We start from the raw sequence: 72,089 nt of genomic DNA on the forward strand, positions 1-72,089 counted from the left end.
AGTAAGAATTAAGTGTTTACCAACCTGATCTGATGGAGAGCTGCCGATTTCTGATTGTTGCATGCCCATTCATCTCCTTGCTCAGGGCTTTGTAGTCCTTTTCCTATTTTCTTTTTTTTTTTTTTTTTTCTTTCAGGCATGAAAGCCTTCTTGAGGATTCCTTTTAGTGGAGGTCTTGTGGTGATGAACTCCCTTAGCTTTTGTTTATGTGGGAAAGTTTTTGTTTCTTCCTCATAACTGAAGGAGATTTTCACTGGATAGAGAATTCTTGGCCAGAAGTTTTTATCTTTCAGGATTTTGAATATATCATTCCACTCTCTCCTAGCCTGTAAGGTTTCTTCTGAGAAATTTGCTGAAAGCCTCATAGGAGCTCTGTTGTAAGTTATTTTCTTCTGCCTTGCTGCCCTTAATATTTTTTCTTTGTCATTCACTTTTGCCGGCTTTACTACTATATGCCTTGCAGTAGATCTTTTTACATTAACACAGTTCTGGGAGCTTCTTTTCCGTGGATTTCCATCTCCTTTCCCAAGTTTGGGAAATTCTCCACTATTATTTCTTTGAACAAGCTTTCTGCTCCATTCTCTTTTTCTTCCTCTTCTGAGTACCCATAATCATTAAGTTGCATTTCCTAATGGAGTCAGATATTTCTCTGAAAGCCTCTTCATTTCTTTAGTCTTAGTTCTCTCTTCTCCTCCCTCTGAATCATTTCTATAATATTGTCTTCTAAATTGATAATTCGGTCTTCCATATTGTCAGTTTTGCTGTTTAGGGAGTCCAGATTTTTTTAATGTCATCCATTGTGTTTTTCATCTCCAATGTTTCTGATTGGTTCTTCTTTAAAGGTTCAATCTCTTTTGTGAATAAGTTCCTGAACTTGTTAATTTGTCTTTCTGTGTTTTCTTGTAACTTGTTGAGTTTTTTTATGATAGCTATTTTGAATTCTTTGTCATTTAGGTTATGGATTTCTGTGTCTTTGGCATTGGCTTCTGGCTACTTGTCTTCTTCCTTCTGGGCTGGAGATTTAATGTAGTTTCTCACATTGATTAATAGTGTGGATTTTTGCCTCTGCAAGAATTTATTATCTGGTCACTGCTGCCACATACCTCCACTGGGTGAAGATCAGGTGCCATGTATTCTGGGTCCAGGATGATCTGGGGATCCCCAGCTCCAGCCACTGACTGCTATTCTCACTGTGCTATGCTCTAGCCTATGGCAGATCTGGAACACTGGGCAGGGGTGGGGTGCTCTCTTTCTCGTGTGCTTCCCTCAGCTTCTGCCTCTCTCTCCATGTGGAGCTCTGGGTAATAGCAGGACTGGAGTGCAAGGCAGGGTAAGGAGCACTTTCTTACACCTTCATGCCTCCCCAACCGATGCCTCTCTCTCTGCGTGGTACTCTGGGTGCTCAGGGGGCTCCACTTATCACTGCTTCTCTCTCTGTGCAGTGCTCCCTGCAATTGTGTGTCTGAAGAGCAAGGCTGGAGCACTGGGCAGGAAGAGAGCGATGCTCCCCAGCTGAACCATGTCTAACCAGCCCCTCTCTCACTGCGCCATGCCCCCAGTGAACATGGGCCTGGAGCACCAGTCAGGAACAAAGCACCTCTCCCCAACTGTGCCCTCCTCTACCTGTGGGTCTACTCTCTCCACAGAGCTCCTGCTAAGCAGTTTCACCTTCTTCCAGAGGATCCAGCCTCACCATCACCTTCAGGAGTATGGCTGAGTGGGTCTCCCAGATGTCTCCTGTGTTGTGTGTGTGACCTCTGTTGGTGTTTGAATGTCCCTCTAGTTGTATTTTAGAAGGGAGTGTCTGGGGGAAGAGATCACTCCACCATGATACTGACGTCACTCCTCTCCACAGGAAAACTTTTAAGTGTGTTTGGAACAATCAGGGTATTTAAATTTACTTTTTTTCTTGTTGTTTTTTAAAGATTGGCACCTGAGCTAACAACTGTTGCCAATCTTTGTTTTCTGCTTGTTCTCCTGAAATCCCCCAGTACATATCTGTATATTTTACTTGTGGGTCCTTCTAGCTGTGGCATATGAGACACTGCCTCAGTGTGGCCTTACAAACAGTGCCATTTCTGCACCCAGGATCTGAACCAGTGAAAGCCTGGGCCACCGAAGCAGAGCATGCAAACTTAACCACTTGCCCATGGGGCCCACCCCATAAATTTACTTTTCAACTCTAAGTTTTATGAAATCTAAATACAGATCAAGTATTGCCAATGAAAATTTAGTGTCTCAAGATAAACTCTAAGTAGGAAATATATGTTAGATTTTAAAGACTTAATTCAATAGACAGAATGTAAAATATCTCATTGAAATAATATATTGGATATATTGGGTTAAATATATTGTTAAAATTAACTCTACCAGTTTCTTTGTACTTTTTTATGTGGCTACTAGAAAATTTTAAATAACATGAGACTTGCACTATATTTTGATCAGATAGCACAGCTAAAGAAAATAAAAGCAGTAATATGTACAGAAAATGGAAAAACACTGTTCAAAGTAGCCAAAAAACAAAAAAAAAAACTGGAAACAAAGTGTATACTTATGCATAGAGGACTGGCTTATAAATATACATACACATCATGGGCTGTTATTAAGCATTTGAAAAGAAGAAAGTTTTGCCAGTGCACTGGACTATCCACAAAGTATTGTTATGGAAGAAAAGTAAACTGCATAGAAATGTGGGTAATCCAGTACAGATGGTCCCCAACTTAACCACGGTTCAACTTATGATTTTTTTTTTTACTTTATGATGGTGTGAAACTGATATGCATTCAGTAGAAACCGTACTTTGAATTTTAATCTTTTCCAGGGCTAGCGATACTCTATGTGGTACAACACTCTCTCATGATGCTGGGCAGTGGCAGCTCCCAGTCAGCCCCACGATCACAAGGGTAAACCACCGATACACTTACAACCATTCTGTACCCATAAACCACTCTGTTTCTCACTTTCAGTACAGTATTCAACAAATTACATGAGATATTCAACACTTTATTATAAAATAGGCTTTCTGTTAGGTGATTTTTCCTGACTTTAGGCTAATGTAAGTGTTCTGAGTATGTTTAAGGTAGGCTGGGCTGTGATAATGTTCAGTAGGTTAGGAGCATTAAATGCAATTTTGACATATTTTCAACTAACAATGGGTTTATCTGGACATAACTGCATTGTAAGTCAAGGAAGATGTGTATTGTGAAACAATCATCCCTATCCTCAATAGGTGGATATGTTTGTAAAATATTATCTAAACATGAAAAAAAGGGCAGGAAAAAGTACAGTGATGTTAAAAAAACATCAAGTTATTTAACCTGGGTTACCTGTGTGTGGTGGGCCAGGGCAGGAGAGAGGAGGAGGGAAGCAAGTGGAAAGAAAATTAAAGGTCTAACTCCCTCCCATCCCAAGCATGTACATTATCTGATTTATGTAGAATTATACACACACACTAGGGGAAAAGGAGGGATAGAGCTAGAACAATATATAATGACATGTAGGAATTTCCAAAGTGTATTGCCAAGTGTAAAGAAGTTGAAGGTGGTATGTTAAGCTCATTCTAGTTTTGTAGAAACAGCAACTTCCCCATTTTCTTATATAATTTTGGAGAAAGGTGCATATGCTAATTAACAATAATAATCTCAGGGGTGTGTGGTACTAGAAAGAGAGCTGGGGTGAACAGGGTAGGAAGAAGGATGTGTGTCTGTGTATAACATCATCACTTTTTATTAAGATTGGATACTTTTTGATGAAAAAGAAAATAGTAAAAAAAAAAAGGCACTGTGTTTTTCTTGGAAAAAAAGAAAAAAGGAGCGCAGAGAAGAGCTACAAATAGCCAAGAAACAGTAATGACAACAGACAGAATTTGAAAATTAGTTGGCCAGAAAGACACTCTAGAAAGAGCAAAGAGATTCTCTCAGAAAGAGATTCTTAGGAATAAAACAGAATAGAAAAATGCAAAGAGTTAAAAGGAGAAAAAAAAGAGTTAGAAAAATAATAGCGATAACATAAAAAGGAGATCCAACACGTGAATAACTGGCATCCCTGACACACTGTGCCACAGGCTTTTATGAAGGCTGACACCAGAGCACTGAGAATGGAGGGAAAGACAGGTAAGTATATGATGCTCAGTGAAGGTCTAAATACTGAAAGGACACATTGAGTTTCAAGAAAAATTTTTCCAAGAAAAATTCAAATGGTGAATAATTAGAAATATCCTAGCATACTGTACTTCAGAGATTAAGAGTCCTGTAGGCATTTAGCTCCCTCCTTCACCACCACCACCAACTACCATCACACACACAAAAAGCAACTATTCACACATGCAATTAAAAAAATTACTCTTATGCATGAACAAAAGGGAAAACATATAAATAACCTAAGGTATTCCAAAACATTTTTCACATGCTTTCTTTTGCATGAAACACCTTTTAATCCAGTCATTACTGTTTGCGTTTTCTCACAAAATGTGATCCTTATGCTTTTAAGGGCATTGATGATGAGCATTTCCTTAAAGAGCAGCCCACCATCATTTCTGAATTTTCTTCTGAGACACATTATGTCTCAGAACCCGTTAAGGTTCTTCTTTGATACCCATTAAACAAGTTTGATGCTGATGCTCTTCTGGAAGTATCAGTGAAAGGTTTTCTTCTTCAAATAGTCCTTATGTGGATTTTGACTAAAGAGTAGCACCATTTTCCAGTCTTGTCACCAGGAACATAATCAAATTCGCACATGAATAGGCTTACAGTTATGCCCTAGAACAGGTTGACTTCTCAAAGGTAGACATGGATATTATGTACCCATGTGGTACATCATATTATTTCTTCAAAATATTCGCTATAGCTCCCAATGACAGGATAAATCATCTATGGCCATTGACTCATGCTTGCCACATGACTAGCTTTGGATAATAGAATGTAGTGGAAGTGAAGGGTGTCACTTCCTAGCAGAAGTTTTAAGAGTCATCATGTGGTCCCCACCTTTATTTTCCCTCTCCCATAAGACGAACATGCCCCACATAGGGGCTGCTCCTTTAGCCTGGGTCCTGGAAATGAAGACAACATGGAATATAGCCAAAATTGGCCCCCATTAAACACATAATATGATTGAAAAATAAACGTGTAAGCCACCAAGGTTTTTGAAGTATTTGTTACTGCAGCATAGTTCAGCTTAAGCTGACTGGTATAACTCAAAGCACACGGCATTGAAAACCTAACTTTGGAATGGTCTAGGCGCTCTCCTGAAGGACTCCTGATTTCTGTGGGACTTCCTCAGGGCAGGTAATGAGTGGGTGATATGTGACTGGTCCTCTTCCATCTGAGATTCCCTGTTAGGCTATTTCAGCTCAGCCAGGATGAAAGCAGAGACCTCGCATGAGATGATTTTAAAGTGGGTCACTCTGGATTACTCAGAGACTCACACTAATGAGTATGGCCGAGTCACAGCCCAGTTGTTGTGTGCCATCATTTATACCTGCGTTCTGGTTAAATGTCCTAAAATTCTAAGATTGGAAGACATTTGGGGGACTGGAGACAACACCTCACTTTGGGACACTATAGTAGTTCTCAGTGGGGACAGGGCTGAGGAGGGGAGGGAGATGCTCTAGATCTGAAGGGTTCACTCCTGTGTTTCTTCTTTCCAGTTAAAGCTGACTCCATGATGGAAGTACAAATCTGTGGAGAATAGTGTTTTCTTTTCTCCCCGAAGTAGAAAGTTCAGTATCTCTACTTAGAGTTCTGTTGGAGAAGTAGCTGAGCTCAGAGTTGATCAGGGATCCAAGTGCAGTTCAGTGTTGATGGCTTCAACAATTCACAGCAGGTCTTCAAAGAAGACAGGCTGTGGTACCCTCCTGGGATGACCTCCCCGGGACCCACGGCAACAGTGCTGGTAGGAAGTAGAATGAAACAGTTAGCTGAGACTTAGAAGACAGAAAGTGTAGATGAGCAGAAGATGACACATTAAAAATAGCATAGGACAGCAAGCTGACTTCCCCCCCTCACATTCAGGTTAGGGTGGGTTAGGGACACAGGCCCCAGTGAAAGAGTTTTGACTCTCAAATCCTGTTTGGCTTCAGGACTCACCCTAGTTCCTCCAGAATAAACAAAGAAAGATAGAACTAATCCTTATAAAACCCTTGCATGTTAAGAAGGGCAGATGGGGTTGGGGTATTGATTTTGCAAATAGAAACTGTACAGGGAGGGGGTGGCCAGCATGGGGCACTGGCAGCGCCTCATGCACCATGGCCCATCACCATCACCATGTTGTCAGGACAGCTTGCGTTGCTTGACCCCCTTGAAAGGAAGGCAGCACCTAGTAACTAGTACTAGAGTACTACAGTACTAGTTAAGTGCATGGGCTCTGTGAGCAGAAAGACCTAGATTTTCTGGGGTCTTTCTATCTTGACTGTGCTTGCACTCATTTTGCTTGGGTCAGCGACATAGCCTCCCCATGCCCTGATTTTATATAATGCTTAAAAAAGCAACAGTGCCTAACTTACACTGTGTCTGCAAGATATGAGAGAGTTAATTCACACCAAGTGCCTAACACAGCAGGGGCGTGTGAAATGCTTGAGTGACACTAGATGGCTACGGGTCCTAGTCTTAGCCGAGAAACGTCAAAATGAAAGGCTGTTAGAATTGTCACAGAGGTTCTCATATTTAAATAAAGTAAGTTATGAAGTTATAAAGATAAGTGGAAGAGGTCTTTAGGTCTAATTTTTAAATTAATAATGGATATAAAGAGGTTATGATCCAGAATACAATACCTGCTCAGTAGGCTCTGGCAACAGGACACCACATCGGTTGTGTTTTGAGGTAAGCCAGAGGCAAAGGTGTTCTCGAAAATGTGATGGCAGTTGATGTCTACAGGAGTGCTGGAAAGGATGCCTAGAAGTGGAACAGAATGCCATGGATTTTATTAATTCACGAGGTCACTGAAGTCTCCTTCCATTCTTAGCTTCTCCACCACACTCCACACATTTCACTTCATGACATGCTTAACACAGCTCTGCCTCTGAGCTCTCTGCACAGCATATGCTGCACATAAGTTGCAAGAACCGCCCCCTGAGAGCTGTGGGCACAGCAGGACAGGACACAACAAATGGAAGCAGTACCTGCAATGCAGCCCATGATGAAGGAGGAGATGGTCCCTGCAATCAGAGCTCTCCCTGCCACTGCAGCGATGTCATCCCTTCTGAAATCTGCTATATTTGCTGGGAAACATGGAAGCAGATATGAGGTTAATGTTGAAGCTTATTGATTAGAATTCCAAATTCCCAACCTCTGAGAATTGTTCTGGGGCTGGAGTCTCAGATCAGCTGACTTTTCTTTTTTTAGCTTAGCTGGGAAATTCAAGATTCACGAACTTAGTGATGAGTTCCACGTCCAGAGAAGTCCTCTGATGTGGGAGGAAAAGAAGATTGTCCACACCGAAAGGCCCAGAGGCTTCCATTCTCTACAGAAGAAACAAGTCCTAATTTTCATCCAAAGGGCACACACAGCATGTTGAGGGCACAGCAAGGAAAACGCATCACAATGGAGGATCCCAAACATCTGCAACTCATCTGTCACCATCCTCGTCTGTGCCCATAGCAGACATCACTCACTAATCACAGCGTTTTTCCACTTGACTTCCATTGGACCTCGGAATCCTTCTCCAGGTGGCCATTATAAGTCTATTGGAATTGGCACGTGAATTGAAAGCCATGTGTCACCCCTGGCTGGAGAAGCACCTGTGCATTTGGGCAGACTCTTCCCGATGTTAGCTTGGGTCTACACAGGGAAACTACACTGCAGAGCAGGGATAACAAATAGACCCCTAATGATTCACTGCTCTTGTAGGGCCTTCTTTTCCTGACATGAATAATATTACAGAGCAATGTGGAGATCTAAAGCAGGTTCACATCACATCTGTTGTTGAAGAATATTCTTTTTACTTACTGAGAGTATTGATCGCTAATCCTAGGGAACTGATACTGCCAAAGCCGCAAAGAGCGTAAGTGGCAATTGTCTCAGAACGAATCTGTAAAGAAGCATAAAGACACAGATGCATACACGGTGTGACCAGCTTAGTAAATCTGACACCCTAACTGGGCTTCCTATTTTGACAACAGAATCAATACTGACAAATAAGTGCATGGTGTCAAACACCTGTTGGTTCCTAGACTCTTTCTTTCCATTTCCCCTTGAATTTGGATGGAGAGAATGGGGCTGTGTGGATTCAGAGACTCCACAAAGGGCTTGGAATGGGTGGTCTTGGCCTCTACAAATGCTACTTTCTGCTCAATGACAACTTTTAATATTCAGTGTGACCTGGCCACCTGCTACAATGTGCCAGGCACAGGACCAGCTGCTGAAGACACAAAATTGGTCCCAGAAAATATTCACATTTATTTGACAAATGTCTTATTCAGAATGTATAAAGAACTGTTGTAACTCAATAATAAGAAGACAAGCGTCTAATAAACGAATACAGAGTGTCGACGAAAATAATCCATAACCAATCTATAAATGAAAATTTGGGTGAGTTTATTCTGAGCTAAAATGTGAGGACCATGGCCCAGGGCCTTTCTTCCCAAAGGAAGAAAGAGCACCAAAGAAGTGGGGTCTACAGAGTGGTTATACACCCCCAAAGAGGATGTTTCCCATATGATTGAAATGTCCCTTTTACAATAGTTGTGAAACTGCTCTGTGGGCACAGCCATTGATGGACAAAGCAGGTAGGTCTGCTGTCTAGGTGGACACAGAAGGGTGGCAGGTCTGTTGTCTGGAGCTGGATGGTCACAGGTGAGCACAGCAGTCAGTTCCCAGCCTCCCGAAAGATGCTTATCCCTAAGGAAATGCAAATGTGGGGGGAAGTTGCACCTTTATCTTAAGGCCATTTGTTTTTGTCATAGGAAATGTTTAAAGCAGATATACAATGCGAGCTCAACCGCCGCAGTCAGACCCTTTTGGAAAAAACAAAGTCAGGCCGAATTAAGTTTACACCAAATGGCTTCCTCATATGCTCCAATATGTCCTATTGCTTGCCATTTCTATTTGTCAAGAGATTTCACAAAGGACATGCAAACGTCCACTAAGCATGTGAGAAGATGTTCAATAGTGTTTATCACCAGGGAAATGCAGGTTAAAACAATGAGATCCCACCACACATCCACTAAAGTGGCTGAAAACATGGACAATAGTAAGTGTTGGGGAGGATGTGGAGCATTTGGAACTCTTGTACATTGTTGGTGAGAATGTAAACTGTCCCAGCCTGTTTGTAAGATACAAACATACGGGGCTGGCCCGGTGGCGCAGTGCTTAAGTATACACGTTCTGCTTCGGCGGCCAGGGGTTCGCCGGTTCAGATCCCGGGTGAAGACAAAGTACCACTTGGCACACCGTGCTGTGGTAGGCGTCCTACATATAAAGTAGAGAAAGATGGGCACAAATGTGAGCCCAGGGCCAGTCTTCCTCAGCAAAAAGAGGAGGATTGGCAGCAGGTGTTAGCTCAGGGCTAATCTTCCTCAAAAAAAAGAAAAGATACAAACATACTTGACAGCTTCTTCTCAAGTTAACATCCACTGCCTGCACGACCCAGCAGTCCCTCTCCCAGGGATTTTCCCAGGAGAAATAAAGACCTACGCCCACAAAGGCTGTACATGAATATTTACAGCAGCTTTACTCCTAATAGTCCTACGTTAGAAACGACCCAAATGTTCTTCAACATGCAAATGGATAAAAAAATTGTGGATACCCATAAAGGAGAATACTACTCTGCAATAAAAAGGAAAAGAACTAATACATGCAACAACATGAACGCTAAGTGAGTCCACTCATGTGACATCCTAGAAGAAGCAAAAGTAATCTATTGTGAAAGAAAGATCAGTGGACACCCGGGACTGGGTGGGGGTCGGGGTGGGGGCTGTTGACGACATCCGGCCGTGAGGAAGATTTTCTAGGTGAGAAGGAAATGTTCTACATCTTGATTGTGGTTGTGGTTACACAGGTGACACATTTGTCAAAACTCACATGTCCACCAAAAATTGGGCTTTTTTCTATGTAAATTATACTTTAGTAAAAATGATATACTGTAAATGGAATGCTATTAGTAGAAAGGATTCTACAGATTTCACAGGAGTCCTTTCCATCTGGCCGTGGGGTGTGCTTGCCTTTCTTTGCTCCTCAGCTCTGACCAGCCCATAGGAACATGAGGTGCCCCTTGGAGGTGGGAGAATGGACTGTCCTCTCACAGGGCCGTGAGAGGATGGAAGGTGAATTCGTCCAAGTGTGAACACGGCCCTCCATCTCTATTCTGAAGGCAAGAGGTGCTGCTCAGGCCAGATGGTTCTTTCTCAGGGTGAGGGACTGACTGCAGAGGCTTGGAAGAGCCAGGGCACTTCACTGTTCACCGGAGGCACAGCCAATCTGGCAAAGGCACCCTCACAATTGAGGCAATAATTATTTCCCCCAAGTTCTGAAAAATCTATGATTTGGTTCAAAGAACAAACCAGGCCAATGCTTCATTCAAAATTGGTGGTGCCTTTTTTTTTTAATCTTTCAGTAACTGGATTTTTAAAAAGCCCACATTCAAGAGTCAAGTGGTCAAGGTAAGTTTTTGTTGATAAGGCCCTTCTTCTTTTCATGGTTTCTGAGAACTCCTTTGTTGATGTTTTCAATCAGTGTGCATATAGCAGGCAGGAAAATAAAATATATCAAGTATTTGAGCAGTCCACTGTTTCTGGAAAAGCTCGTCCTTGTCCCACTCTCTGTGTAGGGCTTTTTCTTCTATTGGCTTCAAAAAGAGGCCAGCTTATTAGGAGACCATGGGGAGGGAGAGGGCGTGAAGTGCTCGAGAGTCCTCTCTCTCCTTTCTGGGGATCTGCGGAGGGGGGCACACAGATGGGGCCACGTAGGGTTTTATAAGAAGAGGAAAAGCAGGCTGGGGTGATTCCACTTTGTCTCTGCCCATAAATGTGCAAGACTATGTGATGGAAAGAACTGCACTAGGAGATTAATAGTACATCCTACAGCTCTCCTTGCACATGAGCAAAGATGCCATATGTACAGGGACCGTCATTGTAGTACCACTTCAATAGAAAAAATTGATAAGAGTGATAAGAGTGTTGATCAGCAAGGGACCCGTTAAAAATAAATTATGGTGTGCTTGTACCTAGAATACTGTGTCACACGCATCGGTATAGAAAGGCATTTGAGATACATTATTAAGTGCAAGAAGCAAGGCTAAGGACAGTGAGCACAATATGGCACAGGGAGAGGAGCTAGTGCCAGAGAAATAGGGAGGATGACTCACTTTTCCCTTTACACCTTTTTGTACCTTTTGACTCCTGTGCCATGAAATGTGTTACGTGTTTTTGTTTACAAAATCAAACAAATTGCAAAACATGCAAAGTATTATCTTTAAGAAAGAGAAAATGGAGTAATAAAGTGCAACGTACACATTCTAACCTCTTACTTTAGATGGAGGTCAGCATTGGGCACAATTCAATGATAACATGGGATTTTTGTCTCATGGACCCAGATCTTACACTTCGGTCACATGGTGCCTTTTCCAGGAGACTAGGGGGACACCCCCACCAATTGTTGGCTGGTAAACACAAACTGCAGGGACTCATCCCCATTTTGTTGATCTTGCCCCTGGTCGGGCCCACCCCCAACCTGAATCAGCTCTACTGGCCTGTCTCTATTCTCCTACTAACCTGCTCACAAACCTGCTCAGCACTGCCAGGCCTGTGAGCTTGCTTTGCTCATTAACAAAACTACTTTCTCCTGGCAACTGGCAGTTGGGGACTGAAAAGCATTTCACTTAATTGAGCCTACTGTATACTTTTGGCAGGGAAGCAAGCTGCTTTGTGGTGGCATCCAGACAATAGGGACATTTAGCCAAGTGCCGAGGCGTGGTGAGCTGTAGAATGAACAATTGAGAAACAGGATACCTACAGAGCCACCGTGCACATCAGATGTGCGGGGCAAATGCCCTGATTAGAACACACAAGTCAACACTCTCCTGGGGTGTGCTGTTATTTAGTGTAACACATGGGAGTAAATGTGCATGTTTGGTCTTTGGGAGGCTGGAGAGTGGGGGCTGTTCAGAGGTGGGCCATCTCAGAAGCTTGGGCAGCATGCTTTCCCTCCCCTTTCCTTTTAAAGCCCAATATGTGCCTAGGACATTAAGTCCACATGGATTGTTTCCAGGAATAATGGTGGTGGTCAGAAACGTTCACCATTTCCCTGGGAGTTTCCATGTGTGACAATTCTGTTTGTTAGGAAAATAGAAGTTGGAGACTCAGCTGCAAATATGGCCCAAGAAAGAGCCTCGCCTGAGTTCCCTTATCCCATCCAAGGCCAAGGGGACATGGGCATCTCCTTGCAGGCTATTGACCTGAAGTCCTGACATAGTTTTAGGGTGCTTGTCTCAAAGTTTCAGACCAGAGACCCTGTGCTGCTTCTCTTCCCTTATCCACGTGGAGAGCAGCGATTGTGTCTCACGACTTCCTTAGGATGTCCAGGCTCTAGGTTCCATTTAGGCAGTTTCTCAGAGTCCATAGAATTCCTTAAGCTGAAAGGAAGAGAGCTTCCTGATCATTAGACTCTGAGCCCCACGAGGGCAGAGGCCTCATCACTTTCAACGCTGTGGCCTCAGTTCCTAGGTGCATTGCACACAGAAGGCATTCGATAATTGTTGATGGATTGATTCCAGTCTCAGCTCATATGACTCTGGGTTTGATCCATGGTGCTCAACAGTAAGTGATCTCAATGGTAGTGACTAGTTGTGTTTCTACACACACACAGACACACAATGATTAATTCAACATAACTGAAAATTATCAGCTGCCATTTTCATTATGAGCTCCATGTGCTCTGGAATTTGTTCTCTTTTTCAATATACCCCAGGTCCCTGGCCTGACACACAGAGGCACCAGTAACTATTTGTTGAGTGTATATATGTGATAAAGACGTGCACTGAAAAATGAAAATATTTACTCACTGACATATATTGCTGCACACCATCCACAAATTTGGGTCCAGCCTCTTTCCTTAAATCCACCAATTTTGAGAGGCGCTCATAGGCCACAAATTCAGTGAAGAATGTCTTATAACCTATGAGTTTGGCAACCATAAAGCTGTCTTGCCAGTCCACTCCCATCATGAAGGAAAACGGCATGAAGATGTAGGAGCATATTATCTACAAAAACAAAAAATAGATACTTTATTAGAGTTGTGATTTTCTCCCATTCTTCTGCCTCACCCTCGTGACGAGATTGTTCCCTCCTCGTCTGTGTGTCCTGCAGGCATAGAAATCCTTTCACATGCCCTAGTCCATCTTCGTCCAATAGGAGTCAAGGTTGGGATTCGTCACATGAAGTGACCTGGATCCTTGGGATGGAGAGAACGACTGTATGTTGGGGGAAGGAGTCTGACAGGAGTCAGAGAAGCAGTGGTGGGAAGATAGGGGATACATGAAAGGTTTGTGCTGGTATAAGAAAGAGTGCACTAGAGGCAGTTAGGGAAGGTGATTCACAAACCTATGTTATTTTATGTCTTTTTAAATTTATTTTTGGTGAGGAAGATTGGCCCTGAACTCACATCTGTTGCTAATCTTCCTTTCTTTGCTTGAGGAAGATTGTCACTGCACTAACATCTGTGTCAGTTGTCCTCTATTTTATATGTGGGATGCTGCCACAGAAAGGCCCCTTGAGCAGTGAGTAGTCCATGAGTGGGATCCAAACCACGAAACCCCGAGCCACAGAAGTGGATTGTGCAAACTTAACCACTAAGCCACTGGGCCCACCCCAACCTATTTTATTTTTAAACCAAGATAGGCAGAAACAAAATGGAGGAGAAACATGATAGAATATACCTCGAAACTCAGCTGTGGGTAGTCAAGCATGTTTCCAAACCAGGACAGGGCTGAGTTCACAAAAGACAACAGGGCCAGGAAGGCTATCAGATTCACAGCGATGTGTGCCACCAGGGAGATGGATGCAGATGCTCCCTGTGATATGGCTTCTAGGAGATTCCTCGAATCACTTTATCAAAAGATAGCAATGGCAGAATTACCAAGGAGTTGTCAGCAGATGGACATCACAGGTGTAGATACGGGGAAATCAGAGCTCATTCGGATGAAAAGACAAACTCTCAGGACCACGCCTTGGCCAAAATCCTCACCTGGATTCCATGAAATCATGAAATCATGACAGGATTTATAATTACTGAGTGTAGGTGATGGGCATATGGGTGTCTAACTGTTATACTACTCTTTTAATTTGGGGACATTTATAACTAAAAAGTTGGGAAAAGATAAAAGATTATAGGCTTTAAAAATTATATCTATTTAAAAGTAGCTACCAGAGAATATTTATAAAATATTCATGGAATAAGCACTAATAATTCAAGGAAGGTCTGAACATCCATCACCTAAGAAATGGAAGGTCACCCTCACCCTTGAGTCCCCTCCCCACCAGTTCCCTTCCTTAATCTCATCCTCTTCAATCTCATAGGTACCTGGCTCCCTAGAAGTTTCTTATCATTCCCTTTCTTGTCAATTTCCCTATATGTCTGCATCCCTAAATAATACATTGTGTAGGTTCACACATTTGCTAACTTTATAAGTGGAATCATACATATTCCATATATATATTCTTTGACAACTTGCTTTTTCATTCATGATTATGACTTTACCCACATACAAACAAGAGGTGAATCTCAGAAACATGTTGGTTGATGGCTTCTGTTATTAAGTGAAATGCTTTTGAACATCCTAAATCCCTTGTTTTTTCCACCCCTTTTTCTTTCTTTTGCACATGGCAAAAGAAAACGAACCAAAGAGGGGTTAAGGATACCTATATCACAGCTTCTTTCCCTATCATATAAGAAACTTCCTGAAATGGTCTCTCTGTGGCTTTGCAAGAGTCCTAAATCAAGTCTAAATGAACACTACATTATATTTAAAATAAAATATCTACACTGAAGTCAAGGAAATGCAATGACATTCAGTTACTTAGGTTTTCAGCCAAAGCAATCTTGAGAAAGAAGAAGAAAGCTGGAGGTATCACACTCCCTGATTTCAAACTATAATACAAATCTATAGTAATCAAAACAGTATGGTACTGGCACAAAAACAGACATAGAGAGCAATAGAATAGAAGAGAGAGCCCAGAAATGAACTCATGCTTACATGGTCAATTAATCTATGACAAAGGAGGCAAGAATATACGATGGGGAAAAGACAATCTCTTCAACAAACGGTGTTGAGAAAACTACATAGCTCCATGCAAAAGAGTGAAACGAGGCAACTTTCTTGCACCACATACAAAAGTAAATTCAAAATGGATTAAAGACTTCAATGTAACACCTGAAACTATAAAACTCCTCAAGTAAAACACAGTCAGTCAGCTCTTAAACATTGGTCTTGGCAATATTTTTATGGATCTGTCTCCTCAGGCAAAGGCAACAAAAACGAAAGTAAACAAATGGCCTTACAGCACACTAAAAAGCTTTCGCATAACCAAGGAAGCCATCAACAAAACCAAAAGGCAACCTACTGAATGGGAGAAGATATTTGCAAAGGACATATCTGATTTGGGATCAATCTCTGAAATATATAAAGAACTCATACAACTCAATAGGATACAAACAAAAAATCCAATTAAAAATTGGGCAGAGGACCTCAAGAGACATTTTTCCAAAGAAGACAGACAGATGGCCAACAGGCAGGTGAAAATACGCTCAATGTCAAAAATCAACAGGGAAATGCAAATCAAAACTACAATGAGTTATCACCTCACACCTGTCAGAATGGCGATTATCAAAAAGATAAGAAATAAGTGTAGGTGAAGATGAAACTCTCCTACACTGTTGTTAGAATGCAAATTGGCGCAGCCACTATGGAAAACAGTATGGAGATTTCTGAAAAAATTAAAAATAGAACTACCATACAATCTAGCAATTCTACTTCTGGGCATATATTTAAAGAAAATGAAAACACTAATTCAAAAGGGTATATGCACCCCAATGTTCACTGTAGAATCATTTACAATAGCCAAGATATGGAAGCAACCTAAGTGCCCATAGATAGATGAGTAGATAAAGATGTGGTATATAGACACAATAGAATATTATTCTGCTATAAAAAAATGAAATCTTGCCAATTGTGACAACATGGATGGACCTAGAGGGTATTATGATAAGTGAAATGAGTCAGACAGAGAAAGACAAACACTATATTTTCATTTATATGTGGAATCTAAAAAACAAATGAATAAACATAAAATTTGTGGAGAACAAAATGATATTCACCAGAAGGCAGAAGGGCTGAGTGAAACAGGTGAAGGGGATTAAGAGGTATAACCTTCTAATTATAAAATAAATAAGCCATGGGGATGTAATATACAGCATAAGGAATATAGTCAATAATACGGTCCTGACTTTGTATGGTGACAGATGGTTACCAGACTTGCCATGGTTATCATTTCTTTATATATATAAATATGGAATCACTATGTTGTACACCTGAAACTAATATTGTATACCAACTATACTTCAATGAACAAAAAAAGGGGTTCAAAGGTTGAACAAAATTCTTTGGAGTGAAGTCTAATAGTCACTGGGAAATTAAATTCACTTTAATAGCATAATTCAGTCTGCTCTGTCAATTTTTTGCTGTAATTTGAATTCAGACCCTCTCTCTGCCCCAGCTTGTATAGTCATTAACGAAGTGAAGGTGTCACTTACCCTATTTCCATTTTCATGGCATCCTTGACAGTTGTTTTAGGTGTTTCTGTCTCAGGCCAAAAGAGTTTAGCCACAGCCAATGACACGGGTGCTGACATAACTGAAGCAGTTAAGTGAGTGGGTGAAATCTGTGATTTTAGGAGAAAGAAGGCAGCTTAGGTTTAGCTTTTCTGTTGTGTTCAGGAAGAATGGCCCAAAAGCCTCACTAGGGAAGAGAAGGGCAGGAACTGCGTCTATGCCAGAAAACAGTGTTTCTTTGGAGGCTTGGAGGAGCTCAGGGAGCCAAGGTGGCATCACCGTGACAGTCAGAGGGAAGAATTTGTGTGAATTGACCACATCCTTGGGGAGAAGCACAAAACCAAAATCCAATCATTTCCGAAGAGAATTAGTCCCGTGCTATAGGAGCTTTCACAGATCCCTGCACCTCTGTTGTCCCTTGGAATGTTCAAACAGTCCCTAGAGCCCATATTTCATTACATCTCGATTTAGATGGGGATGTCTGGGGCTGGGAGCATGGATACAAACCTCTCTGTCTTCCTTGTGGTCTTCTGAAAGTTTGTGCCTTTACGTAACACTCATTTACGCAGAATTCCTGTGATCGGTAAGCCATCTCTGCTCTCCTCACTGCAGGTCTACTTAAACTCTTTCCCTTCCCCTCCTCACACCCTTCTTGTTCCTGGATTCTCTTCCCTATCTTTTCAGAATTCCAGAATCAGCACCCCCCCACCCCGACTCCCATTCCACCCAGCACATTTCTGCAGGCGGTGTTCCCACAGTGGTGGCAGAGTGGATCCTCCTGGCATCCAGTCACAGTGCTATTCCTAAGGTCTCCTTCATCCTTTTCCTTCTTCCCTCTTCCTGCTCATCAGCCTCGGAGGCCCAGATGAAGTCCTGGAGTGAAACTCGTGTATCTTGTAAGAATGCCCAGTCGCCTGGGTCACAGGGCTGCTGTTGATCCCATTTGTCTCACAGGGGTTGCATCTATGTGTGGCTTCTCGGCTCTGTGCTTGGGGCACATGCGCCAGTTATCATAAGGCTCTCCATCCCTATGCTATTGACCACCAGCTCTCAATGATCTGTACATTGGAATCTGAGGAGCTTTAAAAAAATATTGATTCCTGGGTCTCACCCCAAGAGATTCTGGTTTAATTACTCTGGGGGATGGGCCTGGGTATTCAGGCTTTTAAAGGCTCCCAGGTGATTCTAATGTGCAGTAAGGTTTGAGAACCACTGCTCTAGGTCAGGGTCAGAAAACTTTCTCTGTAAAGGGCCAGAGAGTAAATATTTTTGGCTTTTTGGGGCCACAACTTCTCAACTCTCTAGCATGAAAGCTGCCATAGAGAAACAAATAGGACTAGCTGGTTTTCAGTATAAATTCAGTTACAAGAGAAGAGGAGTGATCTAGAATTGGCCCATGGGTCATTCTTTGCTGACCTCTGGTTTAGATTGCCTTTACTAGTGTAATGGGGGTTTTTTTCTTTGCATATTTATATTTTCAGCCAAAGTAGCCTCATAATATGATGTATTCTGCTGTGGTTGGATAGGATTCACATTTAGGTGGCAGGGATATAAAAGTGAAGCACCAAAGCTCCTTTGGGGACTCCATTCAAATGCCAAAGGAACTGTGAGCAGCCATCCAGCAAAAACGACTGTCTTTTGGCCTCCTTATCCAGCAGCAATGGCAAAGAAAAAAAAATGACAATAGCAAAGAAAGAAGAGGTTGTATTTTCCATAAATTAATCCCCAAATATTCTTACCCCAAAAGAAATGTATGGGCCTAAGACATTCCCAGCGATGGTAGCAAACCCAGTGGTCATGATTGCATGGAGTTCAGACCTGGTGGCGTCTTTTATATACCCTTCGACCAGCAGTGGAGCCTCTGTCTGGAAACAAAGAGCGAGCAGATTAAGTGTTACCTTTTAAGTCTTAGGAGGGTATGCCAATCTACTCAAAATTCCATCCTATAAAACAGTATTTCTAAGAGAAGACCTCAGACCAGCTCCATCAGCATTACCTGGGAACTCCTTAGACATGCAAATTCTCAGACTTATTGGATCAGAAACTCTGGGAGTGGGGCCAGCAATCCTGTTTTAACAGCCTTGCAGGTGGTTCTGATGCATGCTGGAATTTGAAAGCCTAAACCCTAGCTGTCTGTGTCATTTGAACTCTAGGTGAGTGTGCATACTGAATGGTTCGTAAAGTTTGCAGAGTGTGCAAGGCCCATTCACACAATGCCCCCACTTAGCCTGGGACTGGACTCTGCTGGCTGGGGACACTTTTCTAAGGTTGGAACACCATTGGTCAAGTAACTCTGCCCAGTGGCCTGGCCTTGAGAACTGGCGATTCTGAAGCCTCTGTGACTTCCCATCTTCCAGCTTCATCTCAACAGACCTTAAACCTCTTTGTTGGCATCACAGGGAAATAGAGACACAAGCAGAAAAAACAAACAAGGACAGGTGCCCAGAGGCTTTTCCCTAATTGAGAATCAGAGACCCCCTTCTTGCCCTTGGCTGGAAAGGAATCAGGTAGCGTGTAGTTGTAAAGGCTTGAGTCCCCTCAAGGAGGGCAGGCGGCCTGCAGCCTGGGGCTCTTCATAAATAATAGCTGAACTTTAGCATATTAGGTATCAAATTGAGCATGTGTGCAATTTTACAATTTTCCCCTATTATTTCTAATTGTTCTACAAGAGTGAATGTGTTGAGCGTCTATTTATGGACTGAATAGAAATTCAGTACTTGAGCCCTCTTACTCCACAGGTAGGAGGAATCAACTCAAGATGGTGCCCTAATTAGTCCAGAGAGATCTTATGACTGTAATTATAATAATTTGAACACCTAGGGAAGGAAGCATGGGCCCTGCTATGAAGCCCTTGCTCCAGGTTAGCAAGCTGGGCTGGCCAAGAAGAAGTCTCAGCTGCCTGGAGCAGTCGTAGGCCTGGGATCCAGGGCCATGTGTTTTTCTGGGGGACTATTTTTGCTTCAAATCCGACTTGGGCAGGCATGCTTGCGACCACTCACACTTGGTTTCCTTGGTATGTGACTAGATTCTGCCTGAAGCTCCAAGTGCAGAGTGATGAGGCTGATTATTACTATTTCTCACTCATCCACCCCTTAGGAATGCCACTGTTTTGAGAGACATCCCTTTTGCATCATATTTCTTTGCTTAAATGGACTTCAGGCAAAAGAGCATTTAACCATGGGATGGATCAGGGAGTGAAATGCTTTTGCTAGTCAGCATTGTTCCGCAGGCTCAGCAAAGACAGACTGTTGGCCAGTTCAGACAAGTTGAGAATGAACTGAGATATCTATACAGCTGCACGGTTGTAGGTGGGAGCCTTTCCTGGTCTCTTTCATTGCCCCAGCCTTACACTACAGCATGTGAGGCTGCCTGCTATGGGTTTGCAGGCTCAAGATAGTGGTGAGCTCCATGTGAGTGAATGAGCTGCTCACCTCTGAAGGGTGGGCCAGAGGCCTCAACAATTCTATAAACTCAGAAAAGATTGGTTGAGAATCTATGCATGAGAAGTCCGATGCTTTCACAAAATGCCTCAATCTTTTGTCCCCTCCATCAAATTTCCAGAAACCCAATGCTGTGTTCATGCACTGAGAACTTTGGAAGGGATCTCTTTCTCTTCCTCTTTTTCTCTCTCTCTGGAATCTGGCCTTTCTCAATACTTAGAGGTCCTTATTTTCAGACTCTTCCCTCTACACTAAAGGAAATAAAACCATCATATTTTTTTATTCCAGTTTCTGGAAAGAATGTCCATTTCAGCAAGTGTTTTGTGTTTTTTTGTTTTTTAATATTACAACTTACATATCCGATGAATATATTGCCAGCAGCAACTACAGATTCAATAGGAGATGATCCCACAGTAACCAGCATGAGCCATCCAATCTAAAAGGGGACAAGGGACAAAGTTAGTGAAGAGCTATTTATATACACAAAACTTCAGAGTAGGGATAAAATCTTTGGAGGAAAATGCTGAGGCCTTCAACAACTATGGGCAGGCCAGCAATGTGCTAACTGTGAGGACATCTTACCTAGTCCTTAGAGCAGGCCAATCACACCCTCCTATTGGAGGGGTAAGTCTGAGTCATTGCACATACTTTCAACATTATATGAATGAATTTCTCCTGAAACGTTGTGAACTAGTTGTAAGTTATAATAATTGCTGACATTAACGGCAGGTTTACTGCATTCCAGGCAGTTTTGAGCCCTTGATCTGAGCAATGCTTTAATCCACACAATAACCCATTGAGGAAGGTCCTATAATTATGCCCATTTGATAGAAGTGGAAACTGAGGCACAGAACAGTTTAGCTTTTTTGTCCAAAACCACCCAGCTAATAAGTAGTGGGGTGTAGTTGACATTTGGTTTTTTTCTACTTAACGCTCAATCGAATGTGGTTTATGATCCCACTTTCGCAGTGGCCCTTCCAACCAGAGACTGTCGTGCGCACACCTCAGGATGGGGACTTCCTGTGGCATTCCTTCTCCGTAGACATGAGCACCGTAGTTCTGAATGTTTAAATAGACAATTGGAAAATTGCGGACCCTGGTGCTCTTGCTATAATTCTGAATTCTGCTGGTATTCTGGTTCTCTCTCTCTCTCCATTTTATTCATTGACAGGGATCAAAGGAGGGCTGGGCTGTGCCCAAACCCTGTGTGCATGGCCTTGCTCTCGTGTGTGTTCAAACTAGCTTACACGTTTAATAGATTTCTGGTCTAACGTGTGACTGTAGGACTGACAGTTATTGGGCCAGCAGGAAGGAGATTAACTTTTTAGACTTTAAAAAAAAAATTGTGTGCCTCTAAAACTCCCTGAGGAGCAAAAAGCAACTTCCCCTTCCTGCTCTGATTCCCAGCAGCTTGCAGACCAGAGTGCCCCCTTTAGGAACCTCCTGCGGACAAGCAGTGACTCTGCATAAGGCACAGGGTGGTCCCAAGATGGAGGACAGTGCTGTTTTCCCCAGCAGGTGTGGGACTTGTGGGAGTCAATTCTGTGGCTAAAGAAGTAATTGCTAAGGTGTCATGAAGATACCAGTGGGTTGCAAGTCAGCCCAGTCAGAAGTCCCTGAGATAGACTTCCCTCTAGGGACACATCTAGGATGTTTGGGTTTGAATCCAATAACTTGGGGGAGCAGGGTGAGTCTTGGTATTAAGATAAGACACTTTGGAAAACCCTGAACAAAATGTATTTAGGACTTTGTCCCTGAAATAATCGGCTCTACATCTATCACCCATCCCTCTGGTCCCGTACCTTTCTAATGATCCACTGCATCAGTCCTAGGTAGTAGAGCATGTACATGACGGCCGTGAAGAAAACCAGCATTGGCAGGTACTGGAGGGGGAGATGGAAGCAATCATGGGCTAACGTTGGCCTCAGGAGAATTAGTAGGTTTCAGATCAGTCTCCTTTTTTCTACCTCCTTTTTCCTCTCTGAAACATCATAAAAATACTGGAAACACCTCTCGAACTAAACAACACTTTTATCAGGCAGCTGCCCCACCTACAGTCTCTTATTCTAACTTGCTTGGATAAGCTCGAGTATATTTAATCGGAAACTTCACATTATTTTTCCCCTCTGCTATAATGATCTTTTATTCCTTTAGTGTCTCAGAGAAGGAATGAAGGTTTGGGAGAATTTGTAATAATTAGGTTCAACACACTGAAGGCCACTGGCAGATGTTCTTGTTCTGATATTAAACAGTCATGAGCTTCGCCACTTATTAGCAGAGTAACCTGGGTCAAGATTAAGTGTGAGCAACCTCAGATCCTTATTCAAAGTGGCTGCACAGATCAGACAGAGCATAGTAGGTCCTCACACACAGTGCCTCCTATAGAGGAAGCATCCACTCTTTGAGCTTTTAGAATCACAATTATTTTACTTATAAACATTTGATCACTAAGAAACGGTTAAACTTTGGAAACCAGCTTACTTCTGTGTTCACAAAGGTTGTCCTTTCCTAGATCCTATTTTCCTGATGCTCTTTGGGTGCCTTCAGTACAGCCTGTGTGTCTACAGGGAGCCGTGTCTCCCCTGCAGACACCACACAGAGCTGCAGTCTCAGTCCCTCCCCACCCCTACCCCTCCACACCCCTTCCCCTCTGCTCCCCAGCTAAATGGCCAGGGACAAGATGCCACCAGAGGCTCGGAATGACTGAGGATGATTTGTACAGGATCCAATTTAGGAAACTCTATTAATACTATATGTTAAAAGACACTCTGCGCCGTCATTCAGAGCTCACGCACTTATGTGCTTTTGTTGGCTTTAATGGGTGGGCAGAGCCTTGCTGAAAGCATCAGGGAATCGAAAGGGCTCATCTCTCAAATGTGCTCACAGGGATTCTGTGCTGGTAGAGAGGATGGAGGCTACAGCCCTGCGGGGAGTGGGCGGAAGTCTGAGACACTGGAGCAGTCTGGGCAGCAAGTCACACCTTCTTTGTGACTTTAGTTTTTCCAATTCTGGATTCAGATCATGATATCAGCATATTTCCATCTCAATTTGTAAACACTTGACCTTTCAGAGATGGCTTAGTTATCTCAGCACCAAGGCATCAAATCAGCAGTTTAAGAAAATATCCAGTCTAACAGTTGGCCTAACTGAAACTGGGGTAATTTCGAGGTAAATTTGGAGTCTCTAAGTGAGGAAACAGTTTAGAAGTGTAGGAACAATCATATATCACAAAAAGGAAAGCTGAAGAAAAAGCCAAAGTCATCTTTCTGACTCACGGACAGGCATTTGTAGGGACTTCCCAGAGGACAGTGACTTCCCGGGGCTTGTGGGAGCCCCAGGGGAGAATTGATGAGGCCCAGGCATGGGGCCAGCTTGCCTTTCCCCTGTAAAACAACACCCTTCTTTGGCTGGGAGAAGGCCCAGCCCCCAGGCCTCCCTAGGCAAAGGCTGTGCTGAAGGAAAATGGGAACCGTTTAGCACGAGGATGGCTCTGGAAGGACAGAGGCTGATGTGGGTGACCGGTTGTCCTGATTGGCCTGGGACTGAAGGTTTCCTGAGCACAGATCTGTCACTGATCCTGGACCTAGAAAACATTAGTGGCCATATGCCTGTTCATGGCCAGGTATCTCATGATATTTTCCCTGAAATCTCAGATACTGTTGCCCCACATGGTTTTTCATAAGTATCTCACGCCATGCTACAAGCCCTCCAAAAGTATTCCAATATTTCTGACTCCTCTAGATGTTTGCCTTAATGCTATGGTGACAAAGTAAACATTTATATACCACTGACTTCAGATAAAATTGTCATGAGAAAGGACAGTGGTGTGCTGTGCACGTATGACGTGCCCAGCAGCTATACTCCTGGTTTCTGGTAGTTGGGTCCTATCTGAATATCTACAAATACTGAGAAGTTACTGAAAAGGAAGCGACTCCATAGAAAAGGATTTGGCTTTACCTTAAATGCCAAGTAGTGGTCTGTGTAGTTCTCACCAAAGACAAAGGAAGCACCAGCGTCAGTGTGCTCCAAGAAGGTCTGAGATAAAGAAAGGGCAAGAGGAGACCATTACAACCCCTGAAGTGGTGGTTACAGTTCCCAGGACCCACCAGGCTCTGCAGAGGGTGAGGACCCAGCAAACTTGTTGGATAGACTTGGAGAGTTAATTTTCTCAGCTTTTCTCCCTCCAGTAGGTGGCACGGAAGTGTATTTTGAACTATAACTTTACACAGATTTCCCAGCATTTCTAACATGCAATCTGACTCTAGGATGCTGAAGAGTAAGCTGGGTGTGGTAATTTTCTCCAGAAGCAATAGGTGGCACATGTGTGGCACTGCTGACAACTAGATGCAAAGAGAGCCTGTCTCTCTGTTTCTGGAACCCTCTTAGAAGTGTGACACCCCTTGGGCAGGAGGAAGGAGGCAACCGGGATAGGGGAGAGATGTAGTGGATGGTATGGGTGAGGGGCAACAATAATATCAATAAACTGGACAGATTAACATTTTCCACATAAAATTATTTGTCTAACTCATGCTATGACATTGAAATTTCAGTCAACTCATGCAAATAAACCTATTTCTGACATGTCTTGAGGATTATACTCAAATGTTAAAAGCACTATAAAAGTAAGATGTTCTTTTGAACCCAACTTACCTGAACTTGCTTGCCCAACCACTGAAAAGCCATAAGTCCAGGGCCAGTCCTTAGTATTATGAGCCCAAGAAGAAACTGTAACCCAATTCCCCCAAGGACAGGCCTCCAGCGAACCTATGGAGAAAGATGGAAAGAGACGCATCTTGTTAGAGGATGAATGCTGACCTCAGCATAAATGCCCAGAGCCTCACTGTTTCCTCAGAACCTTCTTACACATGGCCTGTGACCCACCTTCTCTGGGAGGCCCAAGCAGTCATGAGCAAAGAGTCCCTTGATAGAATCATTCCCAGAAATCTCAGGGTGGTATTCCCTCTTTCTAAACCTGAGTTTCAAGCCTTCAGTCTCAGGGGAGTATGGAACCATTATGTCATGATAAAACAACTCAAACCCAAAGAGTAGTCTTAGCAGTGCCATAAGGAGGAAGGATCTAGCCTTGATGGTCATGCAGTAAATATTCAATATATATAATTATTTGCCCTGTCTAGAAGAAGGAGAGGCAGAACATGACTTCTCTGTGTGTCCTAGGTTTGTTGACCTGACAAACTGTAAGTGAATTAAGTGAAAGAAATTCCACCCTGTTGAGGGGCTCTCATTTCGCTGTAAAAGTAACCTATTATCTCTAACACGGACTCGGGGAGAGCAGAGTCGTGTACAATCAGCTGCTTTCATTTTGGTGCAGAGATGAGCAGCCTGCAAATACCTATGGGATTGGAGGCATAGAACACAGAGAGATGTGTACAGGGCAAAGAATTTGGATCACATTAGGTGACTTTGGTCTCTGACTAGTGCTTTCTTTTGAGGGGTCAACCTTTCAGCCAGTAAAATCTTCCAGGATTTGCCATTATGAGTCATTTGTGAACAACTGATGTCTCAGAAATTTTGCCCACGTATTGAGTTACTGACTGACAGAACAAGGATAAGATTGAAATTCAATGTGAACAAAACTGTTTAAGGACGAAGTTTTGGAATAAAATAGCCAAAATCACAAATAGAAATTTGATACACTGCAGAATCCAATGGTAGAATATTAGCTTATTTACTGGTCTGGGGAAATCTGGATCAAAAGAGATGAGTTTTCTTTGAATGTGTGTTTGTTGGGGAGAGTTCGGGTACAGGAGTAGAAGTTGGACTTGACAACACAGAACATCTCACTGAAAGTATAACTGGAAAATTACCAAGAATGAGAGATCTCATCAAGATGGCAGCATAAGCAGACTCTGAACTCATCTCTTCCCACAAACACAAACAGTTTACAACTATTTTTGGAAAAATTACCCTGGATAGAAAATTGAAAACTGGATAAAAAGAACCCACACAACAAGGGACAGTCCTGACTAAGGCAGAAGAGGCAGAAATTCCTGCTGGAGAGAAAATAAGCCATCTTCAGGAGCAGAGGACTTTGGCAGCCAGCCAGGTGGGAGACACCCTAAGGTAGGCAGCCCTCTCTGGAGGACTGAGGTCCAGAGTCGGGGACCATACTGCTATAAGCATCCTTCACATTCAGCACAACTGAGACAAGGGTCTTACTATCTGGCTTCGCTGGGTATTAACTGCAGCGGGGAATACCCCCAGAAAAGCTGTCAGATGACAGCTGAAAAGACCAGGATCTTAAAAGGCCCATGCACAAACTCACCCATCTCAGCAAGCTAAAATCACCAGAGAGAAGGCTGACAGTCCTTTGGCGAAGACTCATCTGTTGGGCTCTGGGTGCATCTCAGTGAGAGGAGAGACTTTTACAGAGACTGAGACATTGGTGGTGACCATGGTTGTGACCTGGTCCAGGCATATTGACACCAACCCTGGGAGATGCCTTTGGAGTTCTTCCTCTGGCCTGTTTGCCAAGGGGTCACTCACACCCACTAGAGTGCAGATTTAATCCAGTTGAGCCAGGGCAGGCAGCCCAGCCTAGGGACTGGCCCTGCCCAACAGCAGGCCCTCAGGCTACTTGTTGGCCTGCATTGACTGGGTGCCTTTATCCTCTACAGGCAGTTAAGTGAGTCTGCCTCTGTGGGGTAGGGCCTATGTGAGGACCAGGTGAACTGTGGGGGGAATTGTTGGAGAGTAGGGGGTCCTCTGCAGTGGTGCATCAGCCTACACTCCAGGGGGTTGGGAAGTGTGCATGGACAAGGACTGTGTTGATGCTGTGTGTGGTCCTGTAGGGGGTGAGGTTTATCAGTGGCAGAAGACCTGTGCTTTAGAAATAGCCATAAAAAGGATCAGCCCCACCTTCATAATTTGAAACAATTGAGTGCTCCTGTGCCTAGGTCCAGCTCCTCTCAGCTGCATTCCTAAGATAACTGACAACAGCCTTGTAGGCCTGAGGCCTATTGCAACTGTAAGCCCCTGAGCCTAGCAACCAGCTACTCTGGGTACCTACACAATTAAGAGGAAAACTGTAACAGGAGTGTGCTGTTAGACCTTGCAGCCAACAGTGCTGAGGCTCCCCAAACCAGATTTACAAACAGCTGGCCCGGGAAGGAAAGACTAGACTACCCAGGTACCTGCATCAAGAACAATCTTGCCACAGCAGAAGGACACAAAGGGGTCACTCCTGGATCATTTGGACTGGTGAGGAGAGGGAAGCACACTGCTTGGCCTCAAAAGGCATCTCTTAAACAAGGCCACTTCTCCAAGATCAGGAGACATAGCCAACTCACCTAATACATAGATATAAGCACAGAGAAAAAAGCATAATGAGGAGACAAAGGAATACATTCCAAGTAAGGGAACAGGACAAAGCCCCAGAAAAAGGAATAAATGAAACAGAAATAAGCGACCAACCCAACAAAGAGTTCAAACAAAAACTCATAAGGATGCTCACAGATACTGGGAGAAGACTAGCTGAGCACAATGAGTTCATCAACAAAGAACTGGAAAATATAAAAAAGAATCAATCAGAAATGAAGACTACAATACTGGAACTGAAAAATTCACTAGAGGGACTCAATAGCAGAGTAGAGGATATAGAAGAACAGATCAGTGAGGTAGATGAAAGACTAGAGGAAATCACCCAAGCTGAATAGAAAAAAGATAATTAGACAGATTGAGAACAGTCTAAGGGAACTCTGGGACAATATCAAGCACACTAACATTCATATTATATGTGTCCCAGAAGGAGAAGAGAGAGACAAAAGGGCAGAAAATTTATTTGAAGAAATAATAGCTGAAAATTAACCTAACCTAAGGAAGGAAACAGATATCCAAGTACAGGAAGCACAGAGAGCTCCAAAAAAGATAAGCCCAAAGAGGCCCACACCAAGACACATTATAATTAAAATGTCCAAAATAAAAGAGAATCCAAAAAGTGGCAAGAGAAAGGCAACAAGTGACAAACAAAGGAAAGCCCATAAGGCTATCAGCGGACTTCTCAGCCAAAACCCTACAGGCAAGAAGAGAATGGCATGATATACTTAAAATACTAAAAGGTAAAAACCTACAGCCAAGAATACTCTATCCATCAAGGTTGTCATTCAGATTGGCAGGAAAGATAAAGAGCTTCATAGACAAGCAAAAATTAAAGGAGTTTATCACCAAGAAACCAGTTCTACAAGAAATGCTGAAGTGACCTATTTAAGTGGGAAAGCGATGACCACAAATAGGGATAAAAAATTATCAAAAAAAAAAAACCCCAGAAAACCAAGCAATAAAATCACTGGTAAAGATAAAAATATAGTAAAGGTAGCAGATCAACCACTTGTGAAGATAATATGAAGGTTAAAAGACAAAACTACTAAAATTACCTATTTCAATGATAAGTGGGTAATGGATAGACACACACAAAACAAGAGATTAGATATGATTTCAAAGACATAAAACGTGGGAGGAGGGGAATGAAAAAGTAGAGCTTTTAGAAAGAGGTCAAGCTAAAGAGTCTATCAACTCAATACAGACTGTAATATACATAGAATATTGCATAGGATCCTCATGGTAACCACAAGTCAGAAACCTGTAGTAAGTAAGCAAATAAGTAAGACAAAAGAAATCAAATAGATTACTAAAGAAAGCCATCAAACCACAAGGAAAGAGAGCAAGAGAAAAAGAAAGGAACAGAGAAGAACTCTTAAAACACCCAGAAGAGAAAAAGTAACCGAATGGAAATAAATATATATTTATCAATAGCTACTTTAAATGTCAATGGATTAAATGCTCCAATCAAAAGGCATAGGGTGGCTAATTCGATACAAAAATAAGACCCATATATATGCTGCATACAAGAGACACACTTCAGACCTAAAGACACTCTCAAACTGAAAGCAAGAGGATGGAGAAAGACATTCCATGCAAATGGCAATGAAAAGAAAGCAGGAGTAGCAATACTTACATCAGACAAAATAGCCTTTAAAACAAAAACTGTAACAAGAGATGAAGAAGTGCACTACATAATGATAAAAGGAACAATCCAGCAAGAAGATATAACACTTGTAAATATCTATGGACCCGACATAGGAGCACGTACATATATAAAGCAATTATTAACAGACATAAAAAGAGAAAGAGACAGTAACACAATAATAGTAGGGGACTTTAACACTCCTCTTACACCAATGGATAGATCATCCAAACAGAAGATCAATAAAGAAACGCTGGCCTTAAGTGACACTTTTGACCAGATGGACTTAGTCGTGGATATATACAGAACATTCCATCCAAAAACCACAGAATACACATTCTTCTCAAATGCACATGGAACATTCTCCAGGATTGATCCCATGTTAGGCCACAAAACAAGTCTCAATAATTTAAGATTGAAATAAAAGCATGCATCTTTTCTGACCACAGAGGTATGAAACTAGAAATCAACTATAGGAAGAAAATCAGAAAAGCCACAAAAATGTGGAGATTAAACAAAATGCTACTGAACAATGATTGGGACAATGAAGAAATCAAAAGAGAAATCAAAATATTCCTGGAGACAAATGAAAATGAAAATATGACATGCCAAAGGATACATCAAAAGCAGTTCCAATAGGGAAGTTTATAGCAATTCAGGCCTAGCTCAACAAAGAAGACAACTCCCAAATAAACAATCTGAAAATGCATCTAAAGGTACTGGAAAAAGAAGAAAAAACAAAGCCCAAAATCAGCAGAAGGAAGAAAATAATAAAAATCAGAGCAGAAATAGATGAAATAGAGACTAAAAAAACCAGAAAAAAATTAGTGAAACCAAGAGCTGTTTCTTTGAAAAGATAAACAAAATTGACAAACCCTTAGCTAGACTTACCAAGAAAAAAAGAGAGAAGGCTCAAACAAATAAAATCAGAAATGAAAGAGAAGAAATTACAATGGACACCTCAGGATACAAAAGATAATAAGAGAATACTATGAAAAGCTATATGCCAGCAAATTGGATAATGTAGAAGAAATGGATAAATTTTTAGAAACATGCAACCTTCCAAAAGTGGACCAAGAAGAAGTAAAGAATTTGAATAGACTAATCACCAGTAAGGAGATCAAAACAGCAATCAAATACTTCCCCAAGGGGGCCGGCTCCGTGGCCGAGTGGTTAAGTTTGGATCCTGGGAGCGGACATGGCACCGCTTCTCAGGCCACGTTGAGGCAGCGTCCCACATCCCAACCTAGAAGGACCTGCAACTAAGATATACAACTATGTACTGGAGGGGGTTTGGGGAATAAAGCAGAAAAAAAAATAAAGATTGGCAATAGTTGTTAGCCCAGGTGCCGATCCTTAAAAAAATACAAAAAAAAAGCACAAATACTTCCCCAAAAATAAAAGTCCAAGACCAGTTGACATCCCTGGGGAATTCTACCGAACAGTCAAAGAAGACTTAATATCTATCCTTCTCGAACTCTTCCAAGAAATTGAAGAGGAGGGGAGGGTTCCTAACTCATTCTAGGTAGCCAACACAATCCTGATAGCAAAACCAGACAAGGACAACACAAAAAAAGAAAATTACAGGCCAATATCACTGATGAACATTGATGCAAAAATCCTCAACAAAATACTAGCAAATCGAATACAACACTACATTAAAAAGATCATACATCATGATCAAGTGGGTTTCATTCAAGGGATTCAGGGATGGTTCAACATCCACAAATCTATCAACATGATACACCACATTAACAAAATGAAGAATAAAAATCACATGATCATCTCAATAGGTGCAGAGAAAGCATCTGAGAAGATACATCAGCAATTTATGATAAAAACTCTAAATAAAATGGGTATAGAAGGAAAATACCTCAACATAATAAAAGCTGTATATGACAAACCCACAGCATATATCATTCTCAACAGAGAAAAACTGAAAGCTATCCCTCTAAGAACGGGAACCAGACAAGGATGCCCACTGTCACCACTCATTTAAAACAGTATTGGAAGTCCTAGCCAGAGCAATCAGGCAAGAAAAAGAAATAAAAGGGATCCATATTGGAAAAGAAGTGAAACCGTCACTCTTTGAAGATGACACGATTTCATATATAGAAAACCCCAAAGAATCCACTAAAAAACTTTTAGAATTAATAAATGAGGGGCCAGCTCCGTGGCAGAGTGGTTAAGTTCGCGCACTCCGCTGCGGTGGCCCAGGGTTCGAATCACGGACATGGCGCCACTCGTCAGGCTACGTTGAGGTGGCGTCCCACATCCCACAACTAGAAGGACCTGCAAATAAGATATACAACTATGTACAGGGGGGGTTTGGGGAGATAAAGCAGGAAAAAAAAAAAAGATTGGCAACAGTTGTTAGCTCAGGTGCCAATCTTTAAAAGAAAAAAAATAAATGAATAGAGTCAATTCACAGGATACAAAATCAACATACAACAATCGGTGACATTTCTACACACTAACAATGAAGTAGCAGAAAGAGAAATTAAGAATACAATCCCATTTACAACAAAAAGAGTAAAATACCTAGGAATAAACTTAACCAAAGAGGTGAAAGAGCTCTACACCAAAAACTATATAACATTGTTGAAAGTAATTGAAGAGGACACAAAGAAATGGGAAGATATCCGAGTGCTTTTGGATTGGAAGAATTAACATAGTTAAAATGTCCATACTTCCTAAAGCAATCTATAGAGTCAATGCAATCCCTATCAAAGTTCCAACAACATTTTTCACAGAAATAGAACAAAGAATCCTGAAATTTATATGGAACAACAAGAGACCCCGAATAGACAAAGGATTCCTGAGTAAAAAGAACAAAGCTGGAGGTATCACACTCCTTGATTTCAAAATATACTACAAAGCCATAGTAACCAAAACAGCATGGAACTGGCACAAAAACAGAGACACAGATCAATGGAACAGAATTGAGAGCCCAGAAAGAAACCCACACATTTATGGACAGCTAATATTCAACAAGGGAGCCAAGAGCATACAGTGGGGAAAGGAGAGTCTCTTCAATAAATCTTGCTGGGAAAACTGGACAGCCACATGCAAAAGAATGAAAGTGGATCATTACCTTACACCATGCACAAAAATCAACACAAAATGGATTAAACACTTGATTGTAAGACCCAAAACCATGAAACTTCTAGAAGAAAACATAGGGAGTATGCTCTTTGACATCGGTCTTAGCAGCATATCTTCAAGTACCATGTCTGATTGGGCAAGGGAAACAAAAGAAAAAATGAACAAATGGGACTACATCAAACTAAAAAGCTTCTGCACAGCAAAGGAAACCATCAACAAAATGAAAAGACAACCGAAAAATTGGGAGAAGATATTTTCAAATCATATATCAGTTAAGGGGTTAATATCCAAAATATACAAAGAACTCATACATCTCAACAACAACAAAAACACCAACAACCCAATTAATAAATGGGCAAAAGATCTGAACAGAGATTTCTCCAAAGAAGATATATGGATGGCCAACAGGCATATGAAAAGATGCTCAACATCATTAGCTATCAGGGAAATGCAAATCAAAACTACAATGAGATATCACCTCACTCCGGTCAGAATGGCTATAATTAACAAGACAGGAAACAACAATGTTGGAGAGGATGTGGAGAGAAGGGAACCCTTGTACACTGCTGGTGGGAGTGCCAACTGGTGCAGCCACTATGCAAAGCAGTATGGAGTATCTTCAGAAAATTAAGAATAGACCTACCATATGATCCAGCTATTCCACTGCTGAGTATTTATCCAAAGAACTTGAAAACACAAATGCATAAAGATACTTGCACCACTATGTTCATGGCAGCATTATTCACAATAGCCAAGACTGGGAGGCAACATAGGTGCCCATTAAGGGACGAATGGATAAAGAAGATGAGGTATATATACATAATGGTATACTACTCAGCCATAAGAAATGATGAAATATGGCCATTTGTGATAACATGGGTGGACCTTGAGGGTATTATGCTAAGTGAAATAAGTGAGAGGGAGAAAGTCAAATATGGTTTGATCTCACTCATAAGTAGAAGATAAAAACAACGACAAACAAACACATAGCAACAGATATTGGATTGGTGGTTACTATAAGGGAAGGAGGGAAGGGGGAGAGCGAAAGGGGTGATTAGACTCACATGTGAGGGGATGGCCTATAATTAGTTTTTGGGTGGTGAACATGATGTAATCTACACAGAATTTGAAATATATTACGATGAACATCTGAAAGCTATATGATGTTATAATCCAATGTTACTGCAATAAAAATAAATAAATGAATTGAAACTAAGAAAACAAAAAAAATGAAAATTACTGAGAATGAAAATGAGAAAGTGACAGTTTTATGAAAGTTCAGGAACAAGGGCCACCTAGCCACTCAAAATATCATAGCAAGTTACAGAAAATACTTAATAGTTAAATTCTCTCACACTGACTGTTTTGAGCAATTTACACATGAGAAAACAGAGGGAAAAAAATAAAAGAGATCAATTTGATACTTACTTTGGTTGGGTGCTTGGAAAATAGAAATAGCAGGATAACGTACACTAGGAGTCCACCAAAGGACACCAGCTGCCGTTGGCCCAATTTGGCACTGTCAAAGATCAGCCAGAAAACAACTCCCAGGATCAGAGAGCTCCAAATCACCCTGAGGAACCAGAAAGGGGGCATCTTTTGTTGTATTTGTGGCATTGTTTGTAGCATCCAAGTGCTAACTTGAAACTCTTAATCAGGCTTAAACTAACAAACAAAATATTTTAAGAGTAACACACTCTGGCACCAGAAGTTATACTTCCAGAAATTGCAACAGACCCTCTTTTGTTGTGTCTATAAAGGCAGATAGCCAAAACATCAAGCAATGTGTCCCCCTCATTCACAACCCTTGGGCCCTTCAAGGATATATAAAGGGGTCAGAGAGAAGAAAGGATGTTTGGAGAGAAGTCTGGTGGTTTTTCTGAGAGATCTACACGGAGTCTCACCTCCAGTTTGGAAGACAGGTGAGGCATTACCTTCTTCCCTTGAAGGGAGAATTTGAAATGCATTCTCTGCAGTTGGGGGACCTCACCTGAGTCCCAGAGAGCCAAGTCAGACCTCAGAGTGGATTCAGCTCCCCAGGGAATCTAGTGGGCATGACAAGGCTGACTCATGGCTTGGATGGCAGAACCAGAAAGGGTGCTGTGTTGGGATTGCACCATCCTTGTTTATTAGGCCAAGGATGTGTGAAGGTTCCTGGTAGATCCCAGGTGGGCCATGCTGGGGAGAATGGGCCCTGGGTCCTACCCAGCAGGGCCACCTGGAGGGAGAGGAGGTCCCACAGAGAGAGGCTGCGAGAAACACCCTGAGTGGTCACCTGCAGGCCACCGGCTCCTGTAGGAGAGGGTTGGCTTTAGTAATTCACAGACCCTTCCTCCCAAAGAGGCCAGCTTCATGCCTAGAGGAGAGGGTCACCTCCCCAAGTGAGAACCATCCCATCCTTTGGACAACATCTTATCACTTAGTGGAACTTGCAATTAAGGCAGTTTGTAGGGACATTTGAACACATTTCAAACGAGTCCTCCCCTTATCCAGGCCTTGATTTCCTGTTTGTAAAAGGAAGGCATTTTAGCAGATTATTCCCTAGGTTGTCTCTAGCTTCAATATCCCATAAGTGAGGAAGCAATTTCAGAACACAGTTTTGGAAGAGTGTTCAAAAGGACAAAGATCGCTCTCAACAGCAGTAAGAGAACCAACTGCATTTACCACTTCAGCCAGAACCAATGGCTGTCCAGAAACCTTCTGCCAGGAGACAGGAGCTCTTTGATTCGATGCTCATATTTGGCCATACAGTGATCCCAGACCACAAAGAAGATGGCAGCCACGGTGATCACGAAGAGAGGAAGGGCTCGGTGAAAGTTGAGGGCACACGCGGCGATCACCACAGCCAGGTAACCTGCCGGGAATCAGACACAGATGGGGACCATCAGCACCAGCTGGAGACCAGCCACAGCACCAATCGGCTCCGCCAAGGGGGGTTCAGTCAAGGAAGCATTGAAGGCGGGGGTGCTTGTAATAGGGCTGTGGGCTCCTCTGACTATAAGTAGCGGATTTTGGTGGCTTGTGTTGTTTTTCCAGGCAAGTCATAACAGTGTCACCATGAACCCTAGGAGGACAGCGTGCTAGGTCCTTTTCTCTCACAGAACCTTGTGAGTTCTCGAATCCTGACGCTTCATCACTGGGCCTCTCACTCAGTACTAACCACTTTTTTCTGGCATTCAGACTCGGCAGGCGAGCTTCCATCAGAGAAAGGCCAGGAGTTGAAGCCACCACTGACTAAAGATATTGATTCTCCTGGTTTGCAGCTCAGATTTGGCCTAAGCTTGAGTAGGAAAACAGGCCCACCAACAATCTCTAAGTGTCCCGGGATCTCTACAGGAAAGGGAATGGGGTGGGGCAATTACCAAGGGGGCTGCTTTTGAAGAAGAGGTTGTAGGATAAGAACAACAAGGTTTCCTGTTAAAGGTCAGCAAACATGGTCTGATGTTACATCTGGGCTGCCACGTGCTTTGTAAGTGGCCAGTACATCTGTATTTGTATGTTTGTATTTGTATTCTACAAATAAAGTCTCATGGGAACACAGCCACACTGTCTGTGTGCTTTTGTCCCATAACGTAGAGTTATGTGGGTTTTGCCGTATGCAAAGCCTGAGACACCATCTGGCCTGGGACACAGAAAGTTTATAGCTGTTCCCCATTCCTGCGGTGTGAGCACCAGCAGACCCACTGACCTCGGGGAGCAGTGGTCTTGGGTTAAACTCTCTGGACTTGGGTGGGAGTATCCCATCTTATAGACAGGAGTACCCTTTAAAATGGGCTTCAGAGCCCTTTGTTTGGGAGGGAGCAAAACTGGAGACCTGCTCATCTGTGAGGACAGTACGGTCTTGCCTTCAGGCAAGAAGAGTAGGCTACCTGACCCCAGGCTCCTCCTCGTGTTGTGTTTGTGTAGAGTATTAATTGCTTATATTTCCCCTGCCCTTAGGTTTCTACCTTGTGATTATCACCATGTTTTCCACTTACCTGGATTTGATGAACCAACCCTCAAATCCACACCACAGCCACAAAAGCCACAGGAGTAGGGGACCTAAAATGTTAGCTGCTGCTACAAAAACTGGACAGGGAACAGCTCTGCATAGGTGTCACCCACTGAGAGCCCCCACCAGTGGCTTCCTGGTTGATTCTCTCCCTCTCTGGATGATTCCATGAGGTCCAGGGCAGGGGGCAGACTTATTTTCTTTCCACAGAAAGCTCATATTTGAGGTATCGGCAAAAAGAGACACTCGATTCCATCCCCTTTGTTACTTACCAGCTAATAAGATGCCCCAGAAGATGTACCGAAAGCTGGTTTTGTGTTTCTGAGAAAAGTCCTGAAATCTGCCATGCTTCCTTTCCAGATACCTGTAAGAAGACAAAAACCAAAAGGCAGGCAGAAGTCAACACCAAAATCATGAACTAAACTGGCAGCTAAGGCTGGATGGGGCTTTGTAACTAAGGCAAGCAAACAACCAAACACATAAGTGCATGTCCTACAATATAGAAGCGGGAAACTCTTTTCATTTTAGACTAAAACCAGTCATCGCTTCTATCTGTCTTTGCCAAACGGATGTGATTTGGTGAATTGCATGTGCCAGCCCTTGAGGGGTTACAGAGCTGAGAAAATGTGCTCCTGGAAATGGAGCAGGGGAGATGGAGAACTAACCAAAAGCTGGAAATAAATCATAGGACGAGGGTGTTTCTCACTGGACTATGAGGGCCTCCATTAGCTTTCAAGCTGCTGTTATTAAAGGTTGATTTGGAAAAAAAAAAAATCCAACGAACTGTCATCCCTTCTAGTTCCATAAAGTCTGAGTAAGCTGGTGGTTCCCTGTCCTCGCCCGCCATATTTTTCAGTGGGAGGCTGACAGACTTCACTGGGTGCTTGAAAAGTAAAGTAGGATTTTGTGGATCTGAGAGCTATTAACCAGCAGGTTGTAATATGGCTTTCTCCGAAAGTTCTAGAATTGTAAGCATGTCTTTGTTTCTCTTCAGAGTTTTGTTATGGGGTGGTGGGTATGTTACTGGATGAAACATGAGTGTCCTTCTTGGCAAGTTAATCAACCTACATGTGAAGTAGTTGTCACACAAAGCAGAAATTTTGTTTGTGGCATGCAGGAAAGAAAATGGAAACCAAAGGAAATAACTCACAAAATCTATGGTTCCTTGACCACAGGGAGGTGGGTACATTTATTTGGAGTAGGGAATTAATATTCAAAGGGGAAGTTTTATCATCATAAGTAGAGGTGGCAGAAGCTTGCACATGCATGGTTTGAAATCCTGCTTTTACATGCAACGCATGATCTCAAAACAGCTGCTTTGCCCCTCCCAGAGGAGAATTTACAATGTTAATGAGGGCAGGTTACTTTAGTACAATTCTTCGCCTCTTGGCATAGGTGGCATTCCTGTGCTTGCGGTCTCGGCGGGTCTGGTCCAGTTCAAAGCGGTCGGGTCCAGGGTGGTTGTCATTTAGAGCTTCTTCCTCGTGCATAGCTGAAACCACATAAGCTCAAGACCCCAAAGTTGCTGGAGAGAAGAATGTCTGCAACTTTCAAGAAGACAAAAGAATTAGGTCAAACACAAAAGTTTAGAGTTTAGGCAGGACAAGAGAAGAGGGTTGGAGTCCGTGGCTGGTGACAGAATCCCTCCTCTACTTTTATCCTGCTCCTCATTCTTGAGGGCGTGGGTCAAAGGTCCATATTCTGTAACTACTTTCTCCTGAGTGTAGGCGTTGTCATAGGGGCCAGTAAAGGAGTAGAATTTTTCCTGCTGGTCTAAGGTAAGTTTGTGGGTCACCAGGCATGGCTCTAAGTTGTTCATATCCTTGATTAACAGGCAGGGGGCAGTCACAGCTCTCAGGCATGAGGGCCGTCTTGTTGCCAACAGGTGTCTAGCAGCTTTGAGAAACAGGCTATCATTCTCTTTAAAGGTCCCAACATTTGGGCTAATCCTCCCAGAGTTATTCCTTCTCTTTCATGAAGGTACAAGTCAGATGGTTTGCTCAGGTCTGGAAAGACCAGTGTAGGTGCTTCTATTAGTAAGTTTCCAAGCTTATTGTAAGCTTAGTCACATAGCTCATCCCTTTCAAATGGCTCTGTTTCTGGCCCCTGTAATTTGTCACAGAGAGGCTTAGCAATCACTCCAAATTAGGGATCCACATGTGCCAGAACCCAGCCATCTCAAGCATCCTCATAGCTGCCTACATGTTCTTGGTGGAGAAGTTGACATATTACCATTTTCCTCTCTTGAGAAAGGTGGTGCTGCCCTTTTGATATAATAAACCTCAAATACTTTACAGTCTCTTTAGATACCAGTGTTTTTCCCTTAGACACTCAATATCCCTTACTGGCTAAGAAGTTTAACATGGTCACCGTGTTCTCATCAGAGATTTTCTTAGAAGGACTAGCTACTGGGATGTCATCCACATACCATAACACAGTGCTTAGTTTTAATTTTAATTCCCTTAAATCTCAGCCCAGGATTTCCCCAAAAATTGTAGGGGAGGTTTTAAATCCATGGGGTAAGACAGCCCAGTAGCACTGTTGTTTCTGGAGGGAGTCTGGTTCCTCCCATTCAAACACAAACTACTCTTGGGACTCGGGGTCCAATGGCATGTAAAATAAATCAACTTTTAAATCTAGTGCTGTACGAAACACGCTGTCCCAGGGAGATTAGCCAGCAGGTGTAAGGATGAGGTCCTACAGGATGTGGGTCTTGGACTGTTTTGTTGACAGCCGTAAGGTCTTGAACAAATCTGTACTCCCCTTTTCCTGGCTTTTGAATGGGTAAAATGGGAGTGTTACATGGGGATCTACATGGCCAGATTATTCCTTGTTTTAACAGTTGGCCAGTTACAGGAAGGGTTTTTCTTATGGCTTCTGACTTTAGGGGATATTGTTTTCCCAGAGGCCAGTGACCATTCTGCTTTAAGTCCACCTTTGCAGGTATGGCACCAGCTGCCTGTCCCATTTGTCCTTGTGTCCGTAACTCTGAGCTGATTCAGCTTAGAATGTTTGAGGGAATTTCTTCCTTTTCAGGTACTGGTTGTCTTGTAACAAGGCCATGAGCTCAACTTCCCAATTTTTGGGAACTTGGATTTCTATTTTGTCTTGTTCCCAGTTTATTGAGGTCCTTAGTTTTCATAATATGTCCCTCCGAGGAGAGGGCATTCTGGCAGATATAGAAAAGCACATCTTAATGTTTTGGATCCTATGTCACAGGTCAAGGGCTCCAGAAACCTTCTGGTCTCTCCTCTACCTGATACTCCTTGTCTATCACATTTTCTTTTTTGAAAGGGTTCCTTTCCGGGTATTTCACACCAGGAATGTGGCGCCATTATCAAGCAAAATTCAACATGCTCTCCTCCCACTGCTAAGGTTACCCATGGCCCTTCTGGGGAGATGAGGACTGGTTGCCTGGAGCCAACTGGGGAGCCCCATGGCCCATTACATATCATCTGTAGTCATGGGAAGTTGCCATGGCTTGGTCTTGTCTGATCCCTTCCCTCTCTTGGGTTGGTTAGGACAATCCCCATGTCCCTCCTGTCTGCACTTGCCACTGATTAGGCCCCAACTTCATTGGTGGCCTCTGGTCTCATGGTAGGGGCCAGGGTCACTCACCCATGGCATCTTCTCCTTCTCCCTTGGCTGACCTTGAGCAGACTGGAGGATCACCATGAGCAGGGTATCTTGCAACTGCGTCTCTGGGTCATCTTTCATTTCTTTTGTCATATCTCAGGTGTTGAGCACCCTGAAGGCTACCTCCACTAACTACGTATGAAACTCTTTTCTTGTGGTTTTTACTTTCACAAACTTTCTGTCACTTGCTTCTTACATTTAGAATTTGTTCCATGTCTTCCTTCCCTTTTTTTTTTCTAGTACTGTTAGACAAATTTATATTTTTTAACAAAACGAATAAAAATATCTGTAGTCCTTATGTATCCTTTACTGAAAACATACATTTTACTTTCTTTGAATACAAAGATCTTTCCCTCATTAACTTTTAGTAGCTTTAATCACATATATTAATTAGAATTTTTAGCCCTCATGGACTTTGATTTTGTCTGTGAAAATGAAGAAGTAATTATATACTGTGTTTTACACTAGTATTCTGTAGCTTGGCATATTTATAAATACTTTTTATAATTTTTAGGAACATGTTTCTTCATATTATAATCTTTTAACAAAATATAGGATGTGTTTACTAATAGACCTGAACATCTTTTAGTTTTTTTGTAATAAGAAGCCAAAAGTAGATTAACGTTTATCTGATATTTTATCTTACTTAGAAATTATCTAGCTATTTGATGAATTTTTATCACAATTTAATCGAGTAAAACTTCAAAGTTTTAACTTACCCAAAGAGAGTTTAGAAGTTATTCTAAATGCATGTGTTACAAAATATAATTATTGTTAAAAGTTTATCCATAAACTCTTATCTCACTTATATTTAAGCCATTTGTTTTTAACAATCATATCTAGATTACTAGAAAAATTTTATGTGAGACCAAAGCAGTTAGCCACCATTTTAAGCTGTTGTATGTATATATATATTGGAACACATGATTATTATTAAAAAGTTCTCCCAAAACCTTTTACCTTTTTACATCTATTTAGTTTAGTTGTTTACAACAATTATTTACACTGCCTATAAAATCTCTATGGAATAGCAGACAAAATTAGCTAGGAGTTTAAGTTATCTTTGTTGACAAATTCTGTAACGGAGACAACATGAGTCTGCCTGACTCATAAAGGCTGATGTTTCCATTCCATCCCATGTTGATAACTGTGTGGAAAAGTCTACTTTAATTAAACCAAAAAATAAGCATTAGCCAGGACTACTCCCTTCTGCTTTTATTACCGAAGCACAGCTCGCATTTCACTAATGAACCTCAAATACCCTCCAGCTGATGGAAACAAGAGCCAAATGGGGGATGAGGTGAGGGACGCTGAGGAAAAATACTTTGGAATTGAAGTCGCCTGGAATATTCAGAACTATGACTCTTTCCTTGGGACTTAGTCCCTGTTGTATGTTCCTGAGCACTGTAAAAGTTAAACAAAGATCATTTGTCTTAGGTTTTGGTCAGTTCATTGACTTTGATGGAAATGCATGGTTGGGAAAGAAATATACTGTGAGTATCCCAGTTGAAGAATAATAGCCCAGTGCTGTGAATGTTTGTGGGAGAGAGTGGGGCAGACAGCCCACGATCATCTCCAGTGGTTCTCTGTATAGAGATTCATTTTATGTGTAGTTTTTCAAGGCCTTGAGAATGTAAAGTTCTTTATGCTCTTACTCCTTTGAGCTGATAGTCAATTTAAATTCTTGGTTGAAAGAGGAGTTAAAGTGTTGGACTTGGTAAGACAGATTTGTTGGATGAAATAAACTAATGCTAATGGGTATCTTTAAAATAAACTCAAATAAAAGTGTTCCTGAGATTCTCTTCAGCCTGTTTAGAACGTGGCCTTGCATAGAGCACTGAGCTAAGCCAGCCAGAGTTCTGCCTTTGTGCTTCCTCTATGTGTTCCTAGGTAGACAGCAGCGTGTGAGGAAATGTGGCCCTGGCCTCCATGGGGACCCAGAGGTGGGAGAATGTGAGCCCTGCCACCGAGCCTGGGAAACCTGCACAGGTCTTGGCTATGACAAGTGCAGCAGCTGCCGAGAAGGACAGAAGCTGCTGCATGGGATCTGTGGGGGTCCAGCCCAGATCCAGGTGGAAGGAAAATTCTGGAATGGTATGTGCCTCCCAAGGAGAGATCCAGGTGACTAGCTGTCTTCCCTGCCTCCTTCCTCCTTTAAGCCTTGCCTTTGGGATCTCCAAGAAATGAAGCCTGGGCAGTGAAACAAAATTTGGAGCAAGAATCAAGTTTGGGCCACTGCTGGGGCCTCTTTGAGGCTCACAGTGGGAGAGGGCAGGAGGCTGTGTTTGGTTGGCATTTGGCCAGGAGAGAAAATCCATAGGGCAACGTACAATTGGTCTGGCCACTTGAGTTTCTACCTGGGTGGAGTAGAACTTGGAGCATGTAGAGAAAGTCATATAGGGAAATGGCCCAACTATTATTTTCTCTAAGATTTCAGAATAGCTTCTATCACATTCATCGTCCTCTTCATTATGATAAAGGACAACATTATTGGGAGGATTGGCTTTTCCAGTTAGACAAGAAAGAGCTGCTCTGAAGGATTGGAACTGAAGTGAAAACAGTTGCCCTTTCTGGCTGGATGATTAGAACTTGTCATCATGCTAGCTTGCCTTTTAAAAGTTGCCCTCTCCAGCTGCAGATGAGGAAGGGGAGGGCTTGAGGGGGGACAGGAAGGAGGAAAGTGCCAGAGCCTAGAATCTAACAGTAAGACTGCGCGTATTCACTCCTACCTGAGTCTGCACGATTGGTCCCCTCTCTCTGGAGCTTGGGTCACAGGCTTCCTTGCAAGGTAATTACAAACTTTCGGGGTCCTCTCCTTGTCTGAGGTGAGTAAAGACAAAATCCTCTTCCTGCTGGAAAAATCTGACTCACATTCTGTGCAGAGATGCTCAGGAAAACAAAAGATGCTCTCTGTTTAATTTTGAGGCAAGGATTGGTGAAAAACGTCATTTCAGAGCAGAAGCCACAGCAGCTGAAAGGTCTGTTCAGGAGGAATCCTCTAAGGGCTGGAGAGAGAGAGATCTGGGGCTGGAGAAAAGGCTCCTGCTGCCTCTCAGAGGAAGGATGTCATGGCTGCTGCCTGTTGTGATAGTGTAGCACATGTGACTGAAAGGAAATTTGGCAACAGATGTTAGCTCAGGGCCAAACTTCCTCATCAAAAACAGAACCAAAAAAAGCAATTTATATCTGACAGAGGAAAACAAAGTGGTTTCCAGCACACCATTCCTGTACTGGGGCAGCAAGGCAGGCACCCGTGAAGCCACAAGGATACATGTTCAGACTCTCTAGTGAGGTGCTTACAGATGGATCCTCATGTCTGCACCATTGCCTCAAGCATGCTCTTGCCCTCCATAGACTTGCTAGTCAACCCGGGTCTCTTTCTGGATTAATGCTGTTGAAAGAATGATTTGTGGGAGATGAGTGGCAAGTATGCAAAACCTAAACCAGAGGATCACATATTTTGCATCCAACATGGTCTCTTATACTTTATAGCTGGGTTTTATTGACGTACGCTTCCCTAAAACCCAATGTTAGCTTTCAGAAAACAAGGATACATGGTCTTTTGTTTGGTTGGTTTCTACCCCGAGCGTTATTGCATTTCATGATGCAAATACTGCACTTACATTGTAAAATGCAGATGAGGATATGCCTGGGGGAGACCCAGTCATTCCCAGTAACTCAAGTCTCACGACACAGGACACAACATGAAGTCCCCTTTATCCCTTGGAGAGGGTCACCGAACACCTTTTCTTCTCCCTTTAATTTAAATTAACCTTCCCATTTACCTAACTACACACCAAAGTCTCAAAACTTTATCACTCTGATGTAGTTGTTGTCCCCCAATGGCTCAAAGCCACCTTTTCATTTATATATTGAATTCACAAACAAATTAGTTTTCCACAAATGGGATCTCTAATTAGGATCAGCTTCATTTGAAACTGTGCAGTAAATGGGAGAATGAGAAGATTAGAAAGCATCATTAATAGCAATGCAAATAACCTTTAAATCAATCTGGATATGTCTCTCCAAGAAGTTGCTCTTCTCTTCCATTTAGGAAATAGAAAACTGTGGCCTGCCATTGGCAATAATCTCCACAGCATGCATAATGATAGTAACAATGGTAATTTAAAAAAAAGTCAACCCAACACCTGGGTAGATCGTTTGCAGTACAAAATGCTTTCAGTTGCATCCTCATCTCCTTTGATCTTGCATCTGCTTTGTGTGCAGTACAGGAGGTGTTTTTACTTCATTTCACAGACACAGGGCAGAGGGGTTACCGGGGGAGTCGAGTTACTTAATTTGGGTCTCAGTTCTACCGTGTATCACCTGAGTGACCTTGGACTAACTACTTAATGTCTCTGAACCTCAGTCAATCTATAAAATGAGGATAAAAACAGGACCTACCACATCCGGACGCTTTGATAAGCAGTAACAGGCATGTGGTAACCCGGTAAAACACTGTAGCTGTCAGTGGAGGACAGAGGGGTGAGTCGATCTTCCCAAGGACAAACAGATTAATCTGCAGACCCAGGAAGAACCTGGGCCTTACCTGAGGTGAGAATTGATTTAGGAGCAGAACCAAGATCGGACATTCCCAGCACTTAACCTTTCCCATTTCTGCCAGCCCCTCAGCAGGAGAGCGCTCTGAAAGACTGAGAGGATTGCTGACTCTCCTTTGGGGCTGGGATGCAACGCAAACATTTGATGATCAGGAGAAGACTCTATAATGAACAGAAACCACAGAACTGTGCTTGGACTCCCGAAGCCTGGAAATGCTTGCCACATATTGCTTCTCCGCCCAGACTCAGCCTAGGGTGGCCTGTGCACCTAGGGGACAATGCACAACGCTGAAGCCCAAACTGGCCACAAGGTAGCAGGAGGTCACCAGCAAGGATGCTCAAGCCCAAACTTCATGCTGGAGCAAATCAGGCCAGGGCACTGATGATGTCTGACGCCGAAGACCACAAACTGAGACATTCCTACCAATCTTAAACCTAATTAGTGCCCAAAGTTCTGCAGATGCCATTCCTCTGCCTAAAGCTCTCTGTCTCTTATTCAAGGCAGCGAAATGGGCACCTCCTCAATCTTCACACACCAAAGGGAACCTCAAGGTGATCACGAACTTATTCCAAAACAAATGACTACTTCCGTTTGCAGAATTTCAAATGTAGAAAGGAATTGAGAAACTTTAGGGAGCAACACTCCAGAATCCCCTGAACCATATTATTACAATTTTTTCTTATAAAAATAAAAATATCTTTAAAAAAGGTGAAATCTAAATTATTTCTATATAACTCAATTACGATCAACATTTTAAAACCTGGATTTTCTTACCAACCTATGTGTTTCTGAGCTGTCTTCTCTCTTTCACTCTCTACAAAAGTGAATGTTTAAGGATTATAGAATAATTTAAATAATGGCTTAATGATATACAAGGTTTTCATGGACACGTATTGTTTTAGGGTCAATGGTAATGGGAGAACATCTACTTTGATGCCCTCATTTTCCCAAGGAAGAAACTAGTATTACCAGGAGTTAATGAACTTGCCCAAGGTAACACAGAGAATCAGTTCAGAACTGAGACCTGAACTTTTGTTATCTGACTTTCAGGACAGTTTAGACTAATTTTGATCTTTTATTCACCGTCCAGAATGTCATGATTTTCCTCTACCCTATTGAATAGAAAAACCAATAACTGGGAGAGAAATACCAGGCCAGTACTGTGCCGTGTGACTCCAGCAGCTCAGCGGACTCTGCATGAGAGAGTCAGCAGTGATTAGGACAAAACTGTCTGAAAAGCACTGTGATTACTACAATAGAAAGGCCCAGAAAACAAAAAATAAAAATCCTAACAGATGATCCAGGGGAAGTCTCTCTAGAACCTGGAACAGAACCTGGCAGGAACAGACAACTAGGGCAGGAGACTGAAAAGACTCAGGCAGAAGAACCAAATACCTCTCCCGGGACTCTGGAGACCCTGAGCGCCGTCTTACAAGGTGTGACTGTCAGGTAAGGTGTCTGATTTTAAGGAACCACAACCAGAGCTCACACATCCCAGTGAGCCCCGTGTGCCCCAAAGCAGCCGCATTGGGAAGCTGCCTGTTCGTCTGAGATGCTGCAGCAGCTCCACCGTTCACCCTTCTCCAGTACTCGCCTTCAGAGCTTCAGCATGTTCTGCTAAATATTGACCGTAGGTGTAGATCTTGGTCATGTGATGGTAGAGTTGTTTCTGGAAAACCTCCAGCATCAACTCTCGGCAATAAGGTGGGTGGTTAAGGCAGATAATAATATTCTGGGATAAAACTGAATTGCATATAGTCAGTGAGTCCATTTCCCCTGTGACTTACAAATTGGACCAGATGGTTCATCTAGGGGAACAGATTCACTGTCATGTAGTCAGTCAGGAAAAATCTTAAAGAATTACTAACATGTGTGTTATTGACTTCAAGTAAAGTCTTCTTAATTGCAGATCTTATTTATTTTGCATAGGTTGATAGTTACTGTTCTGTCTCCCAACTCATGTCTAAGTCCCTCTAAGGGAAAGGACACTTATTAGGTTGAGTCTAATTGCTGCCATTTGCCATATTCGACCTACAAAAATCATGTTTCAAGCTAATACATTTGACATCTTACTCTTTTAGCACGGTGGTGAAAAGGAGTCCACGGTGTTAAGTGCTATCACCGTGCTGAGTCGGACGATCCTGAAGGTCAGTACTGAGTTGCCAGAGAATGCCCCAGCACATGATGCTGAACGACCTCACAAGAGGTAAACGTCAGTTTCTCCCTGATAGTTCTACTTTTTCCACATTTAGGTTTTTTTCACTAACTAATTTAAACTGCACATCATAAGGGTGAAAAAGCCTGCCAAGCGCATCAGCAAACGGCCTTTCACAAACAGGGCTGCTCTGTAGGAAACATCAGTCTTCTCCCAGGTGACCATCTGCATGTCATGACCATAATCCGCACATGTGGAAGCAGCTTTGCTGACCTGGTCTCTCTGGGTCCCGGAGTCAGCGGGACATGCCGGATGATCTGAGCTGAACTTAACCGACTGGCTAAAGAACAGAGTGCACCCTGGGCCTTCCCACTCCCTCCCGCAGGGCAGCCGTGACCCTGCAAGTCCTGGTTGAAGTCACTGTGCTGCAAGCCATCTCCCCTCTGTCTCTTCCTCGCCCGGATTTTGGTTTTGTTTCTCCTCATCCTGCATTTACCATCAAAACATGATCAGAGAAGCTGCTCCCTCATCCATTCATCTGAGTATTCAGGAGTCATCCAGCATCTCTAACCTGCCTGAGAGAAGGCACCCATTGGTTTCAGCACAGAACTTTCTGGTTATTATTTCAGCATAGAATATCTTTTATTGTTTGAAGAAAAACTCTGTGCCATCCATCTGCCTCTTACATAATACTTCTCTCAGGAAAAGCTTTGACCAAGGAAAATGTCACCCATGAAACCTGGCCCTGAGGGATTTGCCAGGTGATGGGCAAAGTTATCAAGACCTGTGTTGAGGGTGCTTCCGATCTAGAACAAAGAGTGGCCCAGCAGGAACGGGCTGGCTTCACTGCCTGCTCTTCCCAGGAGCGTGTCCTGTGCCTCCATCCCGACAGTTCCCGCCCCTCAAAAACCATCCTCAGTGGGAAGCCACTCTGCACGTTCAATTATATCGTGGCCAATTTTAAACAGTTCACCTGCACCTCAAAATGAAACACGTGGGGCTACGTGGCTGTAGACTCATGGTCCCCACTGGGGTCTTCCCCATGAGGCCCAGGCTGGCAGGGCGGGGAGGTGCTCGCCTGTCCTCTGTGTCAGCCCACGAGCAGCTGGGCTGACCCCACACCCAGGTCCCTTTGCATTATTGCTGCCAGAAAAGGTATTTCTTGGTTTGTTTGTTTGCTTAACAACTTTTTGTCACTATAAAAGCAATATCTTTTCAAAATTAAAAAAATTTGATCATTTCACAATCTTTATGTTTAGCAAATCATCAAACTGTACACCGTGAAGTTATACAATGTCATGTGTTAATTATATCTCAATAAAGCAAGAAAAAATTAGAAAATGTCAGTAAGGAAAAAAAGGAAAATTAAAACATCATATTCTTATCCCCCAAGCTCACCACAGTTAACACCTGTGTGTCTATCCTTCCACATGTTCCCTCTGCACATACACATATATGTCACATGTATAGACTGATATAATCAGTCATCTGTCCATGTCAATAAATTTTCTCCTAATCTAATACTTTTAAAATCCCCCCGTTGTCCCCAAAATGTGTGTTATTGCTAGTATATCTAAACCAGCATCCAATCCAGGACCATACGTTATATCGAGTTGTTATGTTCATTAAGTTTTAACCTAGACCGCCTCTCTTATGCACATCATTGAGTCCTTGCAGAGAGCAGACTAGTTATCCAGCTGTGGTCCATCCTCTGGATTTATTTGCCTTGTTCCTTCGTCACATTATGTGTCTTTAAGCTTGTTCTCACATTCCCACGTTCCCTGCACACTGGAAATTAGATCCAAAAGATTAGCTTCAGTCCTTTCCTGGCTAAATCCATCAGAGGAGATGTGGCACAGTTCCTATTACGCCACATCAGGGACACGAAACACTTGGTCGCCCACCATTAGTGATGCTACCATTGCCTACTGTATTAGGGCGACGAGAGCTTAATCCAACCAGCCAGGAAGTAGCCTTTGGGATGTTACTTTGGCAAATTATTTCCCAGACTCTAAACCTTTGTAGCCAGTATCCTGATCTCCAAACCAAACCGTAAGTAAATAGGGAAGAACAAACTGGACAAGTCTGAGACCAAGAGCCAGGGGAGAGGAAGCAAGTGGCAGGAGCAAAGCCAAGACTTGCTTCGTGCTTGGAGCTGGAAGGAGGAGCGAGGATCACCGCCATCACGGTGATTCCACTTTCCAAAGTCATCGACAGACGTTAGTGAAGCTTGGCGTGAGCTCGCAGGCTCCAGGGACTCCAGTGGGACTAAACAACAATACAGTCAGCTCCGGGTGGTATGTAATTTCTTTTCCTGAAGAGCTCTTCACAGAAGATCAGGGTTCTGATCTCTCTTCTAACACTCATTGGTCAAAGTGACAATGCCAGGCTCACACCTGGAAGTTCTTCAGAAACGAGAACCGAATTTAATCCTCCCCAGAGGAGCCTGATCTAAGCTCCCGCTTCAGCTGCAGTCCCACGGGCTGGGTACTGTCACAGCCACAGGCAACAGCAGGGACCTTGATCCCGTCTCCCTAGCTCCCCACTATAGTCTCACTCTCCATCCTGGGGCCAGTGACCTTGTGACAATGACCCCATGCAGTGAGGATGCTGGTTGAGCTGTGGTTGCTGAGTTCACTGCTACATAGGGGACATCAGATGGGGCCCTCTCAGGTACATGTACCATCAGGCAGCCGCCAGCACCTGGAACAAGGGACAGGGGCCCAAATGTGATCTGGTGGTCTTGCTAGCCATGCACGGTACGTGTTGTACCGTTTGCTTTTTCAGGGTGACAGTGGCACAGTATTTAAGACAGCAGGAAAAACCTGAATTTGTCAATCCTATAAGCGAGTGCAACTGGAAAGTCTCGGAAGGAAGATGCCTGTGAAGATGTTTGCCTCTGTGCCCCTGAGGAAAACAATCGTGGGACAACTCAGAGCTGAGGGGTCTCTGTCTGAGCCAGCTGGGATGGCCTAATTTCCAGAATAATGACAAAGATGTGCAATCAACATGATAAGGCAAATTGGCCCAGGATGGGAGAGGAAGAGGAAATAAATACCAGATATCCCAGAGGCCAGACACACACACATATACATACACACAGCCAGAATTTGGCCGCAAGCAAACATTATAGGTTTAGACAGCTCAGTTCAGGTGACCCTCTTAGGGCAGCTCCAGTGAGTCTTTCCATCCTGCCTACCATGTAGAGAGAAGACACGAAAGGCCTCCTGGGACCACCTGGCCACATCAGACTGCAGTGGCCTTCTACGTGCTCTGAGTTAAAAGGGAGTTCTTTGCATGGCTTATAGACAATTTCTTCTCATCTCCCTGAGCACTCCATTTTTTTCCCCATCTCTCTTCCTTGATGTCCATTACTTACAAATATGTCCAAGAAAGGGCATCATATGGTGGCAATGAACTACGTGACTTCTTATCTGCATTTTCCTGGAACAGGGTTGAGAAGATGGGGAGAAAGAAACAACTTTGAAAGATGGTGATGATGACTTCTTTGTCTTGAAAGGGCAGCAAAGTATTTTCCTTAAGTATTTTCTGGGTGAGATCAGGTCCATTCAAGAGTCGTAAGCATCTGCTTTCTGTCATGTCCAAGTTAGGTGCAGGGTACATGACTTCTTACAGGTGACTCAGGAGGTCAGAGTCAAGGGATGGTGAAGTGCTCAGGGACAGGCAGCAGTGGTGCAGCTTTAACACCCCAGGCCTGAAGCACAAGCCTCAATCATGGAAGAGGGGACAACTGACAGAAACTGGAGCTGTGGGGACACAGCCCCTCCAGAACCATGGAAGGAGGGAGCAGAGTTGTGGCTCTGGGAGGAATAAATACCCCAGTCTCTCTCTCCTCCCAGCCTCAGACCTCCTGCAGGTTTTTCCCCTTGTCTGAAACTAACCAGAGGCCAATGGGAAACACCACTTACAAGGGAGGGAATTGAGCTTGGGGATGCGGCCCCAAGTGGGCACACTGCCAGGACCCAGCAGGACAGAGAATGGCACAAATGGATCTGGGGCGGGGTAAGGGTAAGGGGAGAAAGACAGTAACCAGGACAGTTGGTCTCTCCGAGGTTCTTCCTATTCTTCAGCTTTTGGATATCTCTAGTCCTGGTAGAAAAAAGATCATCCCTAAAGGAGTTTTTACTGAGAGGGGAATGTTAACATTAAACTTATAGATTTGCTTCAAAACAATACAGGAGGGAAGTAAACCAGTGGGACATAGATGCAATACGATTGGCCATGTGTTGATAATTGTTGAAGCTCAGTGATGAATACAGTGGCGGGTACTGCTTTGTCTTGTATATATATTTATTTTCTGTAAGTTTAAATTTTTCCATAATAAAATTGAAAAATAATAATTTAACCTTGAAGTTGTTTTATAGGAAATTTAAAAGCCCTCTCTTCATCTTCTAGTTTTTGTTTTACATTTCCATAAACCCTTGGGTTTAGCTCCTTAAGGAGAACTGACCTTGGAGGAAGCAAGTGCCCCTTTGCCCCGGCCATTTAACGTGTGGAGCTCTGCAATGCCGTGGTCCTCGTTGCCCAAGCTAATTCCCCGACCCAGTCCTGGAGGAGTTCGAGTCAACGAACTAATGAAAAGCATTTAAAAGTTACCTCTGTTCTGACCCATCCTCAAATGTTTGATGCAATCTGTTTCAAGGAATTCAGGAAAAAAAGACTTTTTGCTGGATTTCATTCTGTTACAACATTAAAGTTCCAAGAAATTACATCAAGTGCCCTTGTGATAGCTTTACGGGGGCCAGCCACCCATCAGCACAGAGGACCAGCTAACCCTGACTTGCCATCTCTTCCATTCCAGTTCACATCACACACACACACGCACATTCACACACACACACGCTGGGGCTTCTGGAATATTCTGTGCCAGTGTTGAGAACGTCACCCCTGCCAGCACTTTTGCACTTGGTTCAGCCACCTTCTTCCTTGTCATGAGCCCCAGTGGACCTGGAATGGTTCCCAAAAGCTTGGGGAGGCCTGGTGGCACAGCGGTTAAATTCGCTTGTTCTGCTTCAGCAGCCTGGGGTTTGCGGGTTCGGTTCCCAATTGCGGACATGGGACTGCTTGGCAAGCCATGCTGTGGTAGGCATACCACGTATAAAGTAGAGGAACATGGGCACAGATGTTAGCTCAGGGCCAGTCTTCCTCAGCAAAAAGAGGAGGATTGGCAGCAGTTAGCTCAGGGCTAGTCTTCCTCAAAAAAAAAAAAAAAAAAATCCACAAGTTGGATGACTAGTGACCCTGAGCTGGCTTGAATTGTCTTTAAAGAAAAGTTTTCATCATCCCAAGTTGCCCAGAGCAAGGTATCTATTCTCCTCCACTGGGGAAGATTTGTTGGTGTTGGTGGAAATCTGTGCCACCTGAAATGGTACTTTTCTTCATGTTCCTTAACAATTTTTCTCGAGAGGGATGGGAGGGCAAGAGATGATGGAATTCACTTCCTCCACTTAAGCATGACTCTTTTCCCTATCTCTCAATCTTTAGAAAGAACCATGTTCTTAGGAAAACACGGTATGTCCCTTGTGCTTTCCTCAGGGTAGGGGTGGAGGGAGGTGGTTTCAAGCTCAATCACGTGCTTGTACTTTCTTAAAATGAGGCACTCAAGTGGGAAGGGCAGTGCCTTCCCTACAGAAACAGGGCAGTATCACACCAGCTGCCTCGCCCCTGCCCACCCCAAGTTTATGGATGGTTTTAAATGTTCCCATCATTGAGAGTTCCAGATCGCCTCTCTCAAGAGAGATAACTTCCCCTTAAAACAATGTGTTATCTTTTTCTAAAGGACAAAATGATGATATACTTTCTTCCTCTTTTTAGCTGAACTCAGCAAGAAAATGAACCCTCACAAACATGCCCCATTCTCTTTCATCAGAACATCAAGTATCTTCCCTGTTTAGAAACCTCTGGAAGCTCTTAACAGTTTTTCTTAAAGGGACAGTTTTGTTTTTTTAATTAGTCACATATAAATCATTCCTTGAAAAGTCTTCTAGCTCAGGAAGCAGAGCCAGGGTGGGGCCAGGACATTCCCAGTTGGCGAAAGCGCTATCAGCTAAAAGTCAGGGCTGGACACACAGTCTGCTCATTATCCACCATGGAGCAGGGATCTGTCTTGAAGGACAGCCAGATGGGTGTGTCTGTCAGGGCAGGGACTCCACGCTCTGCAGGGGCCAAAAGGATTGTTCCCTCCAGCGGTACTGGGTGTGGTGACCAGAACCTGAGGGCCTGAGATTCCACGAATGCAGTGACCTTCTGTCTTATGTTGTTGGCTTTAACCCCATTCTGTCTCCAGCAGGTGAAAATGACAGACTTTCAGGAGGGAAGGAGATGGAAGACTGCAAGCAGCACACTCTCCAGGATGCCTTCCCCACCCCACTTCCTCCAGACCTGGGACTGAGATGCCTCTCCCCAGTTTAGGGCTGGCTCTAGCTATGGAAACAGTAAGGTTAGGACAGGCCAGGGGCACCCCAGTACGAATCTGCTCAAAGCCCACACCCGGCCTTCCATGTGATGTCCAGCCTGAGTGGAGAGAGGAGGGAGAGAGAGAAGGAAGCCCTGCCTTTGTCTGCAGGCCTCAGCTCTCCCAGGCCTGGACAGCAGCATATGCCCTCAGGGGCACGTGGGTGCTAGTGCTCAGTTAACCTCTCAACTGATAGAGTAACCACTACTCTAAGGAAGCTCTAGAAGACACCAATTTGGCACCAGCTGCATCACTCAGGAATCATTTAGGGAATTCCACAGTAATCCAGACTGTCAGTGCGCAGAAGGTGGAGCAGTGGATCTCAACGTGTGTTCTCTGGACCAGCAGCATGAGCATCACCCAGGAACTTGTCAAAACTACAAATTCCCAGCTCTCTCCCCCCAGGACCTACTGAGTTAGGAACTCCGGGGGTGCAGCTCCCCAGCTCATCCATCTATTCACACTACCTATCTGACTCTTGCACTTGGTAAGCAGTTGGTATTTTTCTGAGCAAAATTCTTAGATACAATTTACTTAATCACATTTGCTGTTGGAATTACTTTGAAAGGAAGGAAAGAAGCTAAACTGTGAAAACACTAACCATAACATTATGATAGATATAGTATGTACATAATACCAAAGATTTATAAACTCACATGTTAATTCCTCTGCAGTGCAATTGTAGGTGACTGCAAATGTGGTCAGAAAATAGAGGCTGTGGTACCCCACACATCAGGAAACACTTGCAAAAATGACCCTAAAAACCCCAGTTCATTGATTACTTGCCAACGCACAGGCCAGGTTTATAAGTTGTGCCTAAGCTACAGGATGCCGCTTCCTTCTACCCTTCAAAAGCCATTGGAGTTGACACTGCCCTTGCAAAGTGCAGGCTTGCTGATAACTAAAGGAAGAATTTTCTCCAAGGCCCCTGGATTCAAAAGCCCATTCAGTGTCTTGAAAGGTCATAGGCCTCCATCTGCCTGTCGCTGTGTGTGGCTGCGGCCTACAGTATGGGCTCAGTCCCCACAGGCACCAGTTAGCTCCTCTGGAACCAGAGTCAGGGCTGCATCCCCAGCCGGTTCTGGCAGGCCTGCTGGTGGGTCCAAGTCTTGGGCCAAGGATGGACACGTGACTAAGAGTCCACATGTTCTGGGATGGTCAGTCCCAGGCACTCACCTTGATCCTGGAACAATGAAATCAAGTCTTTACAGCAAAACATAGCACCATGTGTTTATACTTAAGGCCATTCCAGAAAGTCACCCTTACAAACTCGAAAAGTCTGCCTTTCCCCTAGGATTTTTGATGAGGCCCATTGTGTTTTGAACTGTCCCTCAGGCAAATATGAATTGAAGAGCCCATGCCATCCATGCCACTACACCTGCCAAGGATGCCAAGGAAATGAGCCTTCCAGCTGCTCCTCCAGTGGAGCAGGTGAGGGAGTCTGGTGCTCGCTCGTCCTTCCTTGCTTCAAACCTGTTCTCCCGCTGAAGCTCATTTGGTTTATCTCAGAGCTTCACCTCTGGGGACGAGGGGTTGAGATTAGACAGCTGTTCATTAGAGAGTGTGTACAACCTTGACGTTTCTGCCTGTTGTCAGGATACAAGTTCACGTTATTGTGGACACAGACTCGCAGCCCCTTAGGAGATGAGAGAGGAGCTAAGAGCTGTCTTTCCAGAGAAGGAGAAAGAAAGGGCAGGCAAACGTGATGTCAGACAGGAGGTAGACAGTAAAGCTAAGACTGGTTGAGGTAAAAGTGAAAAGCTAGGGAATTAAGGCAGACCTGTTCAGTCTTTAATAGAAATATCGTAATAGAGGCTGTGTCAGCGTCTCCTCAGCCCTGAGCTACGCCATTTAGAAATTATCAGAGCCCTATGGGAACAAAGTGATCATCTCAAAACACAAATATGTCCTTTTATATCCCAGTTTTATTTTATTTATTTTTTATTTTCTTTTTTGGTGAGGAAGATCAGCCCTGAGATAACATCTGTGCAAATTGTCCTCTATTTTGTAAGTGGGACATGTCCACAGCATGGCTGAGGAATGGAGTAGGTCCGCATCCAGGATCTGAACCTGTGAAGCTGGGCTGCCAGAGTGGAGCACACAGAACTTTACTCCACCAGGAGCCAGGCCCTGCCAGTTTTATTCTTTATTTATTTTATTTATTTATATTTTTGGTGAGGAAGATTAGGCGTGAGCCAACATCTGTTGCCAATCTTCCTCTTTCATGTTTGAGGAAAATTGTCCCTGAGCTAGTATCTGTGCCAGTCTTCCTTTATTTTGTATGTGGGATGCAGCCACAGTGTGGCTTAACGAGCAGTGTAGGTCACTGCCTGGGATCCAATCCTGCGAACCCTGGGCCACTAAAACAGAGCATCTTAACTTAACCTCTACACCACCAGGCCAGCCCTGTCCCAGTTTTAAAATCTCTAAAAATTTCTGCTGTCATTGGATTATATTCCATGATCTTAAATGTCCACTGTAGTTTGACCCTTGACTCCTCTCCAGCGTCCCTTCATATGCCTGTCCCCTACTTTGACCTCATGTGGGACAGATTCATATTTCATTTGAACTACACAGTACTTTTAAAATTTGAACCAAATTTATAAATTGGGAAATTTCAAATATAAACCTGCGTCTTCATTTCTCTTGAAAACTTGGAAGATCTGCAGCTGGGCCTACACGCCCCAGATGGTTGGCTGGAGACCAGAGGCGGCTGCTCTCCATTTCTCCACAGTCCCTACCCCTCCCAGCTGTCTCACTGATCCTGAGGCTGTCAGTTACCACTGTCATCATACTTACATGGTTTTTCTGGTGGAGGAGAATTATTTATCTTTATTCTTTTTGTAATAAAACCCAGAAAAATGGAAAACAAAATGAGAGTATCAGGCACTTACAGAAAAATGGGAGATAACATATTGTTTTGTATAAATTAAAATTATTGTCTTTCTTATGTAAACAAAGTATATCTATCTCAAACCAGTCACTTTGCCTCTTTAAGTCTCTCCTTGAGGGTAGAAAGGGGAACATAAACCAGATGGCCTCTAAAATCTCTTTCACATTTAAAACAACTCAATCTTCATACATAGTGTTACCCAACCTGAAGTGAGTTCGCTCACCCGTTGTGCAGCAAGCCAGCCTCTGACACTGAGTGTGGTGGAAGATAGTAGAAATTTTATTTTTGCACAGCACTGAGCAAGGAGAGAGGGCAGCTAACGCTGAAATCCCAAACTCCCCGAAAAGCTAGAAGGAAGGGTTTTTATTTGGGGCTTTAGGTAGGGGAGGGGGAGCATATGGCCTTGCTGGTTGGAGCTTTCCCACCAGTTTGTCTTTGGCCTTGAGACTCCTTGCAGACAGGAGGGAGCTCATGACCTTGCTGGTCATCAGCTTTCCCACCAGCCCGTATATCTTTGTGGGAGGAGATAGTCCAGGTGCTTGTCCTTGATGATGTCTGTCTCCATGGAGAATAGTGGATTCTGGAGCCAGGGAGCCAGAGAGCAAGCAGGGAATGGGTGTTTTGCTTTTAACCCCATATATGCTGGGTTTAGTGTGGGGAAACTGATATCAGGATCGGTGTCAACTTCCCCCCTATTTTATGTCCATCCCTCAGTCTTGAGGGATTTGGGGTGGCGACCGATCTAGCTACTTCCTGCTGAAATGGGGCGTAGGTCGTTTCATCTCATTGAACCAGTCTTTTAATAAGGCAGTGATGCTGGTGGGCTCCTGAAGGTAGGCCTGTATCATGTAAGTAGGTAACCAGGTATTTATTAAGAAGTTTTTCAAGAGAAACAAAAAGAGAAAAACAAGGTTAATGATCGGAGCAAATTATAAACCAGTTTCTGAGCCTGGGGGCCAGCCAATCAAGATTCCTAGAAGTCAGGGTCGAAGCATCTTTTGCAGTTTGAAATGTCTCTGATGGTGTCATTGGGCACTCAGGTAGCTTTTTGAGTGGCTTACACAGCAGTAAACATGAATCTCTCTTAAGTTTATATTAGGTCCTCCGGCTTCAGTTTGTAAGGCTTTAGGACAAAGGGCAGATTTAGTTTTCAATGACTCCAAATGAAAATAATGAGAAAAAAAACCCTGAAAATGTTAGTTTGGAGGTTTTTAGCCAGATATTTCAGGAGATGAAGAATTCAAGATCCAGTCCAGTTAACAGAAGTAAAACAAAAATTTCAAAGATAATTGAAAAAACTAAAATCCAATATTTATAAATATGTATTATAGTTTCCATTGAAATATAATCTTCCTCCCTAAAATCATCTTCAATTTCACTAGACATAGCCAAATTAAGACTAACTGGTTTGCAAAATGTCCAGTTTTAATAAATTTGGCATAATTACTTACATAAGTACAGCAAGAATAGTAATTGATCATATAGGCTCTTTTAAATCTGCTTTGCTGAAACCTTATAAGGAATCTCAGGTTGAATTTTAAAGGTCTCTCAAAGAAAGCCAAGCAAAGGACCTGTTATCACATTCTGCCTGCAGTACCTACAGATTTGGGTGAATCCCTCTCTTCATGAGGCTTCCCAAAATATTGAGGTTCCTTGTACCTGCCAGAGGGAGCGACATTCTTTGCTTAACCTTACCAGGTTACAGAACCCATAAGTACAGTACCAGGCCAATATTTCCAAGTGGCTTTATTCCAGAATGTCAACCTTCATTCCTCAAAAGCTGTCTTGTTATATCCAAGCCCGTATGTTTTTTCAAACATGATGTTCCAGTCAAAGCCTTGGTAATATAACCACTGTTTCCAATTGTGTCCTGTTAAAAGAAGAACAGATTCTTATTGTACTTATGCAAACAACTATATTGCCATAGGAATAAGAATACTTACTTATCAGAAGTTTTTGTGTTTTGGGGGGCTCAGATAGGGAGGAAAAGACAAATGTTTCAGTTTTGTTTATAAATTGCTGTAAGTCATAGTTCTTTAAGAGAATAGAGAAAAAGGTTTTCTTAACTCTGAAAAAAAGCAAAACATTAAAAATAGTAATATCTCAATTAAAAAGTCATAAAAGTTATAATCATTCCTATCAGTTTATTCTGTCCTGTGTAATTGGTTCTTGATCTTAATCTTCTGTCAGCAGTTTGTGAGGTCATCGGTTTCTCTGTTGGAGTTCTGTAATTTTTACCCAGTTTAGTTTTACAACCTGAACGTTTATTAGAAACCTGTATTCTAGAGTGTCAGAGTCCTTTCCATGAATTTCTCTGAAGATGAAACATATTTGCAAAAACATCAAAGTAAAACAGCCGCTGTTTATAAATAACAAAACATTCAAAAATGGTAGTTGACAGAGGCATTTGACCATGTCTGTGATATACAACATTTTGAGATAATAACCAGGATTCTAGCTGACAATCAGAGCAGATCAGATAATTTTGAAAATACTTATATCAATAACACTCATTTACATAATACCATTTAAGAAAGTTTATTATTACTTATTTGACAATGCTTTTCATGTAATTTAACATACAAAATAAGCCTTATTAGTTTAGCATTCTTTTCTTATAGGAAGAGAGCAAATTTCTCCAAGAAGTCCCAGGGGCCCTCTGAAAATCCCCAGGGAAACTCTCCCTCTTCTTCCAGGTCAAAAGAAAGCTTTTATTCAAGACTTGAATATTTGTGTGTGGGGGGGAAGCTTGTCAAAAATATTAAAAGCTTTAAAACATTTGTTTAGATAGGATACAAAGTTCACTGCAAAACCATGCTCAGGTATCTATTCGAAGTGACAACAGAAACAGTCAAGGGGAAACAGAGTTAAAATAGTAAAAAAAAAACTTTTAGAATCTTTTTATCAAGAGCAGATTAAAAATTTAGGAAAATTAACCTTTTAAGAAAGAGGAAACCAAGTTTTAATTTTGTATCAGTTTACTTTTGACATATAAGTTTATTTACTTAATTGGATTTACTTTAATCCTGGACAACTTGACCATATATACATTTCTTTAGGGCTTTACTTTTACAAACCTTTGGTTACTTTTTTACATTCAGAATTTGTCCCAGCACTTTAGGACAAATTTATCTTTCTCAACTCAAGAAACAAAAATATTTCCATTCTTTATATCTTTTTACTGAAAACATATATTTTACTTTCCTTGTATACAGACCTTTTAGAAATATATGTTTCCTCATAGAAAATTTCTCAGCATACATAAAACATGTTTATTAATAAACCTAAGCACTTTTTAGTCTCTTTGATATAAGAAACCAAAGGCAGACAAATAAATGCTTAGTAGTTAACCTTTAATATTTTGTCTTATGTGGAAATGACCTAGATACCCAATAAACTATTATTATTTAACTTAACTTAGTAAAGTTATAAAATTTAAGTTTCCAAAAAGATTTTGGAAGCTGTTTTTAAGTATACAGACTATAAAACATAATTATTGTACTTAAAACTCTTACCCAGTTTTAACAATTACTCTTAAAAACTTCATGTGACATTACAGCAGTGAAGTATTATCCTCAGTTGTTTTAAGTGCATATATCATAATATAATTATTATACATATAATTATATATATAATTATAATTAAAAAGTTTTTCTAAAAACTTTTATTTTTTTACATTTATTTAGTTTACCCATTCTTAACAATTATATTTAGATCATCTACAAAAACTCCATGAGACATTAAACAAAATTAGCTATTATACTGAGTTAGGAGTTTTGCTGATAAATTTTGTAACAGAGATGACATGAGCTCATTTGACCAGTAAACCCAAGCTGTATGTCTGCATCACAGCCAATGCTGATAACTTTGAGGACATGTTCATTTTAAATGAAACCAGCAAACTTAAACAGGCTTTTATTCATCAAAGATCATTTTATATCATGTTAAATAACTTTGTCTCTAGAAGTTTTTGCATATTCATTAAAGACTGCTTTCCATTATGAGAGATTTCGAATCCTCTTCTGAAACAGGTTTTCAGAATGGCCATTACAATTCAAATTATCTCAAAAGTTTACTTATTTTTACTTCTTCAATTTTAGATCAGGGATTTTGGGGGAGTTGAAGCTCAGCTCTGCTTGCTGGGAAGCTTGGCAAAAGAGTAGACAACAGCAGCAGATTTGGGTTGGCTGCTGACATGTTTAATTATTTAATTATTTTCTCTTAAAGAGGCAGTAAAGTATTTCTAATTTTATTTAGAAGCCTCAAAAGATTAAAACAGGCTCCCCATTGTTGCAGCTGGCTTTTCCAATTGCATACATCAGTTTGGGTGAACTGTAATTGACCCGTTTAAGTATATAAATTTTTACAAAACTTTATCTTAGTTTTACTAACCCTTATACTTTTAATTATAACTTACATTAGAATTCTATTAAAAGGTTTTGGTATTACAATATTGTTCAGCGGAAGCATTCCCAGTTAGACACAACATTTATTCCCAAAGAAAACATCCAGGCAAAGTTGACATAACCCCTTCATATAATATTAACTTAAACACTTTAATCTTTATAGCCTTATTAATCTTAGTAACCTAACTGTTGCCTCAAAAAATTGTTGGTCAGGTTTCTCACTCTGATTTTTGCCTCCTGACCTTTTAAATTTTTCAAACTGGGGTAAATAGAATAGGTTTGTCTGATGTCCTTTAATGTTGGGGAGCCTATAGGGGGGTCCCTTTAGCCCATCCAACCTTAGGCAGTGTTTCATTAAAACCTTTGTTTTAACTTCATCCATATCTGTTCCATTTATCCCGTTGGGATGAGTACTGTGACTCTTCCCTTTCTGATTTCTCTTTGCTAACTTAACATTTTCATTAGCATCTGTAAGACTACGAGAAGCTGAGACCCCAAGTTTCATTAAGTTCTTAAGACTGGTCATTATAGTTTCCTCTTAATTTGGTCTTTTCATAGGTACGAATAAAACAGCTGTTTATCATAAGAGCTCTCTAAAAAGTTTCCCAACTTGAGGATCCATCGTTTGGCCATTTTTTTTTTCCCTCCAGAGTCTAAAGAATATTGTGGCCACATGGTCTTACAAAAGAAAATCATCCCTCTTTAGACATTGGCTTATAGCTACAGGTCACCCATCAGCCAAAGTTTTTCCCAAAGGGCTCTTAGGTGGGATAAATGCAGCATCTCCCATGTTGACACTTTTAAAAGGACAGATAAACAGACAACAACAACAGATACCAAACAAGGGCACATTCCCAGAAACCCTTGGCCACAAACGGAAACCAAAACAAAGACCAAAACCAAAAACCAAAGTGCTTCCAGCCCCACCTTAGTCCGTGTCCTACACTTGGGGGCGCCCAACAAATGAAGATCCGCCATGCAGATCTTCCCAGATGAGCAAGGACAAGGGACCTTGGTTGTGCACACCCGGGGGACTTACCAAAATTTGGCCAGGGCGTCGCGGTGACTTCAAAACAAACGGAGCCCAGAGGGCTGCCAAGGTACCCATTATTTCCGGCCGGTCCTGTTGGAAAAGGTTAACACAAAGACAAAAACAAAAACTACCAGCTACTTACAAGAGACGTCTTCCTAAGTCCTAAACCTAGTTTCTTCCACCACCAAAGCAAAAGTGCCATGGGCCAAGGACGTCTGGCTAGCAGCCAGCTGCTTGGGGCTGTCCCTGAGACAAGGGGCTCAGGCAGCTGCAGGACAGCTTCCAAGAGAGGCCTTTAGCCAGAGGCCAGTGTGCCACAGGCAAGACGTCCACCTGGGACATTGTCCCATCTGGGTTGCCAAATTGTTACCAAACCTGAAGTGAGTTCGCTCACCCGTTGTGCAGCAAGCCAATCTCTGACACCGGATGTGGTGGAATAAAGTAGAAATTTTATTTTTGCACAGTGCTGAGCAAGAAGAGAGGGCAGCTAACGCTGAAATCCCAAACTCCCCGAAAAGCTAGAAGGAAGGGTTTTTATTTGGGGCTTTAGGTAGGGGAGGGGGAGCATATGGCCTTGCTGGTTGGAGCTTTCCCACCAGCCTGTCTTTGGCCTTGAGACTCCTTGCAGACAGGAGGGAGCTCATGACCTTGCTGGTCATCAGCTTTCCCACCAGCCTGTATCTCTTTGAGGGAGAAGATAGTCCAGGTGCTTGTCCTTGATGGTGTCTGTCTCCATGGAGAATAGTGGATTCTGGAGCCAGGAAGCCAGAGAGCAAGCAGGGAATGGTTGTTTTGCTTTTAACCCCATATATGCTGGGTTTAATGTGGGGAAACTGATATCAGGGTCAGTATCAATAGGACAAAATTAAGGGATGGGTTGAATGCTAAACACATATCTAAAATGTTCTAGGCATCCCACAGCTACTTGGACAATCCTCACATACATGCTTTGACACTTCTTCTGTACTTTCTCTTTGCAAGTATGCGTCTAATCCACTGATGACAAAATTTGTTGTGCCGCTCCCATGTACAAGTTCTATAAACAGTTGCCATGGAAAATGCAATAAGTGATAACATGAAACTTGCGTCAAGGAGTTTACAGTCTGAGAGAGGGGTGTGTCCTCATGTTATAAAATAAGAAAATATAAAAGATAAAATTGATGGTGGGAATCCTACGGCAGGTCAGAGAGGAAACATTGCTTTCAGCTGTAGTGAGCAGAGGAGGCTTCCTGGAGAGGGTGTTGCTGAGAAGCTCCGATTAGCAGGGTTCTTTCCTCCTAAGAGCACGATGTCCGTAGGTCATGTGTTAGCACAGCTATCGTACAGCAGCCAGCGCTAAAGAAGACTACTGAATGAGGCAGTTCCACATCAACAGGCTTTAATCAAAGGCTGAATCCTCTGGCGAGGGAATCCCATCTACACACATACGCCTCTCCCATCAGTAGGAATTTCCCCTCCTGTTTAATCGTAATTTGGTTAAGATTCAGGTCCAAATCCTTTTGGAAATGCTGATCTCCAGCTATGCTGGTGAAGATTCACCCTAAATTCTCTTCCTGATTTATTCTCTACCAACCTGAACCCAAAACTAAATTCTACCAATTGCACACCAGCTACAGTAAGCAGAATGGTGAAGTAAATTCTTCAAGTTTCTGTTCAGGGTCCCTCGGCCTTTCTTTCTTTCATCCCTTCCAGCAATCCTTTTCCCCTCCTGCCTTCCACTTTCATCCCTCCTTTCCTCCTGCAGACATCCAATGCCTTCACATCAGTCCACCTTCTCTCCTAACAAAACCAGCTGCCAAGAAATCCTCTGGAAACAGTTAATTACTCTTCAGTATAAATGAAGCCAATCTGACCCTCTTTTGGAGTTCTTTACATTTTAACTCTTGTCTCATATTATCACATGGAAGGGTTGGCACCTAACAAAATATCAGTCCTTCTACTACTAGAGCCAGCTTCTCCTGCAGATCATTGCAGTAATTTAAATTCCGAGACTCTGGGCAAGTAGACAATAACTTGTGCATGGTATTTAAACTGATGGGGTACCCAAATTATCAGCCAAAACCAAGTGAGCTGCCATACTACACAGGCTATTAGAAATACGACCAAACCTTGGTATAATCCTGGACCATGGGAAAAGCTGGCATGGTCAAGGCATCGAAGGGACCTCCCTTTGTAGGGTCCTTGTATTTTAGATACCAAGACCCTTACAATCTCTGTCCTTCAAATCCAAATGACAATACCCAAAGAGGTCAAATAATAAAGCCACAGCTGAACAATAAAAATGTAATTGGAGAACATTTCCTCTGATATCTGAACCCATCGTCATTCATTTTTATTTTAAGATTGTTGAACCAGTTGGATATGTGTGAAAAATAGGAATATTGCCAAATAGTAATTCACTCACTGACTCCTTCACTCAATCATTCATCAGATGGGTATTCAGAGTTCGCTCTAGGCCAGGCTGCCCCTGGCCTCTGGAGCCTGAGTTGACGTCATGTGAGGGGGTGGGGGAGGCACAGCAACTGCTGGATGGAGGAGAGGGGAGGACTCCCCCTGCTGTCCCTCAGATCTTCCTACTGACGTCTGAGAAGTTTGCCCTCTGAAGGACAGGGTCTTTTCCGAATGAGTCTTGGTGGAAATGGGCTGTCTAGGGTTTCATAACGTGCCTGAGAAGAACACAACTTGGGAGCTTGATCCTCCTTGGGCTCCTAGATTCCAGGTTCCACCAGATCAGGGTTTCGTCCTCTACAGCATTGACCTATAGCTTTAGAGTCACCAGACATTGTGGTGATTACATCCTCCCGAACACTCTCCTCTTAGAGGATGATGTTCTAAGTCAAACTTGGAGACAGCAGACACTGTTTCCCCACCTCTATGGAAGCCCCCTTTATTTTCTCTGTCCCACGGGAACCAGCAGACTTCTGGCGTGAAATCACAAATAGAAAAGAGGTAGCTTCAGAGCCCTAATCCAAGGGTGTGCTATTTAAATCACATTTGAACTAGGCTTTAATTAAATAGGAAACATTAGGTTAGACCATTGGAGACTGCTGAGTTTGTGGGGAAAAAATAGTCGACTGTTGGCAATTTCACGTAGCTCAATTTAATATTGTACTGACTTTGAGTTTCTGCACTTGCAACACGGGGTTAGTGTTACCTTTAACCCCACAGTCAGCAGCCTTGCATCTTGAAGGTCAGTGGTTCTGGATGTTCATGTGGTAGATCACGTGGTGCGTAAACACTGGATCCCAGTTGTTTTGGGTAACACAGATCAGCTGCTCTTCAGAGGCAGGGGCACACTAGAGACCTGATTCAAAGGAGACGTGTTCCCTAAACACATGCAGCACAAACAACAGCTCCAGGAGGTGGTGGGGGTAGGAGACCTCTAGGTGCCTCTATGTTCATCTTGTTGATCTATGTGTGTAACTGATTATAATCCTTTTTTTTAATTGTGATAGTTTGTATTGATTAGAGTTTTCCATTCCCTCCAGGAGCAAATTCCCATAGTCTCACTCTGGAGGTACTGCTGATTATTTCCTTGTAGAGTCTAATGTTGACAGAAGCTCAGGAACTTTCCAGAATGCATGTAAAGGAGTCAGAGAGGTGTGCTTGGTCTAGAGCTTCAGTAGGCTGTCATCATCTGAATTGGCAGCCGTGCCAAAATTCAGGCCTAAGACAGTTAACACAGCATGTGCTTTTGAGAACAGAATTCAAAACCAGTCTAAAAGATTGCACTGTCATAAAAACATGTCTATCAGTGAGCATTTGTTTATTCTCATGGGATCTCCATAGCCCCCAAGTCCGCAAGCTTCCACAGACACGGAAATGAGCCCTTGGGAAAGTCACGCACATTCTGACTTGAGTTATCCGCAGGGCGTGGTTCGTGCTTTTGCTGTGACAGCCCATAGATTAGTTGCTGTTCACTCCAATATATTAAATATTGGAAATTGATTCCCCATTCAACTACGGCTATCTGGATATTGTACTTTTCATTAAATCCATTCTTATACATCTGGTCCCCTGGGGGCAAAGCACACATTTACGTGGTTTTTTAATAAAATATCTTGCATTATATTAGCTTCATGGTTAATTTGGCACATTTTCCCTCTTTTGTTTGCCCCTCCATCTGTTCAGATAAACATGGCCAGGTGCGCTACCTGCCTCGGGGGGAGTGTTGTGAGAGCTGTCCAGTGGACCACCACACTGCCAAGGGGCATGCCTGGGTGCCCAGCCCAGACAGCTGTGAGCTTTGCCACAGTGAGTACATCAGCTCGTGATGCATGGGCAGCCACTTCATAGTTCCCACCAACCACACTTGCCAGAAGTTAGACTGTGGACCAGGTAAGGCTTCTCAGGGCCACTGCCCTGTACCGGGAGCTGGCACGAGGAGCTGGACTTCAAAGCTAGTTGTAGGGCATAGAGTTAAAACTTTGGTCTACATGCACCCAATCAAGCTAATCCATTCTATTAAATTAATAGAAACAGATAACAATGGTTGAGGCACATATATCCTCAAGCATGGCTTTGGGTTTCACAATTGCTCTACGATGTGCTTATAAATCAGCTACACACTCACACATTTTCATAGCAATTAATGTGTCTCCACTCAGTTAAAGTGAATTGTGGAGCCAGCCCTGATGGCCTAATGGTTAAAGTGTGGTGTGCTCCACTTCACTGGCCCGGGTTCATTTCCAAGTCCTGGAAACACACCACCCATCTGTTGGTTGCCATCTTGTGGTGGTGGTTCACATAGAAGAACTAAAACGACTTACAGCTAGGATATATAACCATGCAGTGGGGTTTTGGGGAGGAAAACAAAGAGGAAGATTGGCAATAGATGTAAACTTAGAGTGAATCTTTCCCTGCAAAAAAAAAGAATTGTTTTCCGCTCCTCTCACTGTGTAGGTGAAGTCCAAGACTCAGACTATGACGAACGTGTGCCTTGTGAAAAAGGATGTCTGGGATGAAGCTTGGGTATGCCATCTTCCTTTATTGCTTAAAGAGTAGAAATAGTTCTGTCTTTTTCCACACATCCTCATACTGTCATGGCTTCAGCAGGGACTCTTGTCATAGTTGTCACCATCAGTGTCACCATCAACATCCATTAAGTGGGTTCACTCCCATGCAAACAGAGTCACAGTGGGAGATGGTCCCTTTTGAGTCAGTGGATAGGTCACTTCTCTTTGTGAAACTCAAGTTTAGGAAGGGACAGTGGCATTTTTTCCTCCAGCTGTTACCTAGATGGCAGGGTATATCTACAGCAACCATGTTACAGGGTATCTGGGACTCAGCCTCTCCTTGAGGTGACAAATTTGAAGATGATCAATGGTGGGAGAGAAATGAATTCAAGCAAAGAAACACCTAATGATTGTAACTCACTCCATATGTGAAACATAAAAGCTTGTCAGGAGTTTGGGGATCTTTCTTTGCAAAAATGACTCTGCTTCTTGGATCCTAAGACAATCCTTTGAGAAGAAAGAAATCTGGTGACAGTAGAGTTTGAAATCCCATCATACAAGGAAAAGCACTTGCCAGTCTTCCATGTGATTCTCTAAGTCAAACCATTGGCTCCTTGTTTCTCCCCTCTCTCACAGGTGGCTCTCCTGTGGTGGGTGGTGGGGACAGTCTGTACCACACAGCACCAATGGGTTGGATGTAAAATGAAAAGTAGGGAGGCCATCAAATTCCAAGATTTATCTTAATGTAAATTTATGCAAGATATGGAAAATAATTAGTACTTGGTTCTATGGATTTTTGAAAGGAAACTCAACCTAAATTAAAGATGGATGGAATAATTTCTCTTTAGAGAGTTTCCTTGAAGCCCTGTGATTGGTTAACCCATGCTTATAAAACTTTAATTTGCACACAAATCATGTGGGTGATTTGTTAAAACACAGATTATGATTCAATTTTGGTCAATTCATTGACTTTCATGGAAATGGATGGTTAGGAAAGAAATATACTGTGATTCTGCCAATTGAAGAATAATAGCTCAGTGCTGTGAATGTTTGTGGGAGAGAGTGGGGCAGACGGCCCACGATCATCTCCAGTGGTTCTCTATATAGAGATTCGTTTTATGTGTAGCTTTTCAAGACCTGGAGAATGGAAAGTTCTTTATTCTATGCTCTTACTCCTTTGAGCTAATAGTTAATTTAAATTCTCAGTTGAAAGAGGAATTAAAGCATTGGGTTTATTAAGACACATTTCTTGGATGAAATAAACTAATGTCATCTTGGGTTGTTTAAAACAAACTCGAAAAAAAGTGTTCCTGAGATTCTCTTCAGCCTGTTTAGAGCATGGCCTTGCATAGAGCACTGAGCTAAGCCAGCCAGAGTTCTGCCTTCAAGCTTCCTCTCTGTGTTCCTAAGTAGGCGGCAGTGTGTGAGGAAATGTGGCCCTAGCCTCCACAGGGACCCAGAGGTGGGAGAATGTGAGCCCTGCCACTGAGCCTGGGAAACCTTCACAGGCCTTGGCTGTGACAAGCGCAGCAGCTGCCGAGAAGGACTGCAGCTGCTGCATGGGATCTGTGGGGGTCCAGCTCAGATCCAGGTGGAAGGAAAATTCTGGAATGGTATGTGCCTCCCAAGGAGAGATCCAGGTGACTAGCTGCCTTCCCTTCCTCCTTTCCCCTTTAAGCCTTGCCTTTGGGATCTCCAAAAGATGAAGGCTGGGCAGTGAAACAAAAATTTGGAGTAAGAATCAAGTTTGGGCCACTCCTGGGGCCTCTTTGACGCTCACAGTAGGAGAGGGTAGGAGGCTGTGTTTGGTTGGCATTTGGCCAGGAGAGAAAATCCAAGAGCAACTTACGATTGGTCTGGCCACTTAAGTTTCTTTTACCTGGGTGGAGTAGAACTTGGAGCATGTAGAGAGGCATATACGGAAATGGCCCGACTACTATTTTCTCTAAGATTTCAGAATAGCTTCTATCACATTCATGTTCCTCTTTATTATGATAATGGAAAATGTTACTGGTAGGATCAGCTTTTCTAGTTAGACAAGAAAGAGCTGCTCTGAAGGATTGGAACTGAAGTGAAAACAGCTGCCCTTTCTGGCTGGGTGATTAGAACCTGTCGTCATGCAAGCTTGCCTTTTAAAAGTTGCCCTCTCCAGCTGCAGATGAGGAAGGGGAGGGCTTGAGAGGGGGCAGGAGGGAGGAAAGTGCCAGAGCCTGGAATCTAACAGTAAGACTGCGCCTATTCATTCCGACCTGAGTCTGCACAATTTGTCCCCTCTCCCTGGAGCTTGGGTCACAGGCTTCCTTGCAAGGTAATTACAAACTGTTGGGGTCCTCTCCTTGTCTGAGGTGGGTAAAAACAAAATCATTTTCCTGCTGGAAAAATCTGACTCACATTCTATGCAGGACTCTCAGGAAAACAAGAGATGCTCTCTGTTTAATTTTGAGGCAAGGATTTGAGAAAAAGGTCATTTCAGTGCAGAAGCCAGGGCAGCTGAAAGGAGGTCTGCTCAGGGGGCATCTTCTAAGGGCTGGAGAGAGAGAGATCTGGGGTGGGAGAAAAGGCTCCTGCTGGGTCTCAGAGGAAGGATGTCATGGCTGCTGTCTACTGAGATAGTGTAGCACGTGCGACTGAAAGGAAGAACAGCTCAGAGACGGTCACAGACGCAGCAGCCAAAGGCCACGGAGAACAAGGGGCTGACTTCAGAGACATAGCAGGGAAGAAAGTCATTCAATCCAGATTGGGACACTTCCGTGAATTGTAGCTGAACCAAAATGCTGAAATGAGTTTGTCTGGCATTCAGGCATTTGAGGGGCAGCCAGGAGGACAAAAGTCTGGCGCTCTGTTTCTAGCTCAGAACACGTGCATTTTATCTGGCGTCCAGATGATGAAAAGGTCCAGGGAGCCAAGAGTCAGAGCAGACTTGATTCCCACGTGATTACAGGTCCCTTTCAGTTGGACTCCGCATGTCGCAAGCAGAAATCAGGCTGCGATTGTTCCCCTTTGTCAAAGCACCACACCCCGCCCTCTACATTTTCTGCTCTCAAAAATCAACAACAACAGACACACACGTAGACACAGAGAGGAGACTGGTGGTTACCAGAGTGAGGGAGGGGAGGGCAAAAGGGATAAAAGGACACATGTGTTTGGTGACGGACAGCAATTAGACTTTGGGTGAGGAACACGGTGTAGTCTACACAGAAGTAGAAATATAATGATGTGCACCTGAAATTTATATAATGTTATAAACCTATGTTACCTTGATAAAATTTAATTAAGTAAATAGAAAAGGAACGTTTTTGAAGAGAGGAAGGATTAGTCAACTTGGGGATTTTACACTAATAAGGGATTCTGGGAGCAGATGGGAATGTTTCTCATGGCTGGACAAACACAATCAAGTCCATGACGGGGGTGCACTTTTCCATTCCCGCAATCCAGGAAGTAAGACACACAGGCTGTTAACACAGAGAACAGGCTGTTGCTTCACTGAGCAAGGTAAGGCCATAGCTCAGCTTCCCCTGCACAGTTTAGGCATCACTCAAATGGACAGTGAATGGGACTCACGCTCCATAAGGCCCTGGGAGGATGGGAGCCATCCCCACATCTTTTCCCTGATGTTTTTCCTTAAAAACAAGGTTGAGAGTGTGGTAGGAGAGCGGAGGGTTCCAGAGAACAAGGAATAAAGGGCTACACCCTGAAGAGGATGGAAAGCAGATTGCAGTCCTCCTGGGTCTAGAGGGGCACAGACAAACCACAGAGTGTTTATGAGAGAAGGTGGCTGCCTGGGTGGTACCAGCAAGGCTTTGTTGCTGTTGCTTTCAACACAGATTCAGATTCAGGTTGGAAGGTGAGACGGGAGGTTCATTCCTTCACCCAGTGAAGTACAGCACAAAAGATGGCGCTCGCAGCCGCAGACCATGACCCACCCCATGAGTCTAGTCAGCACGTGCTGGGGAAACACTCTTGAAATAAAATCCAACCAGAGTTCACTGACCCCTCTTCCAATAAGGTGGCCAATCACGAGGAGGGTGGCAATGATGAGAGGCCACCATTCTGTCAGCCACCAGTAGAGTGGGAGTTCCTCCTACCCTGTCCAGGACGGAGATTTCCCTACACGTCAGCCCACGCCTGGAAATCCTCCAGCCAAGATCCAGTAATCGCCAAAGATGGCTGTTCAACTCTCTGTTCTTCCCACCACCAGAAAGTCGTGCACAAAAGTACAGACCATGCCCAGACCCCTGCCCCAGTCACTAAGATATTGTGACAATTACTTAAGCCAGTGTCCCTACATGGCAGTGACAGAACCAGTGTTAAACAGGCTGCGATGGCTTCAGCAGGGCCTCAGGCATCACATGGAGCCACCATGGGTGGAAATGTTCAGTGGGGCAGACCACGGGCCTTGAACAAAGATAATGGCTCCAGCTGGTTTCCTGAAACCACTACTGGGAAGGGAAACTGTTTACTCGATTACTCTTCAGTCATTTGGATTTTCTCAAGTGGGTTCCCCCTCGTAGCGCTGGAAAGTCCTAGGAATAATTCCTGCACATTTCCCCACCCACCTATTTCCATCACTGCTTGAAACCATGTTTGTGCAGGCTCTAATTACACAATCTGTGGATAGTCTAATCTACGAAGGGCAGACTTGATGAATTAACATTTTTCTTTGACCACATCCTACAATTTATCACTAGCCTGTCTTTTGATCTCAATTCCTATGCTCTGAGAATGACTGGAATCTCAGAGTCAGTCACACACATGGAAAGCCACTCACGTGTGGGAAAGAAATTCTCAACAGTGCAGAGATATGTTGCCTGATAGTAACTGAAGTTTAGAGAACTTTAAAGGTGTCATGAAAATCTGAGTTTTAGGACTTTCTGGATGTCTACAGTTGCCTCGCTTAACGTAGAAATGAGATCATCATTTTACTTAATTAATCACTCAGAACTCAGAGTGCAGAAAACACACATCTCTGGGGAAGTAAGTAATTGAACCTTTGCCCCATGGTATGAAGGATCCATGTGTGTCCACGTGCCCCGATTGTTACATATCCAAGAATTTTATAAGCAGGTTGTTTAAACCATTGACAGCTTGAAATCAGCGATGATGAGAGTATTTAGACCATGGGAATTGGCAAACACTCCAGATCCACTTTTTGCTTTGCTTTGTTTTCCAAAAAGCCATTTTACCAGCACCCCACTGCTTTGGCCTCTACCAAACTATTTTAAAATCCACCTTAATTACTGAAACATCTCTCTAGTGGATGTAGGCTTTAGAATTAGGCCCACCTGAGCTCAAATCCTGGCTCTGTTCTTTACCAGCTGTGTGACCTTGAACAAGTTACTCATCATCTCTGAGCCGCAGTTTCCTCATCTATAAAATGAGAAGGTGAAACTACCTCACACAAGATCATTTTGAGAATTACATGAGAGAACACATGTAGAGCTCCCAGCACGTAATATGACACAATCAAAGTTAATCTGTTCCCTAACCCTTTACCTGGTCCAGTTTCACCACAGGAAACACGGGATCACTTTCAAAACAGCCTCCCTAGCTCATAAGAGAAGGTAGTGTGGGGCCTAGAGAGTAATACACATCTGGAAGAGACAATCCCAGGAGGAAGGCAGCTGGGTCAGTTAATGGTCAGTTGGGATGCCCGCTAGTCAGGCAGGGTCCTGACTCAACCAAGAGTGTGTACTTGTGAAGATGCTG

At 43.0% G+C, this 72,089-nt stretch overlaps 1 protein-coding gene and 1 long non-coding RNA gene across 3 annotated transcripts; both read right to left on the minus strand.

The window, feature by feature from the left end:
- Positions 1 to 2,987: 2,987 nt before the first annotated feature.
- LOC111772079 (solute carrier family 28 member 3-like) lies at positions 2,988 to 43,062 on the minus strand. 2 transcript variants are annotated; one of them, XM_023635016.2, is made up of 17 exons: positions 42,636 to 43,062; positions 37,636 to 37,817; positions 36,543 to 36,634; positions 34,944 to 35,133; positions 33,708 to 33,852; positions 24,845 to 24,958; positions 24,152 to 24,229; positions 21,997 to 22,077; positions 20,550 to 20,630; positions 18,494 to 18,619; positions 16,737 to 16,864; positions 13,864 to 14,032; positions 12,991 to 13,188; positions 7,941 to 8,022; positions 7,115 to 7,213; positions 6,767 to 6,887; positions 2,988 to 5,886 (listed from the first exon to the last, which is right to left on the minus strand). In XM_023635016.2, the coding sequence occupies exons 2-17, from the start codon at positions 37,758 to 37,760 to the stop codon at positions 5,760 to 5,762; spliced, it is 1,956 nt and encodes a 651-aa protein (XP_023490784.2). In that variant the 5' UTR covers positions 37,761 to 37,817; positions 42,636 to 43,062; the 3' UTR covers positions 2,988 to 5,759. The 2 variants fall into 2 exon arrangements, 1 of the variants encoding a protein (XP_023490784.2); XR_011431776.1 differs by lacking the exon at positions 7,941 to 8,022.
- Positions 43,063 to 56,245: 13,183 nt separating this feature from the next.
- On the minus strand, positions 56,246 to 61,940 carry LOC138920352 (uncharacterized). The gene is made up of 2 exons (XR_011431392.1): positions 61,823 to 61,940; positions 56,246 to 57,859 (listed from the first exon to the last, which is right to left on the minus strand). It is a non-coding gene; the product is annotated as an uncharacterized lncRNA (long non-coding RNA).
- Positions 61,941 to 72,089: the final 10,149 nt, after the last annotated feature.

This window comes from Equus caballus, chromosome 23 (assembly GCF_041296265.1).
Source record: "Equus caballus isolate H_3958 breed thoroughbred chromosome 23, TB-T2T, whole genome shotgun sequence".
In the NCBI taxonomy this organism is placed as follows: Eukaryota; Metazoa; Chordata; class Mammalia; order Perissodactyla; family Equidae; genus Equus; species Equus caballus.

Coding starts and splice junctions, on each gene's coding strand:
- LOC111772079 (XM_023635016.2), bottom strand. CDS start 37,760: ATGCACGAGGAAGAAGCTCTAAATGACAACCACCCTGGACCCGACCGC. Junction 36,635..37,635: donor AGGCGAAGAATTGTACTAAA/GTAACCTGCCCT, acceptor GTCTTCTTACAG/GTATCTGGAAAGGAAGCATG. Junction 24,230..24,844: donor GGTTGGGCAAGCAAGTTCAG/GTAAGTTGGGTT, acceptor TCTTTATCTCAG/ACCTTCTTGGAGCACACTGA.